This window comes from Euprymna scolopes, chromosome 27 (genome assembly GCF_053919585.1).
Source record: "Euprymna scolopes isolate OS-2025 chromosome 27, ASM5391958v1, whole genome shotgun sequence".
Taxonomy (NCBI): domain Eukaryota; kingdom Metazoa; phylum Mollusca; class Cephalopoda; order Sepiida; family Sepiolidae; genus Euprymna; species Euprymna scolopes.
Genome location: NC_136508.1, coordinates 29,580,432 through 29,652,520, shown reverse-complemented (window position 1 = coordinate 29,652,520; position 72,089 = coordinate 29,580,432).

Below are 72,089 nucleotides of genomic sequence, written 5' to 3'. Positions count from 1 at the left end.
TTCTGAGGTATTCATTTCAAAGTTTCGCTTTCATTTCTGTCGCTTTGGTATTGTCAGCTTGCAGAACCCCTCGGTATTTGTAGATTTTATATTCACCTCGTGCCATCATCTTAGTTTAGTTTGATAATAAAATACCTTCCGGTGTTTCATGTGGTCCGGTCTTCGTGATCGGTAGTACGCCCTTTTCTATACCGAATTCCATTTGGATATTGTGGCTAAATATTGTATTGTGCTGATTATTCTCTCTAATTTCGTTTCTGTTTTTGAAACAGAATCACATCTTCAATGTATATTAGCTGATTTATTCTTTCATCTGTTTACGTGGAGTTGTATCCGGCTTGCCATTTTCATTATATATTGTTCAGGAAGATCAGCGCGTTGAATAGTGTTGAGTGGAAATTTCCTTAGAAAATCTCTCATTGTATTTTCATCTTGGTAATCTATTGTCCATTTTTATCTTGGTAATGTATTGTCCATTTTTATCTTGGTAATATATTGTCCATTTTTATATTGGAAATGTATTGTCCATTTATAACTTGCTAATGTATTGCTCATTTTTTCTTGGTAATGTATTGCCAATTTTTATCTTGGTAATGCATTGTCAATTTTTATCTTGGTAATGTATTACCCATTTTTATCTTGGTAATGTATTGTCCATGTTTATCTTGGTAATGTATTGTCCATTTTCATCTTGGTAATATATTGTCCATTTTTATCTTGGTAGTGTATTGTCCATTTTCATCTTGGTAATGTATTGTCCATTTTTACCTTGGTAATATATTGCAAATTTTTATATTGGTAATTTATTTTCCATTTTTATCTTGGTAATGTATTGTCCATTTTTATCTTGGTAATGTATTGTCCATTTTTATCTTGGTAATGTATTCTCCATTTTTATCTTGGTAATGTATTTTTCATTTTTATCTTGGTAATGTATTGCAAATTTTTATCTTGGTAATGTATTTTCCATTTTTATCTTGGTAATGTATTGTCCATTTTTATCTTGGTAATGTATTGTCCATTTTATCTTGGTAATGTATTGCCCATTTTGTCTTGGTAATGTATTGAAAATTTTTATCTTCGTAATGTATTGTCCATTTTTCTCTTGGTAATGTATTGCCCATTTTTATCTTGGTAATGTATTGTCCATTTTTATCTTGGTAATGTATTGTCCATTTTTATCTTGGTAATGTATTTTCCATTTTTATCTTGGTAATGTATTGCCCATTTTTATCTTGGTAATGTATTGTCAGTTTTTATATTAGTAATGTATTGTCCATTTTTATCTTGGTAATGTATTGTCCATTTTTATCTTGGTAATGTATTTTCCATTTTTATCTTGGTAATGTATTGCCCATTTTTATCTTGGTAATGTATTGTCAGTTTTTATATTAGTAATGTATTGTCCATTTTTATCTTGGTAATATATTGTCCATTTTTATCTTGGTAATGTATTGCTCATTTTTATCTTGATAATATATTGTCAATTTTTATCTTGGTAATGTATTGAAAATTTTTATCTTGGTAATGTATTGTCCATTTTTATATTGGTAATGTATTTCCCAATTATATCTTGGTAATGTATTGTCCATTTTTCTCTTTGTAATGTATTGTCCATTTTTATCTTGGTAATGTATTGCCCATTTTATCTTGTTAATGTATTGCCCCTCAGCTGTGAGTTCAAGCTGTCATATACTCATTGCGTTTTCTAATAAATTGATTATCTTTACTAGAGTTTTGTACGATCCCAGGCATTTCATGACAGTTACAGTTGGAAGCATGCCATACCTATTTTTGGTGTCTATCCATGTCATACCTATATTCTTTTTTTTTTACTTCATTGCATCTTCTAATAAATTGATTATCTTTACCAGTGTTTTGTACATTCCCAGGCATTTTATGACAGTTATTATGGGATGCATGCCATAGCTATTTTTTTAGTCTATCCATGCTACACCTATATTCTTTTTTTCTACTTCATTGCATCTTCGAATAAATTGATAATTTTACTGGTTTTCTGTACATCCCCAGGCATTTTATGATGGTTCCTGTCGGAAGCATGCCATACCTATTTTTGTTGCCTATCCATGTCATACCTATATTTTTTTTCTACTGCATTGCATCTTCTAATAAATTGATCATCTTTACTGGTGTTTTGTACATTCCCAGACATTTTGTAACAGTTACTGTCGGAAGCATGCCATAACTATTTTTGTAGTCGATGCATGTCATACCTATATAATTTTTTCTACTTTTCACATATTTTAGGATCGTCTGCGTTTTGTGTAATTGGTCATGTGTCTCTTTTATTACATCTATAGCCCTCTTCTGTTGTTTGACAGTAGTCAACACTTAAGAAGGGAATGATGAATATGTTTTCTAAGTTGCACTATTCGTATTTTCCACATTGTCGGGTACAGATTATTGCCCGTAGGTATTGTGATGTTACGTTTATCCAAGACATTTCGCACCAGTGTCGTTATATTCGTGGGCCCCCTTTCTTTATTGTTATTGGTAATATGTGTACGGTGCATGCATTCGCTGTTTTATATAATTACTTACTATATCGGCATATCTTTCGTCTACAACTGCGATTACAATTTCCTTTTTTAAAAACCTGTATCCTTTCACTTTCAACAATTTTCTTCATTTTTTCCCATAGCGCTACACTCCCCCATATGAAATCCCATACATATTCCATTAATAAACCTGCTAACAGTTCTCACACGTATACTAAACTGTTTTATTGTCTAAAGATCCTCCCCATCTAATGGCAATGCCGCTTTAGTTTTTGTCATACTTCTTTCACAGACATTAAGCTGATTCAGCTCAGATAATTTGTCGGCATCTATCCTTGACATGGCTAGATTGTGAATCATATCTTACAATGTTGAAGTATGTTCATCAATATGAAATTAGTCTTCAGCCCCTTTATTACCTCGGATAAAACACATTTGTGAAACAGTAAGCTCTCTTATTGTACCAGATATTGGTAACCCGCATCGGTTAACATGTATGCAAGAAGCTTCTACATCATTTAAAGCCAGCAATCGGTCGATCCTTATAAACCACAGTGATATTTTATGTATATATATGGCAGAGTACGATACATCCATGTACGCTGCATTCAAGAATTATATCTTCCTGTCAAAATTGCCGTAAACAGTAGATACACACTTTCCATTGGCCATAGTATTTTATCTCATATTCCTGTACATAATACTGTCCGTAAATCTGCACTGCTTTTTAAGTTTCACCAACTTACCTTTTAAAGCAACTTGGCTTTGAGTCAACGTACCGTAATTCTGTCACAATCCACGTACATCTTAATTTCTATTTTAATTTGATCTTTAATACATTTTACAGCTTGTTAGCTTAATATTTTTTAAATTTTATTTATTAGTTCTGCGTTTTATTGCTATTTATTAATGTTCAAGAACACAAATTTAATTTGAAATGAATCGTGTGTGTATTTGTATGTATATCTATATCTATATGTATCTATCTATCTATCTATCTATCTCTATCTATCTATCTCTCTCTCTCTATCTCTCTCTCTCTCTCTCTCTCTCTCTCTATATATATATATATATATATATATATATATATAGATAAATCGGTTTTATCGATTGCTATCCTAGATGTAAATCTAATGAAACTCGCGGGATTTATATATATATATATATATATATATATATATATATATATATATAAATATATATATATATATATGTGTGTGTGTGTGTGTGTGTGATTTTTCTTGTGCGAATTGAAATTTAACTAACTTTCTTGGATTCTGCATGTTGTGATTTTACTTTATTTGGATACTCTACCATTTAGCAGACTATCCGTTCCCATGAAATCACTTTTTTATTCACCGTATTCCATCTGCTTCATTTTTTGTTAGCAAGTAAGATCTATGACTTACTTATAGTTTCATCAAATACTTTTGCAAGCAAAGTCCGGTCTAGCATTCTGCTTAATCCTACCCTCTGAGAAGAAGAAAAGCATTTTTTTCGAAATTCCGCGGCTTAAGGACTATCCACTTATTTAGTGTTTCCTTTTTGAAATTAAATATGTCTTTAACTGTTTTTCAAAGTGTTTTTAACATGTTTTATTAAACACTTGTTCTTATATCTATCTATATATATATATATATATATATATATATATATAGAGAGAGAGAGAGAGAGCGAGATAGAGATAGAGAGAGAGAGAGACATATATATACATATATATATATATATATATATATATATATAGAGAGAGAGAGAGAGAGAGAGAGAGAATGTGAGAGAAAACCTGACACTGATATATCAGATGTCTCGTCGTTTGGTGCAAGTTTTGTACTTATAACACGATCCAAGCAATTATCCAAGTTAATCGTGGCAATCAAGATTAATCGATCTGATTGATAGAAACGGTAAACACTCACATTAATTCTCTTGACCACCAACAGATGGCGATTTGATTCGAGCTTCATGGCCAAGAGATTATATCAACCCGCGAAGAAAAATCTCTATTTCGACTTAGTTTGTCCAGTAATATTTCTTTTCTGCTGAATGTGATTCATAAACGATAGATATTTGATCAATTTAATTATCTAATGGAATTAAAGTAATTAAAGATAAGAATCATATGATCGAGTGCGGATACATATATAAACATTGTACGGTAACGTGATAATCAATAACCGATTTATTTATATGAATTACACTCCGAAATATGAGAGAAAAATGAATTTAACACTTGGAAAATAATATTATGCTGTATTTTATTCCAATAAAAAAAGTGTTGTACTCTAGACCAGAAATATATTGGAAAATAATGAGAGATACAGAAATATATTGATAGACATGTACAAAGTGACACAACAACAGTTATATTACATTTACAAAATATGTCAGTATATATATATATATATATATATATATATATATATATATATATATATATATATATATACATAGATATATATAGATGTATATATGTATACGTATACGTGTATATATATATGAATATATATATATATGTATACATATATGTATACCTCTATCTATCTATCTAAGTATATATATATGTGTATATATACTATTATATAAACGTATTTGTGTGTATGAGTTTTTTCTAAGTGCAAATGAAACATAAAATTAATTTATATGTCTGGCAATATTTTGTACAGAAATTAATCCGATACGTATCGGCCCCCCCAAAAAATGAAAATCCTGTGGTAAAAATAGTTTTTAAATTTTATAGGCAAAAATATAATATTTACGTCGGAATATTTTACGTTACACCGGCTAAGGGAAATACTAAAGTATCAGCAAATAATGTCTTCTTAAAATATTATTATTGTCATCTTGAGATATAGCCCAGAGCTTGGCAATCTAGCTACAGAATTATCCAGAAGTAAATGCAAAATGTACCTCACCATTATTTTTATATTTTGGTAATGAGTTCAATTAAAGATAAAAGCAGAGTGACCATTTAAAATCACCGCAAGCAAGTTTTCGTTTGAAAACTAAACATTAATCAAAGGTGATATTTCTAGGGCAGTCATCGCCAAGCGAAAATATCAGCTTACGTCATAATACACAGAAACGAAGACAGAATTTTATGAATGGCATTGCATATACATTTTTTTTTTTTTTTGCGAAATGGATAATATAGTAAAGCGGGCATCCAACATATACATACATATATATATATATATATATATATATATATATATATATATGTGTGTGTGTGTGTGTAAATATAAATATATATATACTTATGTATATATATATATATATATATTACATGGTGGCCACCACTTATCAAGGCCCGGAAGCCACTAAGGGATAAGTACAGCACGTTAGTGTGGGGATTTGATGAAGTGCTTACTTAAGGGGGGCGGTTCATTAGGAATTTGTTAACGTTGGACTTGAAAACATCAAGATTGTAGTCAGGTGGGAAGCAAGCAGATGGAACAGAGTTCCACAGGCGTGCAGTTCTAAGAAATAAGCTTTGTTCGTGGAATTCACGTTTTGATTTAGGCACCGATGAAAAGTGGGGAAAATTTTCATGTATATATATATATATATATATATATATATATATATATATGCATATAGTTGAAAGAAATAGAGTGTAAGATGCATGTATATTAAAGTCATTTAGCCCGTATGCATTAACAAATACATTATGCAAAATTTGTTTATTTGGAATTAATATACCGGTTGTAATTCAAATATTAGGCTTGTAATGGAAAGTGAATGATGCATTTTTGTGTTTATTAATAATTATTAATTGCATATATTCTGTTTTGTGAATAAGTTAATGTGTGTCTAAACTTAAATTTTGTTCTTTTAATATGATTATGATAACATAAATTGTAGAATCCCCCTTAAGTTTGAAATTGCAAGAACTCTTCGTCGCAATTTCCTAATTAAATTTATCTCTTTTTAAGTTAAAAAATAAAAATAAAAACACCAGGACGCAATGAATTCAATCGCTTTGCTGTTTATATAAGTTGTGTATTTTCACTCAGAAAATTTGATAATCACCGTAGAGATTCAATAATATATAACTTATTACAGTTATGTCAGCATATCTTAATATTTGCTTTAGAAATGTTTGGTCGTTTTTAATGGTTGTTTTATAGTTTATGGTGTGTTTGACTTATTGCATTTTCTAGCATATTTCCGTATAGAAAATCTATTATTGGAGTCGATGTAATTGCTAATTCTTATTGCATATAAGAGGGACCGATTTTCATGCGTGTTTTGATTTCATTATAATGGTGTGGGTAAAAATCGTACTTTACATTTTGGAATCAAAACGGCTCTAGTCATTCTAAAAACAGAAAAACAACTTATTTACTGTCTTTAACGTTTTATACATTTTATATAAAAACCTCTTTATTTCAGAAGATTGTGCATGAATAAGCTCGACGTCTTCTGAAACAGATGTGGATACTATACAGTTGGTCTTAATAGGAAACCAGTTACAGGTTTCATAAGGCGTGCATTCCATGTTTTTTTTTTGGGATTAAACTTTGTGATTAGGATAAATTTTGGGCGTCACACATGGTATGCCTAGCATACACCGGGACTCTGCGTGGGTTGACCAATGGCAAGATGAGTTTCAACTTTAGAATCCCGATGGTTTTGATGGAGCCGAGAAACGATATTACTGACTGCTACTACTGCGCTTTTGATTTGACAGGGAAAGAACCGGGAAAACCGCAAGTATTTTGATCGTCAATCACCACGTCGTCACTTAGTTAATTGTGATGAAATTCCAATGTCTATCTTCAGCAAGTTACCGGATCTTAGGGACGAAGATACCTCCAGTTTAATGGTCTAGGTCGCGACCTAAACTTGCCAAAAAACTCTGCCTTGCAAGGAAAGGAACTTCATCTATGACGCTCTGGTAGACAGAGACTAAATGGTTTTCTCACCCTCGCGTATTTAAGCTCGGCGTGATCAACCAGTTTACCAAGGCTCCCGACACGTATTGTGGCTGCTGTAACACCTCACTAATTAGAAGGTGGTTAGGACTTCTGTGTATCTGAATTCTCGGCTCGTGTCGTCTAGTCTTATCTGAGGTTGTTACATGAAATCTGGTATCCTGAAAGGGAATATCGAAGCATCCTCATCGATCACAACCCCCAGATACTTGGTCTCCTCCTTAAGAAACTGACATTTGGGTAACTTTATTTTAAGTTGGTGCTGGCGCAACCTCTCAAATACCTCTGTCCAATGTGCAAAGGGCTCCTCAGGCGTTCGTGAGAAGATCAAAATATCGTCCATGTATGCCACTGCAAAATCCTCCAACCCCCGTAGAACTACCGACATCAATTCTGAGAAGACCCCTGGTGCATTACAGAGGCCAAAAAGCATAACTCTAAAATTAAACAGTCCTGCATGACATGCAAACGCCGCTTTCTCTTGATCCTCCCCATCGAGGGCTACCTGCCAGTAATCTGATCTCAAATCCAGGGTGGTACAGCATCTCGCTTTACCCAAACAAAGCAAGTATGTCATCTATTAGGGGCAAAGGCACCGCTAAGGGTTTGGTAATGGCATTCAGCTTCCGGAAATCCACACAAAATCTGTGTCATTCGTTTTTCTAACGGGGAAACGCCAAGGCGAGGTGGAGTGTTCTCACGAAAGAGGATGGAACAACTTTATCTTCTGCCTCTCTCTCACACTCGTTATCTTCTCTCTCTCTCACCCTGTTTCTCTTCTCTCTATATTAGCACTTATCAAGGCCAATAGGCAAATCGAGGATCAACTCGACGATGAGAGTTCAAACGTGCACAGTATTCAAATTTGGGAAAGAGGATGGAACAACTTTCTCTTCTGCCTCTCTCTCACACTCTTTATCTTCTCTCTCTCTCTCACCCTGTTTCTCTTCTCTCTATATTAGCACTTATCAAGGCCAATAGGCAACTCGAGGATCAACTCGACGATGAGAGTTCGAACGTGAACAGTAGTCAAATTTGGGAAAGAGGATGTAACAACTTTCTCTTCTGACTCTCTCTCACACTCTTTATCTTCTCTCTCTCTCTCTCACCCTGAAAGATTCCTCTCCCCTAAGAATAAAACATATGTTCAATATCTGCTTTTGTTTTTTTATTGTTTATACGGTCCCGGGCAACGCCGGGTAGCCCTGCTAGTTTCCGCCTCAAACAATCTCAGACACCACTTCCTCTACAGTTTTTCTTTTATGTATCGGGGTTCGGTAGGGTTTCAACCTCACACGTGGAGGATCTTCTGTATCAATCCTCATCGTCACTGTGTCTGTGCATCCAAATCCCCGATCGCTGTAAGCGATAATATCTCGATTGCGCTCAAACAGTCTTATTACCTCCCTTTGGTACTCAGGCGGTGCTATCACTTCTTCTGTCTTTATTCTGGGTTCAAATCCCTGTCTCCTCTCTATCCCAGGTCCCCATATTTGAATTCTCTTAACACGGCAGGCTGTTCCCACCTGGGTTCCACGTTTAACCCGTACCGTCTTACATGAATTATTTGTTAACAGCACCGGGATGCTCCCAGGTCCACTCACTATAGCATCACTAATCGCCACTTCAATATTCCCATCTCCCTATTCTTCTAGGGAGGTCACCTGGTATCCACCATGACTCTCACTCCTTCGTCCCTCAATCTATCCTGTTGTGGACACTAATGTTCGGGGAGGAATTTCCGGAAGGTCGTTTAGCTGCCTTAGGCCGCCCAGGGGAATACCTTCCCCGCCCAACCACAGGTTCGGTGGAGCAAAGGTGACAACTGCTCCATTTTATCGAACCAATCATATCCAAATAGTAATTCCTCACAGAAATCGGGCGCCACGTAAGCCTGTAATTGCCCCCTTATCCACGCTACCTCATAGGGGAGCCTGGTCAGTCCTTTCAGGTGCAGTGTGCCCTGGTCATCCCGTGTCAGTTCCAGGTCAACCGTACATACATGTCCTCTGCCGGCCATCTTCCGATAAGTACTGGTCCTAATCAGTGTCACCGTGGCGCCCGTATCAATCAGGGCTGCCACTTTCACGCCCCCACAACCACCATATGGCATCTAAACTCTCGACACTCCTTCAATATATAGCGGATTTCCACCCGCTTTAAACTTTTTCCTTCGCCTGAGTTATCATTAGGTTGCGGCTTTTCGTTTTGCTTCTGCATCCTCTTCGGCCAGCCTCGCGCCATATGACAAAACTGACCACAGTTCCAGCATCTCAGGCGCCTCTTGCCACTCGGCTTCCTGGTTTGTCAGGATCATCAAGTCGCAACCCTGTTGGTCTCGTTCCCTAGCCGCTCCTGGGCAGGCGGGAGACGATCTCCACTCTGACCTCCTGACCTGCTATTCTTTTGTCTGGTGGGACAGGGGGTGGCCTAACTTTAGCTTGTCTTCTTCCAAACCTATGGTCCACCGCATCCGTATACCGACCAGCCACATGGCTATAACGACCCCGTCTCTGACACATCGGGTCACTCTGTACCTTTTTTCTTCCCATCTATGGGTAAAAAGGGGCATTCTCTGAGGAGGCATAGGGGCTCCCTGGCATTCCCACCTTCTACCCGTTGGGGCCCTCTTCTCCACGATGGGGAGTCTTCTTGACCCGCCTCGGTCAATATTCTCGACTGGTACTACATCTCGCATCATTTTCATGTAACTGCGGACAATGAATTCGTGCCCATACCTGCTCCCTACTCCGGGGCACTTCAACTGCTTCCGGCACTTCGGCCGGACCATTCTTCATGCCATCGGCTCGGACATCTCTATTCCTTAAAGCCTCTTCCAACATAGCAGCCAATAACTCCTGCACTGTTTCGGTTTCTCTCAGCTTCGTAACCGGAAAAGCCCTTCCAGCCAAACCAGATATCCGATCGCCGAGGTCAGCTATGCATTCTCCGGATGGTTGTCATATCTGAATAATTTTTCTCATTGCGTCAAGAGGACTCCGTTCTTCGGAATACTCCGCTTCTAAAGCTGCTCCTAATTGTAACATTTCAACTGAGGATTATCAGTTATCTATTGGCAAATACACCTCGAGTATGATCCCGACGTGAGTTCACATGCCAGCGAAATCACCTCCCTGTCCCTAAGATCATGAACTGTTTTTTTCTCCAAAATAGAATGTATCCAATTATCCAGTTCACCCGGATCTCTTCTCAATTTGGGAGATTCCAATCTCCCCAAAAGAGCTAGAGAAATTTCCGCCGCGTTCCGCCGTTCCCTGGGAAAACTTTCTGATTGACCACGCCACATTACTAACTCAACCAGGGATTCCGCCTCACGTATATTCTGATCGGTGTCAACCTCTTGCTTCTGCAGGAGTGATTCGCTCTTGACGGACTTAGTCGACATTCTAACAATTCATCCAGCTATCCCATCAGTATTAATTACTTCTCTACGCCAAAATTATCGTTTGAACAACAATAACAAAATAAGAACTTCCTCTTCAGACTTTAACTCAATATCAACAACAAAAGAATAATAATAAAAAGAAACAATTACGCAATCACAAAAAAAACTCAATCCAAAGCAATAAAAACCTTTTTCTACCTTCCCTCCCTTTTCTTCAAGCTCTCAATTCAATAAAGAAAATATGATTAATTTAAGCGTCAATTGGATTGCACTCAATTGTTTAGTATTTAAAAAACAAAACAATAACACTTTCTTCTCTCTCTCAAGCCTTTTAATTCAGCAAAAAATATATAACGCAATCCTAGGGGGAGAAAGTCCATGCTACAGCGATTGGTCTGTTTTTAAAACACTTTCGCTTGTACTTGCAACAATCACCCATTCCTTTCATTACTTCACTGATATTACTGCTATTGGATTGGAAGCATGCACAGTCAACCGCTAATTTAACAGCGACAGAAAAACTATGCTATCTTACGACCTCTCTCTCTCTCTCTCTCTCTCATCCTTCTTACTCTCTCTCTCTCTAGGCCAATTTGCACAGACAACAGAAAGAGAAAATGCTCGCTTCCCTGCCTGTTTTGTTCTTCTATTCCTCTCTATCTCTTTCTCGTGGCTTTGCGGCGAACACTTGTTGAATCTATCAAGAGTATCTCTTTCTTTCTCTCTCTATGATTTCTTTCTTTTTTTTCAAAATGTTCAAACGTTTTTTTTTCTTTTCACACCGACGTTTTCTTATCTCCCTCTGTTCTCCCTCCTTTCTTTCAAATTGCTGAAATGTTGTTTTTTTTTTTCAAAAACAAAATGCCTTTTTCACGCGTGCGAATTCTTTTTCTGGCGTAAAGTATTTTTTCCAGGCGCTGTTTTTTTTATATTCGGTCGTCTCTTTATCGATTTCCTTTTCTGTCACTCCATCCTTTTCTTTTGAAATGCCCCCGTCTGTCTGTCTCTTTCTGAGTACATCTTTTCCTCTGCCACCAATAATGTAAGATTATAAGGCAATCCCAACTCGGTAGTTTTTTCCGTGGTAACAAAAAAATGAGAAATATTAAGCCTCCCCCTTCTTTCGGGTCGATTATCCTGGTCACGGCAACAAACTGTTACCCCTTACTCATTAGACGGCGGTTAGGGCTTCTGTTTTTTTTTAATTCTCGGCTCGTGTTGTCTAGTCTTCTCTGAGGTTGTTACATGGAATCTGGTATGCTGAACTTATGTACAATTGTTTTTTATTCTTATTCGGTCTTAGTTTTTGTAAGTTTTTTTTATAGTCTCAAATCTCTTCACAGAAACCGCAGACGGTTTAATGAGGAAAGTGTAGGGGCCCCCTCTCCAGGGAATGACGGTTCTATACGATCTGTTCTTCCCGAATTCAACAAACAATCTGCTTAATTTTAGAGCATATCGGCCCAATGTGGGTGGGGTGAAAGTCTCTCCAGCAAATCAAATCACGCTAAACCCCAACGATCTGAGACCCAATTCAAGACGAAAATTCCATAAACTTGAGGTCATCAGCAATCACTCAGCCAGTACAATATGTTCTTTCAACACCCTCTCATTTCCTGGTGTTGAGTATTTCCCAAATAACAAAATATCTTAGGTTTTTCCAACCTAAAAGCAAATATATCCATTTTGACATGAATTAAAATATATCTTTATTTATCCAGCCTAAATTCCCGAGGTACCTGCCGTTACCCGGGATCGGGCAAACAGCTATCTCAGCGTAGTTCTAAAGCTCTGTAATGGGGAATTACGTCACACTGCTTCACTTGTGCCAGGTAGTATTTACTTAAATTAAAACGATTTTTCGGTACGTAAGTAAGCTTCCAAATTCGATTAAACAATCGTTTATTTAGAATTTCTTTCACGATACGTAAAACGAATATACTCTCCTAAAAAGACGTTTTATTATGCATGTATTTACAAAAGGAATTAGCCGATTAAATCAATTTTATATTTCCATGTTTTCTCCATGAAAATTAATTTATGGTTCTATACCTGAGATATGATTAACTCCGACCTTGTTTATTATGTGCGCCGATTCCAAATGTCTTTTTCAAGAGAAGTATTCATTTATATATATATATATATATATATATATATATATATATATATATATATATATATATATATATATCATGTATTGCTTGATTTTGCAGACTTAGGTCTTAATATAAAAAAATCATCACATGGGGCACTTAAAATAAACATGCTTTAACTATTAGGCTAATATGAGATTGAAAATATACAAAACTGGGTCTAGTCTGGTTGCGTCTTTGATTAAAAATACATTCAACACAATATATCTTCAGCAAATTTGCTTAAATGTTTTAATGTTCAATCATATTTAAAAAGGCTGTCATTTTCTTTTATAATGTTTTGATATGCGCTATAGATATTTTGCTATAAATTACATGATATAACTTTCGTAATAAACATTTCCCTTATGCAATCGTCATTTCTGTAGAAGTTACACACACGCATATATATATATATATATATGTATATATATATCTATATATATATATATATAAATTAGTTTGTTATAGTATTGCATCAATGTTGATGATGACGTCTTCTTCATAATTTTTATTATTATTACGCTGTGACGTCGTTAATGACCGTGAAGCACGAGTCGTGATTTACACTGTGTTACTACATAGGCAGAGCACAGGACGATAGGATGTGGGTTTTTATTGTGCGTGGCCGTTGTTCATCGGTGTACCAGTGTGCGACGCTCTGTAATTGCTCGCTCATGATCATTGTTGAAGAAAGCCATCCAGCTATATCCTGTGGAGTCCCATATGTCTTTGCCCGCTGCCAAAGTCCCCCAAATATTGCTAGTGGATATTGCAGCGTCTGAGATTAAGCTTGGTGCAGTATATGTAGTTTTTGTTGTGCAACCACCATTTCCTCGGTCGTGAGTGAATAGACCGAATATAAATCTTCGAAGTAATCACTATGAGGACATCCTAATGACGTAGCCCAATCATCGAAGCTGGTGCCAGAAAAGGAGTGTCTCGTGATGGGCAACTCCACTTCTCTTGCGAATCTCTCAATAGGACCCTCAATGAGGCCGAGGATTTGCTGTAGTCGTCAGATTTGAATGACTCCATCACATGATGTGATGCAGATACGAAACCCATGTACCGTTCCGGAGAGATGTATGACAAGTCCGATGTACACAGGACTTATGGGTCCTGAGATTGCGGGTGGCGAACACTCGGTCATTCAGGCGACTACAAGCAGAAAGAGACGATTCTAAGTCGGGGCTGACCTTCATTGCTAAGGTCACAGGGGAATAAGAGATTGGAACCAAGGTATGTGAAGCTGCTGATATTCTTTATAGAGATATTGTTGACCGTGACGATCGGAGCATCAGTTAGATACATGTTTGGCCGGATTTCTGTCTTTTTAGGTGTTAGGAAGATGACATGCTCCTTGGTAGCTGTCGGCGACTGCATGAAGACAGTTAAAGTTCGCGGAGGTATAGTTATAGAATTTAGCGCTATCGACATACTGTATGCCGAACATGAGTCTTCAGAGGTTTAAGTCTTGGCCTGAATATGTATCAGATTAAAGAGGCTGCCATGAAGACGGTACTGGAGAGCAACGCTATCAGAAGGTTGAAGGATACGTTGCGAAACCAAAGTGACGGATACCAGAAATAGGTTTAAAATGGCCGGACCCAAGACGCATCCCTATTTCACACCGACATTCATGGTGAAAGTGTCCTATTTTGCACCGGATATGGTAACACAAGAACGCGGGCAAGTGTGATACTGCTAGAGGACCGACAAGAAAGTAGTAGGGCAACTAAACATCCGGAGAATGTTCCGTAATATCTCACGGTTCAATAGTCGAAAGCCTTCGATTGATGTACGAAGGCACAATAGAGCTCACAAAGCTGTTCACGGTACGTCTCTAAGAAGAGACGAGCAACAAACATAATATCAGTTGTACTACACTCTCCACACTAGGAGACAAATCTGACAACAATCTACAGACATCGAGAGAGCATAATCTTAGCCAATACTTTGGCGGACACATAGAGGAGGGAGATGTCTCAGTTGTTGCCACAGTAAGCGCGGTCACTATTACGTTTGTATTCGAGCGTGATACTTTCACTGATGTGGGAGACACTTTGCTGACCAGCAATCCAGATGAACCGGTACAAGCAGAAGAGGAAGTCAGTTCCCCCACAATTGAAGATATTAGCGAGTATGCTGTTAGGACCAGCTGCCGTATTGTTTTTACGCTGGTAATTGTTTCCATCACTTCCTTGATGGATGGTGGGTTGTCCAGCACGGGAATTCCTGGGAGAGTGGTGAGATCATAGACAATGAAAGGATCGGTAGTATTCATATTATTAATAATCTCCGCACGTGTTCAGCCCATCTTCTCAGGATACCTCTGTTGTCTTAATACGGACATGGTTCATGGAGCGTTTTCTTCAACCATAAATCATCTTTACTACTTCGTAAATTCGTGGGTATCGCCAGGGATCGCTCCGCTTTTGATTTATCTAGCCATGGTACAGGGGGAGGAAACACGTATTTAAATTACTCTTCAAAGTTTTTGCCAACACAAGCGTTAAATTGGCCCCGCAGAAAGGTCTCGCCGCCTGATGTGTTCCTGTTAATTGTTCTAGAAATGCTCCTTCATGTGGCATTACGACTCCTAGTCAATAGAACTCGTACAATCATGACGCGTTCATCGATGCCAGTTGGCCTCTCGGGTAGATCGCAAAACAAAGATGACCGGATAGCAAAGTCGACACCGTAAATGCTATAACGGGCGTGCACAAAGGCAATTAGGGCGATTTTCTCTAACAGAGTCTAGCCGAGTTCTGGGCTTCAATGTAGCGACTGTAAGAGGTCGCAGTTTGCTATTTTTTTATTTTGATCGGAAGTGGGATGTCCAGTGAATATGGTTGTCTAACAAAGGAATGTTCGACAGACAGCGTTTAAGTCACTTTTTCTAAGTCCCTTCTTCATTTCAAGGATGGTAGTGCGGCTCCTGAATAGGTCTGCACAATAACATTGGTAGGACCGAAGAAAGATGCTGTTCTGGTCGAAAACTCTCAGAGACTATGTAGCCAGGGCCGCCTTACATTCATGACACGAGCAAAAGGTTTCCAGTTCTATCCGAAGCCTGCCCATGTTATCACATCGCCAAAAATTTGAATGTGGGTGATGAAGAAAAATACAAAATAAAAGTAAGCTGCAGTCAAATATATTGACCGCTGAGAGTTCGAGAGGATATATTTTTAAAATTACTCGTTACGTACCAACATAAAATAAGATTTTTACAAACATAACAATCCCAGAATTTAAAGGCGTTTGGGGATTTATTTTACGTTATTAAACTATATGTTTAAACATGGAGTTTAGAGAAATATTTTATTTCTGGAGTATATTTTTAGAAATTTTCGATTAGAACTAACTAAACATCTCAAGTTGCTAACATTCATCTTGATTGTAATTTTCACAACGTTTCGGTCGATCTAACCTCCACTCAAAATCATGTCCAAATTCCCAAGTTCTACAGAACCATTCCCGAGTTCAACAAGATAACCTGAGGAAGAGGCGGTGAAAATCACAAGAAATACAGTAGTCCGATGAATAAGAATAAAAATTGCTAAAATTGATACAGAAAAAGTAAAACGAAAAAATGGAAACAGAATTTTTTTTTTTTCGTTTTTTAATTACTTAAGTGGTTTTGGATTTCATTTTATATATATATATATATATATATATATATATATATATATATATATATATATATATATATATATATATATATATAATTGCAATTTTTTCTTCATAGTTTTAAATACTCTTACCAAAAAACTGGGAATACACGAATATTTTAGATTGATTAACCATATGATCTGTATGAAACACCCCGCAGAAAAATTACCAGTATTTTTTAGTCGAGCGGAATCTTTTTCCAATAACCTTGCCCGATTTTGTACGAGATTCACATATTGATTTTTAATTTTATTTCCTTTTTTCGATTAATTGGTTGTATTTTCTCTCTGACCCTGCGATCGATGACCGATACGAACAAAAATACGTCTTCAACTGTGAAATTGAATGGAATTGATTTAGTGGTATTTTTTCCCATTTCGGAATAAAAAATGATATTAAATGCACAGGAAACAGTATGTTTATTCAACCTACACCATTTTGCTTCAAACACCGCCATTTTTATTTCCATCGTTTATTTTCAAAAATGAACAAGGCTTTTGTCAATTGAATCATGCCAGGGTCAACTAATCCTGTTTTCTTAGGTATTGATTGAACGTGCATTATAACCATTTTGAGGAAAGTATATCGTATATGAATTATTAGGGGAAGAATATAACACAAATATAAATTATACTGAATATTTATTTACGTATATACATAAATACTCACTATAATATATAAATAAATAAATAAATATAGAGAGGAAAAGAGAGAGAGTGAGCGAGAGAGAATTAGAGAGAGAGAGACAGACACGTGCATATATTCATACATCTTTTCTTAAAATATAAATACCAAATAGTTATTATACTATCATTCATGATAAAATACCATATTTCTATAATAAGAGTAAATTACACTTTTATTCATATAATCGTTTTCGCATCCAAAAATGCTTGAATATTATAAGGTATATGCCAGACAAATTGATAAGTAATTATTTAGATTATTGGGTATGTTTCAGTGAGAATTGTAAACTTTAGTCTTGCTTTTTTAATATATTTATATCGAATGGACACTTACATAATGCTTATGTTAACGTCTACATGTATCGAATCATTGTACATCTGAAATTACCTACTGAATTACAACAGCTATTTCTATCTGAAAAGGCACGCATATATATATATATATATATATATATATATATATATATATTTCTCACACGAGGCTAGTTATTCAGAGTTTTATCTGTCTCAGCTGCAACACGGATATTTATGTAATCACAGATAGAATTAAGATGCGATTTTTCACAAGAGAGTTCTTAATTTGTAAATAAGTGAAGGATTGTTGTAGAAGTCGATAGAGAAATAAAGTGTGCACATATATATCAAGCACATATGTAAACGAGAAACGTTGCTATATTTGTGTTTCATGCAGAAATTATATTTTATAAACAATCCTAGAGAAACATTCTATTTCCGGTACTTTTTATTACAGGTTATGAATATTATTAACGGGAATTAATAGATGTGAAATCAAAATTAACATCGGCATGATGTTGAAGTCGGAGTCTTGGATGACAAATATTGAAAATAGGGGCAAACACATTAATTCCTTACCCCCAAACGGGCCAGTTTCGTACAAGAAGGGGTAGATTTTTTGCGAGCTATTTTTGCAAGATATCCTATCGTTTGAATTGACTTTGACTAATTTTAAAGCTCCGAACATTGTACTTTACAACTCTCTTAACCCTGGCTGTCTAATGTTGATTTGATGTCATCCCTACACTACTACCGATTTTTAACACATCTCTCCACATTGTATGCAGTTGTTTCGATCCCCCGGGGTTTCTTACTACATCACCTCTACACACCAAGGCAACGCCGAGTACTTCCCTCCTCTACTACAATTTCCGTTTACCCCTCTCAACACCCGGTCTGCCTACTGTTTCTTTGATTTCCCCCTACTAACACTTTTTAAACACCTCTCACAACACGGATTTCCCCACTGAATTTGTATACCCCCCCATAGAAGACTCCGCAGCCGGGCAACGCCGGGTATTCCGGCTAGGCTAATATATAACAGGTACAATTGATGCGAGCGTTTGTGTATGTCCACGGAATACCTTTTGCTTCGGGTTCTCCTGTCGGTTACATTCGGAAGAAGTCTTCTCATACTTCCTAGATCGTAATATCTGAGACTCGCAAATGGCGATCGTGTCTATCTTTTTGTTGATTGAGTTTGAAAAAATTCCCTCGTTTCCAGTGTCTGCAAGTCATGTGTTTGATTGACATCGCTGTATTTGAACGCTTTACATTCCCGGCCGCGTCATGGAATAGGGGTAATACGTCAGGTTTTCTTTCACTTTCTTTTCCGCCTTCGCGTCAAGGGTTCAAACCTACCTGCCTACATTTTTTTGTGATCAGCACACACATCCTTCCACTCAGGCAACACCGGGCACCCCCGCCAGTCTATAATATGAAGTTTGCCTGTTTGTTTCAATGTATGTATGTATATGTATGTCTGCGTACACTTTTCGACAGGGGCGACGAATTTTCAAGAGACTTGTAGCATTTGGAAGCTCGCTCCTCAGGATGACAAATATCGAAAAATTGGCTTAAAACATTAATTTCTCCAACTTCAACCGGGCAATCTTCTACAAGGAGGGGCCGTTCTGATCGACGATATTTTCGAAAGTCCTCTGCACTGTTCGATTGACTAGGCCTAATTTAAACTTCGCCACTCCCGGTTTGGCGATGGACACAACGGCAAAGGCGTCACTTTTTTCACGTACTTTTCCATCTTCGCGGTAAGAGTTCCAGTCTGCTTGTATTCTACTTACTTTTCTGTTTGTTTTTTTTATTTTGCTCAACACACCTTCAAATAATCGGGCCAGGCCGGGCAAGGCCGGGCAAGGCCCGGCAACGTCGAGAAACCAGGCTAGTAGCATATACATTTCATTTGTGTTTTAGTACTTTATAAACATTTATATTTCAACTGGTGTAATCATTTAAAACCATCAATTTATTACTTTCTTTGAACTATTATGAAATTAAAGATTTGCAGAATAGAAGTAACTTTGATATGTTAACTTTCGGTGTGTACTCAAATTTAAACGATTGCACACAATCACTATTTCATTTGGAATATATAGTAAATGGCCATTCCTTGATGGGGAGAAGCAACAACATTTTCGGGATTACTGTAATAATAATAATAATAATAATAATAATAATAATAATAATAATAATAATAATACTAATAATAATAATAGGCATATATAGATACTCGTGTGTATCGAAGGGAATAAAATCTTCGTCACATATAGTGTCCGTGAATTCACTGATATCTCTCTCCAAGAACCACATGACTTTCTGTACTCTTAGATGATTTGAGATGGTTGCCAATAAAACGTTACTATTGCTCGGATATCGTTGATTTTCACATATACAACAATAAAATAAAGACATCTGCTAAACAATCAATTGCAGAATTATCCAAGAACATTAATTTTATGTTTATAAAATATGAAATTTGTTAATTAATAATGGGAATGTATATTGCATTCTAGATTGAAATCTGATTTAAGCACATAGCAAATGTAGTATGGTCTAGAAACCCCTACCTGCTAAAAGACATTCCTGTTACTTCTATGTTACTCTTAATTAATGTCGTCGGAGATGTTATAGTGCCAAAATGGTTAATGATAGCGAATTACGACTTGTACTTCGGACACACGTTTACTTCAAATGTTGTAGACATTTACGCTGTGCCTCCTAAATATGCCTGATATAAGTTTCTACCCCAGAACTGCTAGACTTTAGAACTCCTTTCCGGGATTCTGTTTTCCCAACTGTCCTGATATGCAGAAGTTCAATAGTAATGTGAACAGACATCTTGCTACTCATCTCCCCCAAATAATACCCCCGCAACTTATGTCCCCGATAGCAGCCCCCTATTTCAAAGTGGAACTTTGCCTTTTTTGGGGTGAAAATTGAATAAAAAATATATCTTCCAAGAAAGATTACAACTAGTAAGAATAGAAGGAAACACATGCAAATAATTGAATTATCTGATTCATACGAAAAAAAAAAATAATATATGTATCGCCTGCATTGAGCCTTCAAGTTCCATAGAATTTACACTAGAACCGATCATTCTTTAATCTCGAATATGCTTATCTTGAATTCCTGTAAATAAGAAATATCAATTTAATCGCAAAATTCCCGAAACATGTCTATATTTACGGCTTATGTTTATGACAACTTCAATTAAATTCATCGATAAACGTATAATTATGTATTAATGTTATATTAAGATCAAGTTGTATATACGAAAACATGAGATAGTCTAAGAGATTGGTATGGTGAAACGTTGCTTCTGTATGCTAAGTGAAATAACCATTGTAATTTTACAGAATAATGGATATGAATATGTGGAAGGGGATTCGCACGCCATTATGTCGTGTTTAGATTTATTGTATCACTTTCAACAAAGTCGCAAGAAATTATTTACGTTATTATCAGTTGCTAAAACATTTAAATGCTGATTCGTATGAAATGAATTATAACAGGGAAAGGTTTAATATTATTAATCGACTATAACATTGATCGCTAAATGTGTTTAAAGAAGCGTTTCTTATTTAGCTGATGTAGGGTAATTATCAATTGGCGTAATTATAACACTGTGCATATGAGTGCGTGAAAAAATATAAGCAACAGTGAAGGATAGCATTGGAAGAGATAAGCGGTAGCACCAGTTCGAAAAATCGCATATGCAAATTAGAACGTGTGCGCGAGAAGAGAAAAGAAGAAAACGAGAAAAATACACTAGAGTAAAAAAAAAAAAAACCCGGCGTAAAAGAAAATGGGCATGTAAATGCAGCGGGCGAGAAATGGCTGGCTACGACTGGCGTGAGGTCGGAGATGTAAAGTGTATACATAGCATGATGGACGAGTGCTATAGGCTTTTTAAACAGTTTCGATACAATTATACTTTTTGTAGAGGAAGAAAAAATTCCGACCTGGAAGTTTTCATGTATTCTAGTTTTATTTTTTTTACTTACTGTAGTAAAGTGTAACGATCACATTACATAATTGTTACGTAAATTTCTACATCAAGAAATTTATCTTACAATTTATCTTAGTTGTCGATATGTCATTAAAGATAATCCTGATTCTTATTGTATCAGATTAAGATTGCCACGTTAACATTTCCTTATGTGTCGGATTATTTTTTGTATTTACTTGCTTTCATCACGGTTGCTGTGACTAGGCTGACACCTGAGCAAGAACCACATCTCAAACCAGGACTGTTCAGATTCAAGGATTCTGAGCCAGTTCGCAGGGAAAAGGATACACACTAAATATGGGAGTAATCATATAATATGATCGGCCAAGGTTAGGATTTTTTAAACACAGTTTAACTGATGTTGTTGATATCTAATACCAATTCTGATTTAGAACAGACTATATTATAACCATTTCTCAATATAACAAAATGAAACTATTTTTTCTCAGATTGATACTGCGTTTTTTTATAATGTGCAATTTGCCCTTAAATAAACCACACTAAAAATATGCATTTAACAATTGACATCTTCTCTTTTGGTTTACACCGTTTGCAAGTTTTAAGAATGTTATGTGGTAAGAATCGCAGACGGATGATCGGGTGTGGGCTGTAAGTACCGTTTGAAAATCAATGTTGTTGCGGTTTGGCAGATTTATGTAAACCTCAGGCAATTCGATGTCGACAAGTTGAACGGCAAATGTCTCAACAAAAACGTTATGACTGCCAGTAATATTTTGCTCGTAGTCTCAGGTTTGGGGAGCAGCTACTGATAAACGAACTCCTAAACGCTATTGGTTAGATTTTCGGATATGGCCCAAGAAAGACGATTCTAAAATTGTGCCCTACGGCATAAAAGAGATGACATTTATTGCAAGAGAGAAAAAGGTGAGCTTCTTTTCTAGCCTGTAAAATAGCATTGCCTTAACGATTATTATCTGTAGCATTAAACCATCAAACACATCAGTGTTTTATTTTAAGAGACCATACTAACATTCCTCTTTTCCACGACTGCATTATTTCTTTATATTCCTATTTATATTATCTTATATATTAGATTAGATATGTCTACTTATGATATAAATTGAAAAACTATCACCATCGTTCTACCTACGAAATATACATGTACAAAATATATATTTAACTTTTTATAAACTAAATAAAACTGTTTCAGTAGATAATAGAAGTATGTTATTGATTCTTTCACATATTTAAAAACATGTCGAAAGAACAGCGAATATTTATTATTTTTCATATTCACTTTTTCAAGACAGATTCATACAACCAACAGTGGATGGTCTAAACCTTTTGATATGATTGCATACTCGATTAACATGGCGAATAGTAGTATATAGTTTAATTATATCATGTATAAGCCTAAAAACTTATAGAACTGCATCGTAATTTATCAGATTAATTATTGTACAGAGTATAGACTAATATTCTGGAAATATTAGTATTACCGTTCAAATCGTTTGCATGTAGCCGGGAAAAGTTCTAAAAAATATTGCATGGACAACAAACAGAATCACCAAACGTTGCTTGGGATTGTATGGTAATCACCTATTTTATAATCAAGTAGATATATTGCCTGTTCTAAAAAGGAATCCTTCGCTGTGCATCAAAAAGAAACTGTTCAGGCTTGCTTACATTGAATTAGTGCCCAATGCATTGTAGTCTATATTGCACTGGAGAGAAATTACTGTCGATCTTCTAAAATATCTTCATATATTGGGGTTAAGTAAAGATGATAATGTAAAATAGATTGTCCTAGTTTATTTATTTTGAACATGTATATGTTATATTAAAGAAACTTTGTGTTGATTAAATACGCCGGACTCTTCAGCTTCCACCGGAATACAATTTATCAAAAAAACTATTGATGTTACGAGGAATAAGGGTGTAAACTTATGCCTAAATCGAACTGTTCATCCATTAATCGGATTATTTAGATTATCGGTTTTCAAATAATTCTGATATAAAACCTCTCTAATGATAAAAACCAACACGCGGACATAAATAAGTTCATGAACACCCACAAAACACAAGCACATTTATATATATATATATATATATATATATATATATATATATAGAGAGAGAGAGAGAGAGAAAGAGAGAGATGTATATATATATATATATATATATATATATATATATATATATATATATATATAATACGCTAATTTATGTGTGGTGTGTTCAAAATCTATACACGCACTTTGAATAGACAATATTGAGATCAACTGATTTGGTGAAAATTGCAATGACCTCTACTTGTGGAATCCATTAGTACTTATGTCTGTATTAGCTTGCATATATATATATATATATATATATATATATATATATATATATATATATATATATATGTATATATATATGTATATATATATGTATATATATACACAAATATATATGTATATTTCTGTAGAAATATTTTTTTATTATATATCAATCATTATATAAGAAGCTCAATGTGATTACAGAGCAATATATAGAATAAATGCAAAAATGTCTATTCCAAATTCACGATTTTGAGAATCTTATAGTTTATTCCTTTGAATCAGTTGATTCATACAATTTGTGCGCTACGAACCAGATGCTCTCAAGGATGGTATAAATCAACTGATGTAAAGGAGTAAACTATAAGATTGTCAACATAACGAATTTTAGAATATAATTTTTTGTAATGTGACAACAGTACTCAATACATGGGCGAATGGTGGACTTATAGAGGTAAAGGATACTTTCAGGAGTAAGTAGAGAGAGCCATCCTTCCTCGCAGCAGCCCTGGCAATGCTCTCAATATAACTATTCCAGTCCGTGCTCCTTTAAAACGTTAGGCCGAGGAGTTTTAAGGAAGTACTATCGGGTAATGTGTTCTCGGTCATTGCTATTGCTGGTAGAGAAGGTTTAAACGTATAGAATATATGTTAAGCTCTTATTATTTAATTACAATAGTTGATACGTATATTACATCCCTATATATATATATATATATATATATATATATATATATATGAATTTTTCTGCTAATGTTTTATATGCGATTCATTTTATTTCCTCTGTTAAAAAATTATAATCAATATAATAATCGTTTTTTATAATGAGAAAATCTATAAATACTTAAAATCTTAAAACGTGCAACAAAATGGCAATTACATTAATATTAGTGCATAAGGCACATTTGATTGCGTTTAAATAAAATATATATATTTTTTAAATTCTAGTATCTTCCTTTTTATAGTTTAATATTAATAGTTTTCGGTAAAATAATTTTCCAGTTAAACATTTTCTCGAACATTTTTCTGTTTAGGCAGAAATCTTTTTCATGTAATACCTAACTTTTTTTTTTAATTATATTTCTCAAGAACATTAACAACAACAGAAATAATAGCATTATATTTATTAATAAAACATTCTAAGGATCATATGAAAAGTATCACATAATGCAATATTTACAAAAAATATAAAAAAAATTCTCAGTTTAAATGATTCATAGGAGTTACATCATTCGCCTGCGAGAATGCAGTTACAAACTCATACCATACTGAGATAGTGGTTGAATTTAAAGGGAGAAATCCATCCCTTATGCTTTTTGCTATTTCTATTGGATATATGGCCTGATGTGTCTCAATTATTTGTTTCTTTTATATTTTTCAAAAGAAATGCCAATATTGTTGAACATTTTGGAACTATTATAATGACACTGATCATATTTCGCCTGTTATTATTATTCCAAACAATTCAAGAATAATGCCCAAAACGAACTTAAATAAAAGTCTGCACACTAGCCATTTGTACATTGAAATTTGTGCCCAAACATTATGTTTTTGTATTGAGATTCATAATTTAACAATTAATTCGCTGAGGATTGTAATTTTCAAACATAAATCTATTTATTTAAACACACAATATTTCATTGTAGTAGGCAATGTTCTAGTTACTTTTCCAAGTGGTCAGTATTTTATTGACATTCATTACAATGTTTGAGCATTGAGGAGTCAGTTTTGAGCAAACTTTTGAATTGTTTGAGTGCAAATAAAATAGTTTTTGTAAACACTAGTATCTGCCTTTTTAAAGTGTAATATTGATCAATAATTTTCAATAAATTAATTTTCCAGTTAAACATTTTATTGCACATTAATCTGTTGAAGCAGCAATCTTCTTTCCAATTGAGTTATAATTATTTATAACAGTGTCATTGTTTGCCTGCAGAGATGCAGTTACAAAAAAATCCTCCCAACATTAAGAATTGTTTTCTAAATAATAACGCTTGTATTTAAGCACGATCCGTATTCACTAATAGTAAAATACTTGCCCCCCCATTCTTATATTTAGAATTATTTAATTGCCTTATATGAAGAATTATTTAATTGGAAGGTGTCTGTACAGTTGATTTAAATAGGATCCTCTTCCAATATTAAGAATGCCGTTCTAAATAGCGTTTGTATTTCAGTACGGTTCGTATTCCATAATAGTAAAATACTATCCCCCTATTTATATTGAGAATTATTTAATTGCCTTATATTAAGAATTATTTTATTGTTAGATGTAAGTAAAGAAGATTTACATAGGATCACCTTCCAATATACAGAATGGCTTTCTAAATAACGTATTTCACCACGGTCCGTATTCCATAATAGTAAAATTGTACCCCCTTCTTATATTTAAAATTATAAAATTGCCTTATAGTAAGAATTATTTAAATTTCAGGTGGAAGTACAGAAGATTAAAAAAAATATCCCAATATTAAGAATGGCTTTCTTAATAATAACGTTTGTATTTCAGCACGGTCCCTATTTTATATAAGTAAAATACTACCCCCTCCCTATATTAAGAACTTTTTAATTGCCTTATATAAAGAATTATTTTATTGTAAGGCAGAAGTAGAGAAGATTTAAAAAAAAAACTCTCAATATTAAGACTGGCTGTCTAAATAATAACGTTTTTATTTTAGGACGGCCGGTATTCCATAATAGTAAAATACTATCCCCCTTTATATATTATGAATTATTAAATTTCCTAATATTAAGAATTATTTAATTGTTAGGTGGAAGTAGACAAGATTTTTTTAAAATCCCTCCCAATATTAAGAATGGCTGTCATAATAATAATAACGTTTGTATTTCAGCACGATATGTATTCCATAATAGTTAAGTTCTATCTCCCTTCCATATATTAAGACTTATTAAATTGGTAGGTGTAAGTACACACAATTTAAAAAATGGTTACCTCCCAATATAAAGAATGCCTTTCTAAATAATAACATTTGTATTTCAGCAATGTCCATATTCCATAATAATAACATATTATCCTCCTTCTTATATTAAATTATTATTAAATTGCCTTATATTGAAAGATTTTTAAAAAGTTCAACTCCCAATAATAAGAATGGCTTTATAAGTAATAACGTTTGTAGTTCAGCACGGTCCGTATTCCATAATAGTAAAATACTATCCCCCTCCTTATATTAAGAATTATTTATAATTGTCTCATATTACGAATTAATTGGTAGGTGTAAGTACAGAAGATTAAAAAAAAAAAACTCCCGATATTAAGAATGACTATCTAAATAATAACGTTTGCATTTCAGCACGGTCCGTATTCTATAATAGTAAAATACTCTCCCCTTCTTATATTCAGAATTATTTAATTGCGTTATATTAAGAACTATCTTGGGTGCCCGGCGTTGCTCGGGTGTTTCGAGTTGTGTGTTGATCAAAAAAAAAAAAAAAAAAAAGAAGTGGTAGTATGCGGGCAGGTTCGAATTTGTACCGTGAAGGAGGAAAAGAACGTAAAAAAAACGTGATGCATTTGCCGTTGACGAAGGTTTAAATTAAGGCTAGTCAATCGAAAAGTAGGGATGACTTTCAAAAATATCGGCGACCCCTCCCTGTAGCAAAAAATGCCCAGTTGAGAGCGAAGGAATGGGTGTTTTTTTGGCAATTTTTCCGATATTAGTCGTCTGAAGGGTCGAGCTTACAAACGATTCTAATTTCCTGAAAATCCGTCGCCTGTGTCTAAAGTTTTAAGCAGACATACAAACATGCATACATTTAAACAGAAAGGTGAGATCTATATTATAGATTATATTGGACCCAAGTAATAATTTAAAAAGTGTTTAAAAAATGACTCATGAGCCACCACTGAAAATCGAAACAAAAACATTTAGCTTACCATTTACTTTTTCCTTTGATGTAAATGACTGCACTACGAAAACATGTTTACTGCATCGCTGAACATTCCCTCATGAACCAATTGCTATTATGTCACGCATACATATTTGTAATGCCGTCGTTCGACCTTCACCCGACAAATTTCATTTTTTATTTTTATTTTTAGACATTTGCACCGATTTTCTCGGGCTAAAATCCAAATATGGAGTTTTGCATGAGTTCAAATATCTATATATGAAGGTTCATGTCTGTAGATCAAAAACCTGAGGGATAAGTTTTGTAGGTAAACTTTTTTCACCAAATATATATACGTATAGATAAATGTATACATAAATAGGTCTGTATGTAAATATAACATTTTTACGCAAATATTACACAAGTATAAACCATGTAGAATATCTGCAGGAACATAATTACACGTAATAGTTAATTAAAGATAACCATCCCATAATAAAACCGAAAAACTAAAAGGGAATTAATTAAAATTAATGTTTAAAATAATATGCAAATTAGCTAGATGTTTTGCCGATGAATGCAATTCAACGAACCACATATAACAAAGTTGTATTTTCTTTTTAAATAAATAGAAAAAAAATGAGTTTTTAATATGAATATCAATATAAAAAAATCAAAAAATTATAGGTCGGTATATACGAGGGGCGTGCAATAAGTAATTCCCCTGACCCATTTCCTATAGCAGTAAAGCAACGAAACTTGGCACAGTTATTAGTCTTTCTCTACATAGAAACCAACCAGTCATGCATTTCTCCCATCGTTTGATGCAGCTCTGAAGACCATTTTTGTAGAACACTCCAGGTTGGCCCTCAAACCACAACGTGACTTCAGAAATCAAGGCTGCATCATCTGGAAAACACTTTCTTCAAAAACAACTTCATGGCTGGAAAGAGGTTAAAGTCAGAGGAGGCAAGGTCAGGAGAGTATGGAGAATGGGGAAGGATTTCATAACCACACGCCCGTGCTTCTGATCAGGCGATATGCGAGTTATGGACCGGAGCGTTGTCCTGCAGGAGGAGGGTACCTTTGCTGATCTTTTCCCGCCTCTTGATCTTGATAGCTCCCCTTAATTTCCTCAAAAGTGAAGCATAATAGATTCCTGTAATAAAATTTTGCCAGGAAATCTATCATCACTACTCCGTCCTGGTCTCAGAATACTGTGAGTATGACGTTGCCAGCGGAGGGCTGCACCCTTGTCTTTTTTGGAGATGGTGAGTCCAAGTGCTTCCACTCCGTTGACTGGGCTTTGGTCTCTGGATCATAGCGATTGACCCAAGTTTCATCCTGTGTAATCAGTCTTTTGAAAAACTTTGACTCATCTTGGCACATCTCCAAATTAATCCTCGAGCACTCGACGCGTTCTCGCCTCTGGAATGGTGTGAGACACTTGAGAATCCATCTGGCAGACACATATGCAAATGGTCATGAATGATAGTTTTCACAGACCCTGTACTAATCTTGACATCTTGGTCTATTAGCGAATAGTAATGCGCCGATCTTCCAAACATGGCAGTCTCCACTTGACGGACAGATGCCTCAATAATGGAAGAAGTTTCCACAAACTTCCGGCCATGTTTGAATTCAAGATGCCATGGTTTTACAAAGCCATATGATGGGGCATTATTCCCATAAGTTTCTTTCATTTCATCAAAAGTCTCCGTTGGTGTGCGCCCATTCAAATACAAGAACCGGACCACTGTTCGACATTCAACAGGCTCCATTTCATACCTGACTCAGTTCAAACATCTGTAACACAAAAACAACAATTAGTTCAGAGCTGTAATTTGCCACATAACCCGCAGAGTTATAAATCATTGCACATGCAAATTGTCAGATAGATCAGCCAAATAGAAGTGAATTAGGGGCATTACTTTTTGCACACCCTCGTATATAGTAATAGAAGACCCATGACCCGTTTGGTCAAATAAATATTTAATGTATATGTTAATAATAGAACTAATAACACTTAAGACAATAGTATGCAGAGAAGGTATCGTTCTCATAAAATAATCTTATTAGGTACAGAATATGTAAAACCATCCCAAATCCCTGTTAAAAACGCTTGTCGATAAAATAACATTATTATATAAACACCGTGCGTATTCTACACAATTACCGATTTCGTCTGTTTTTGTTGACACCCAAAAAATTTTCTAATGTTTCCTCAAAATTACTTCGGTTTACATTTGAAGTGTTTAGGCGACACTGTTGGTATCGATAAGTGTTCACCAACTATGCACGACGTCCAATAAAATGTCTAATTATGTGTATAACTGTTTTGCTAAATGTTGTGATCTTTTCCACAAATGAACTTTGATTGTTTACGCAAAACTGTCGGCATAGATGTCCATAAAACAGCACAGTGTCTAATAAAAAATATATTAATACGTATGTTTTTACTGTAAAAGCATCTTAAAAAATATTTATTGGGGTTTAGACTGCAGTGCACAATCACCTTAAAAATTGTCAAATCGCACCTGTACTGCACAACACCTTAAACATTGTCAAATCGGACCTATACTGCACAGGCACGTTCAAAATTGTCAAATTGAACCTATACTGCGGAAGCACATTAAAACTTGTCGAATCGGACCTATACTGCATAAGCACCTTAAAAATTGTCAAATCAGGTCTATACCGCACAAGCACCTTCAATTTTTTAATATAAACTATACTGCACAAGCACCTTCTTTTTTTTAATCGAACATATCAGTAGAAGCACTTCAAAATTTTCAAATAGGACCTATACTGCACAAACACTTTCAAATTTGTGAAATCGGACGTATACTCCACAAACACCTTCAAATTTTTATCATCGAACCTATACATAAGCACCTTCAAAATGTTCAAATCGGACCTACAATGCACAAGCACATTCAATTTTTTCAAATCGAACCTATACTGCACAAGCACCTTCAAATTTTTAAAATCGAACCTAAATTGCACACGCACCTTCAAAGTTTTCAAATCGGACCTATACTGCACAAGTACCTTCCAAATTGTCAAATGGGACCTATACTGTGTTCATTTGTTTACGCTGTTATGGGTTTATGTTTGTGTACGCATGCGCAACCGGGAATCGTAAACCGCGTGGTAGATTACACAACCCGTTACAAGGTAACCTGAGTTTTATAAGTATATAGAGACGAGTACCTTTTTCTAATTTATAAATGAAATAACTCAATAAGTTTATGAAATTTTCTGTTGTGTTAAATGTTTTGTATATTAGGGGGTAAGAATTTTTTTTTTTATCGGGGTGCTATAGTGAAGAAGCATTTTATTTGTTAGATGTAAGTGGTGTTACTTGAATATTTAACGGGATTTACAGTTTTAATAACTTATGTATGTCACAGGTAAGATATTCTTTGCTTTTTCATGGGAGTACTATACTGCACAAGTACCTTATTTCTTGTGTAGGATACAGTTTTGGAATCAGCAGTTCAGCCATGTGGTTTTGGAATATGAAATCTTCCGTCATTTTTTTCTCTCAAAATTAGTATGCCACTCTGGATTATAATAGCCCGACAGACAGAGCTGACGTCAGATCCGCCGACACGACTAGGCATTTTTTCAAATATAGATAGATTATATATATATATATATATATATATATATATATATATATATATATATATATAGAGAGAGAGAGAGAGAGAGAGAGAGAGAGAGAGAGAAAGAGAGAGAGAGACGAGAGAGTATATATAAACATCTTTCGTTTTTTTCTCGCTCACCTCTCGGTCTCTCTTTCTCTTTCATTCTAGCAAGCGGTTAGCCCGACGCTGTTAGAAATAAAGAGTAGTAATAGTTTTAGCAGATAGTTATTAAATGTTATGTTATGGTAGTATAAATAGTCGCTTGATTGGAAAACTCTTTCGGATCGATTTTGTAAAAAAAAAACAATGTAAAGCCAAAATATACATAATTATATAAAATAATATCTGAAATGAAACAGAATAACATGGAGATTATTATTATTATTATTACTATTCCAAAGGATTTCGTTGAATATTTGGCGAGTAAATCAATTTTTCAAGCAGTACCAACGGCGTCGTTACTCAACAGTAGTTTGCAAGTTACATTTTGTTGGTCGAGCAGGTACTTGCTCGACTAATTATGTATAGAAGGGCAAATAAAATCTGTTGCTTCACTAAGGTTTATTTTCTTGGAAGATTAGTATAATGTAAGTAAACATTTGGAATGTTAGAACAATGTCAAGGTAACAGTTTTATGCATCTTTCTCCTATAACTACGACCTGATGGAGTCGAAAATAATTTTAGATTTTTTTTTTTGCAAAGTTAGCGTGAAGTAAAATTCTGATTATCATGAATTGCTCTTCTTCAATGACCATAACACGTGCTATTTTCTCTACAGACGAAAACAGAGGCGTAGCCACATTCTTCTATTAGGAGCATGTGTTAATAAGCTATTGACTTAAAGAATTAAATATATACAATTATCATTTTAAAATAACAATCTTTTCGGCGTTTAGTTGACATTCTTTCGATTTGTTAATGTCAGATTTTAGATTTGGCATGTGTTATTTTAATATTGAATAATCCAAAATACGGTTTAGATTATTTTCTAATGAGGATGCAATTAAATGCGATGAATAATTAATATATATATATATATATATATATAAATATATATATATATATATATATATATATATAATGAAAAGGAAATACATGCAAAAACCTGAGAAGAACAATTATTATATTATTAATAATTTAACAAATACTTCATGTAGACATGAATGAAAGCGACTATAGTTCCGTGTATTTGTCCAAGCATATTTGAATAACTTTGACGGTTGAGTAAGTATTAGTAAAAATTTTATTTGAATATTCGTGTAAACATTTAGTTATTTACATATATTTTCTTAAATATCGTTGGCATTTATATAATACTAGCGAGAGGTACCCGGCGTTGCCCGGGTAATTGCAGGTGTGTGGGTTAAAAAGTAAGTATGAGCATCGAACCCGAACCGTTGAGGCAAAGTTGTAAATTAAAGTGTGAAAAAAATGTGCGACGTTAACCATTGCCCCACCGCGAGATGCTTACGGAAACACGTTTGCATTTATTTAATTACATGGATTTAGCAGTATTCATTTACTGCTGAACGCTTTCCCCCCCCCTCAAGATGTTATGAGAAAAAGACTAACCCACATGCGGCGAGCGACAAATATTTAATATTTATCTTCCCGAAATCGAGCTAATTAAATTAAATTAAATAGACAGGCGAGCTTCGTTTTTAACTGTGAGATATTACGATTTATATGTAATATAAAAAGTTTTAAAAAGTTGTGAAGCGTGCGACCGCTTCTCTGAAAAAAGCCTTTTGTTGACATACAGAAAAACGAACACACATACATGCATACCTACATTTTCGCTTTCATATATATAGATAAACTTTTAATATATATATATATATATATATATATGTATATATGACAATGAAAAGAAAAACAAAAGATATAATTTCCTCATATATATATATATATATATATATAATTATAAATTATAAGGCGCACACACATGCATAATAAATAGAAGAAAAAACACGAATTAAAAAAAATTGAAGTGTAACAAGGAAATAAAAAAAAAACAAATATAAACTAAAAAAAATAGGAAAATGACGCACACACACAAAATAAGGGTAAAAAGACATAAATATTACTTATATGACAAGAATGATATATTATATTTTGTGTTATTTTAAAAAAGAAAAAAGAGAGAACTGTATTTGAATTGTTACATTCTTTGCCCGTTTTTGTTTAGTATCTAATTAAGTTATGTGTGTTCGTCAAAAGAAAAAGTTGATTTAATGAAATGCTTTTTAGCTTGAGTATTTGATTTCAATAAAAGTATGTTCTCAATTTATTTGTGAAGTTGAATGGCTTCCTTGTTTTACTTTAAGCTTTTTGGAATTTATTGACAAAAGAGTGGAGTTGTTCAGGAATGAGATGCTGCAATCTTATTTCTGAACAGAACTGATCGTTTATATTTTTTCTGGAGATTTTCTTACTGTGATTGGACATCCGATTCATAGATTGCTGTTTTATTTTGTTGTTTGTTTCAGGACAACATTGCTGATATGCATGTCAATGTATCTGATATATATATATATATATATATATATATATATATATATATATATATATATATATATATATATAATGCAATGATGATGTATTTATATATGTGTGTATGGTTTTTGCTTATTATAAAAAATATAGGGGCATTCAAAAAATCAGAACGTAGAAATATAATATTAGGCCTAGGTAATGTCGGATCAGTCATATAGATAGATTAGTGACCGACATTTAACCCGGTGTAAACGTTATGGAAATAATGAAGTGGTTTGATGCCGGAAGGAAGTTTTGAAATATGGCTGGAATTTAATGTAAGAAATGTTAAGTTAGAAATATGTCAAACAATATCATTTTTACAAGAATGCTTAATAAAATAAGATTGAAATGGCTAATGTTTATAAACAAAGATACGTGACAAAAGGGGAAAGACGACCTAAGGTTTAGTAGATAGATGACGTAAGGAATAGGAACATCGTAAAAATTAGTAGTTTGAACGGGAGGCTGAGAAAAAGGTTAACAGCGATATGGATGTAGACAGGGATGTATCGGCCTTAAACTTTTCCAAAAGCGAAACAACATTTGCGTTTTAGGTTGTGGAAATAAAAATGAGGTATGTTGTTCGGGCTAGAAGTGTCGTTTCAGTTTTCCTTCCAACAAGATCTAAGTTGAAAGAACTGTGTTATCTACTTGGCCAAATGTGTTACTCCATTGAATTGACCCTTTCGTCTTTCCTTGTCTAGCAAGAGATCAAATGCTTATTCCGTTCCTTATTTGTCAACATATGTGATCATATAGTAGGAAAGTTGTTTTGTAACATTTGGAAAACGAAACAATTACACGTAAATGCATGTGTTAGGAACAGACGAACATATAATAAGAATATCGTATATGTTGGTACAGAGTACCTAAGAAAATCTATCATATATATATATATATATATATATATATATATATATATATAAACCTAAGAAAATCTATCATATAGATATATATATATAAGAAAATCTATCATATGTATATATATATATATATATATATATATATATATATATAATTCTTCTTCTCTGTTTCTCAGATTTCTCAAACTATTTTATGTAGTTAACCTATAAATTTTTAACCGATCCATATAAATAGAACGCTCTAATTGTACCAGAGCACAGGCGCATCTAGACATCAGTAACAGCTGAATATGATAGACAACATATACAAGTGATCGAAAGGCGAGTTCTTAATATGGCGGGAAAAGGAAAGCGCACCACGTATTAAACATGTGTGTGGCTTGTAAAGCATATTGAAGTACGATAAGACATTTGAAAAAAAGACAAACCGTTATTATGAAGTGCGTGTATATAAACACCTCTAGCTCCCATTGTAAAGAAGTCAGTCGAATTCTTCTATTGTTTTTATTTCTCATCGACCAGTGTGGGGGCCGAGTGTTTACTTGAAAAGCCTACGTATCATACATATTTTAAACAATTACTGTTTTGTATTATTCCATTGTATAATTTATTTAATTTTTTTTAATTAAAGAAAAAAACATAAGTAAGGAAATCGCGTGTAAAACTAATAAAATGAGGTCAATTTTTTTCGATTTTGCACAGATTTACTTTATGTTATTAGCGTTGTGTTTCAAGCGGGATTGTATCGGCATGCCTCCGATAAGTATCAGGAATCGATGATCTAATTAAAAATCCGATTCTAATATGTACACTTAGATTTTGATAAAGTCGTATACACTAATACAGTCTAATGTAAAAATAGCATTTAAGAAGTTTCATCAGCACCCGATGAGCCAGCGTATACAATCAACAGTAGGCTCTTTGATACAACTTGGGGTGTCCAGGATCAATGTTTCTGTTACAAGCACAACTGAACCTTGCTAAGTGAGTGTTGCATTTAAACTTTACTAACCCCGTTGTATAAGCATGTTTAAAAACCAGAAACAGATTCTCTACAGTGGAATTTAAACTAAAATGTATTGTAGATAATTCCTTGTAGAGTGGCATGTAAAGCTATATTTTTAAATATCTAAGCCCAGCGTGATTTGTCGCTGAGTAGAGAAGCTAATCCCCTGGTTCAAATTATTGAAAATCTGGAATATTTGTTGATCCTGATTCAATTGTAAGCAACGCCAACAGTTAATATTCCACAAATTCTTTATATCTAATGACTGATTTATCAAGAAAAATATTTATCGATCACATTGCTCTATCAAAAATAAATCGTCGGTATTGAATATGTTAAAATGAGCACATATATTCCTCGTGTCTTACTACATAACTTAGAATGTAAACTTATTCAGGACTAAACTATAATTTCCTGGTTAATTTAGATCACTTCAATAATTAAACTATTATTATTATATTATGTTGGTCAATGTTTTTTTTTTAAATATCTATTTGTCAAGTAAGATAATATAAACAGCGTACATATAAGTCTATCTTTGTTGAATCACTTATGAGTTAATCAGTTTATTTAATAAACTTATCAGTTATTAAAAGGACAATCGCTATCAAAATCTATTAATTTACGAAACCTATATATCAAAGTAGCACAGTAAAAATATATTGATATAAATTGAAAAGGTATTTGGAAAATTATTAATTTTTGACATTTCGTTTTCTGTAGGAATTTTAATTGTTATCATCAATTAATCGTCCACCATATTTAAATGAAAACAAAATATCTTAAGCAGAAGTGCATATGAAAAAAGTTAAATATATACAAAATCAGAAGATATCAAACAATTAAAATCTAATTGCATATTACTGTCTTTTTTATGAAACTATTTTCATGCATCAGGTTCTATTATGAGTAAACCATTAATGAAACATTGATGAAAGAAGCTGCTAATAGTTTACCTGCAAAAAGCATATACGTTCGGTATCTAATTTTTTTCGGGTGTTATAATCACCATGGTGCTAGATTAAAATACTCCAGTCTCATTTCGAAATAAAGCTAAAATTAAATTCCAATGAAAGCATAATTAAGTTGACTTGACATATCATTCTGTGTGCGGATATAGATCATGCAGTGTACCTTTCCGGCTGCAAGCTATTTTAATCTGATTAAATAAACTGCATTTTTTGCGTTGCGTAAAAATCAATCCATGCCGGAATTGATGAAGCGAGTAATCTCGAAAATTAATTGGTTGAAAAATATACCCGCATGTATATGATTGCAATGTAATCATATAATAAAAAAGTTTCCGAAACAAAGGAACTCAAATATGTGAACAGCACAAAGAATTTAAGAAGCCTATAGAAGTGTATTTAATAGAGGGTTAAGTTCTATTTCTTCAGAAGGTAAATGCCTCATACAAAATGGATTTGTAAGAAACCAATCATTACAAGTTTTGCTTCGTCAGGTGCTGTTTACGAGTGAAGAAGTACAATAAAATGTCTCAATATATATATATATATATATATATATATATATATATATTATGTTTAAAAAGGAAGTGCCCTCTATAGTATCAGATCTGATCGAATGGTAAATTTTAGGCATAGACCAATTCATAGCATCTAAAAAAAATCCAACAAAAACCTAACAGCCAGCCATGGTTCTCCCTAGAATGTGCTTCTGCTATCGCGCAGAGGAATCACTTTTTCCATAGCAACCAACGTAATAGATGCACTGAAACTAAATCTGCTATCATGACTGCCAGCAACCACTGTAAAAGAGTAATAAACAATGCAAGAGAGCTATATGCCCAGTCTGTTAAATCCAACGTAGCTGACCAGCAGCTTGATTCCAACCAATTTTGGCAAATAACAAATAGGATCCTGAACAGAAGAGTGCGTTCTTTCCCAACCGGTACCAATGGACCAGAGGTCATCTCGTCAGCGTCAGACAAGGCCAAACTATTTGCAAAGAGCTTTGCAGCTAATTCTACCCTATGCGACGAAGCCATGCACTCCCATAAATCCTCATATAACACAGAACACGCTAGGTAACATACAAATATCCGTGCATGAGGTCGCCAACCAAATCAACCTTGATTCCAGTAAAGCAACGGGCACTGATGGCATCCCAATTATAGTGTTAAAAAAGCTTCAACCAGAACTTGCTCCAATACTTACGAAACTATTTAAGCGCTGCCTTAAGGAGAAGTGCGTTCCGACTCCCTGGAAGACCTCATCAGTTTGCCCTGTATTTAAGAATTCAGGTGATAAGTCATCTCCCTCTCAATGAGTCTCCTGTGTTTTATGAGTAAGTTGCTGGAATCCATATTAAATGGAGAAATAGTCAACCACCTCAGCAGAAACAACATTCTTAGTGACACCCAATATGGTCTCCGCTCTCCAAGATCTACCTCAGATGTGCTGACGGTTATATCTCACAGGATTAATGAATCTCTTGACAAAGGCTTCCTTTCTAGGGCAATTGCTCTTGACATATCAAAGACCTTCGATAAGGTATGGCATAAGGGTCTACTTCACAAGATTTCCAGCTACGGTATAACTGGAAATGTTTTCTCAATCATTAAATCATTTCTCTCCGATAGGCTCATAAGAGTAGTGGTAGATGGACAAAAATCGGAGGCCTGCAGTATTAATGCTGGAGTCCCTCAGGGGTCAATCCTAGGCCCAACACTCTTCCTTATCTACATCAATGGCCTCCCTAAACACATACTAAAATCATTCGTTGACATCTATGCTGATGACACGACCATCTACGGCAACACATCACATGCTGTAAATGACACAGTTCTCTCTGATTCTCTCTCCTCTGATCTCGAGCGCGTGGTTTAGTGGGGGAAGACGTGACTGGTTACCTTTAATGCATCTAAAACCAAACTCCTATCCTTACATAATCAACGCTCTGATCCCCATCTGGCATCAATTGTGATGGGTGACTCTCGTCTGGGAGAGGCCCCGTGTTTTGACAACTTCGTGGTTTGACCTTTACTCCTGATCTTAAATGGAACACGTACAACAAGCCTGTTGCTAAGGTCGCTGGAAAGATGGTGGGATCCTTCTACCGCTCCAGAAGATATATCACTACTGATTCAATTCTCTATATATATGAAAGCCAAGTACGTACAAGGATGGAATACTGCTGCCATATCTGGGCAGCAGCTGCAAAAAAAGCCTATCATGCTTTGACAGAGTACAAAATAGACTTCGTGGCTTAGTGGGGAATGCCCTTTTCTCTACCCTGCAACCTCTCTCCCACAGAAGTGACGTTGCGAGCCTTTCCTTGTTTTATCGTTATTTCCATGGCAGGTGCTCGTCTGAACTCCAATCTCTGTTCCTCCCTCACCAATCCTTCACGAAAAACACGCGTCTGGCCGAATCCACTGTGAAAAATTTCCCCCACTCTTTATCTGTGCCTAAATCAAACCGTGGATTCCATGAACAAAGCTTCTTTCTTAGAACTGCACGCCTGTGGAGCTCTGTTCTGTCTGCCTGCTTCCCACCTGACTACAACTTGGATGTGTTCATGTCCAACGTTAACAACTTCCTAATGAACCGCCCCCTTCAGTAAACACTTCATCAAATCTCCACACTAACGTAATGTACTTGCAATAACCCTTATCCCTGAGTGGCTTCCGGGCCTTGATAAGTTGTCACCACTTTGATATATATATATATATATATATACATATATATATATATATATATATATATATATATATATATATATATATATATATATATATAGCGAGTAGGGATGTACAGAAAACAATATATAAATTGCTCGATCGCAAATGGGTGAACTGAATAAAAATTATGCATAATTTGATAAGACACTGGCGGTAAAGTAACATGAAAAGGGATTTCAATTTTCACATAAAAATGCACATAAACCCCCTAACAACCGCTGCTGGTGCAGGAGAAGATAATTCCTGCCATTTCCCTATTAAATCTATCGTTTTCTAAGCCAATATTATTCTGCCAATAAGTCGAATAAAAATATTTACATTAAAATAACCCAAGGTGATTTATAGCAGAGGATATATGCCCACATCTTCTCCTTTAAATACTATGAAAATAGATTTCACGGCCACTCAAAAATTCCAATATACCTCTATAAAACGAATGGAAATCGTTGATGTACAAAAATATCCTAGCTGATTTAAAAAATACTCTTGTTCTAAACGATTAATTTATTTTGAATGGTTATTTATAAAGCTTAATCGTAATATTGTTAGGTTTGATGTGATTAAGTCATTTAAATACAACAATCTACGCATACGGTCAAAATTAACGTCTTGTTTCATTCTAACGTAAAGTACTCAATGACAAAAACCTAGTTTTTAAAGGCGCAAACCTAATCATTACTATTATTATATTTATACTTACATATACTTTATGTTACCATTTCGGGATCATCAGTGCAGTGTGTCACGATACACACGCACACATTCTTTCCCACGTGTAGATAACTGACAAAAATATTTTACTCCAAAGATACTTCATTTGTTAAAAAAACTTTGGGAGTTGAATTTCTTTACGAAGCCTCATTTTCTAGTCAGTAAATTATTAAATTATTTCTCACAAAGAATATGGTTTTTATTAATGCTTCATTTTCTTTCATCAATGTTCTTAGAAATGAAATGCCATTTTACTTGAGGAAATCACTTGATTATATCGATATCTTAAAGTTCCATAAAAATCATTTATCTCTCAAACAATTATGTATAAAGGATTTCAGAACATAATTTTCTTTTTCTCAATTGACCATTTTAATATATTATTACATATCTTTCTTTTATCTATTAATATTACTAGATTTCAGGACAAGAATTCATGTGCCATTTTTATAATTTTATCTGACTTAACAGAATATAACGGCGTACGATAATATAAAAAATATAATTCGAATAACTACACATTAAAGAACATCACCCGTCAATTCTTGCTTAGGTATCAGCGGATCTGTAACATTTTTCCTAGATTTTACCGTTGCAGATTATATGCCATAATATGCCAATTCTTCCCCCATAAATGTAGAAATTCACATTATTAAAATGGAGTATAAATCATAACAGATACCCCCAAAATCACGATGCAATGCATTGAGGAATGTTTTCATTAGCAACAGACATATTACACGCTATAGATTAATGTAGGATATTATTTTGATTGATGGTCTCATGACATACGATCATATATTAAGCTAATCTCAATGGGAAAGACGGGATGCATTCGAATATGTTATTATGACAATGCATATCCTAATCGAATTAAGCAGTAAAAGTTTTAAACTGGTACGAATTCGAATATTACAAGATAATACATTAAATCGTGCAAACATATTTAATGAATGTTTTTCATACGAATCTAAATAGACGGGCTCGGACTCAAGTATTAAAAAAATATTATCACACTCGGCACAACGATTGTGACAAACGTCAAGTCAGTTAAACAACAAAGGGAAACCGAACACTTGAATCTACCTGACTTTACACGAAACAACAAAAACCGTCGATGCAACCCGACAAGATACGAAACATTTCCGGGCACGGTTACGGACATTTCTGTCGACACGATCCGTCACGGCTCCAAACTCCAGACAATTTCACCGACACGACCAGACATTTTCCTAAAGAGCTCCGTCGACACGACCAGCAACGACCCGAACAATTCGTCAATGCCACCCGACAGACAACGTTTTTGATATATGTTGATATTAGGAGAAATGTAGGACATCAACACACATAATCGTATGTTTTCTAACACATGAGAAAAACAATGCATTGCAAGTTGCAATGATAACAATGTATACCCTTATCGAATGAAGTAGTAAAAGTTGTAGATTGGTCTGAATTGAATATTAAAAGATAATTCATGAACACTCGCATTGAGTCATATGAGGAAAAAAAGACAAGTCAATCGCACAAGTAACGTAAATCGAACTCTTCCGTCTACCCGGTTAAACACAAAAAAATATACCGTCGATTCGACCCCACACGATACGGAACATTTCTAGGCATGATATTATCTTCGTTTGATTTGCAGTATTAAAATTGCGACATTGAGCACAAATCTGAAATGACCAAGAATATATATATATATATATATATATATATATATATATATATATATACACACCCACATTAATGGCAGTCACTTGGCGATAATGATTATTGCGTGTACAGTAATCAATTGGATTGATAATGTATCTTACTAAAAGGGGAAGTTTATCAGGAATTTGTTTATGTAAGACTTGAAACATTCAAGGTGCAGTTAGATGGGAAACAGGTAAACGGAAGAGAGTTCCACAAGCGTATAATGCTAAGAAATAAGCTTTGTTCATGGAATCGACGTTTTCATTTAGGCACATATAAGGCGTGGGCAAAATAATTATTGACAGTGGTTTCAGGTAGACGGGTATTTTTCGTGAAAGATTGGCGAGGGGAGACCAGAGATTGGAGCTCATCCAAGCACTTGTCATGGAAAATACTATAAAACACAGACAGGCTCGCAAGATCACTTCTGTTGAAGAGAGGTTGCAGGGAAGAGAAAAGTGTATCTACTTAATATGGAGAAGGTATTCAATTTATTTTAACAGTTACAATCGGCAATGCAGCATGTACAAGAGATTAGTGAATAAGATTAGCGATAAACTCTCGCCTAACTACTTGTTTGCCGGACAAAATCAAGCAAGCTGCCTACGATGCTGTTTCTTACTGACTTAGCACAGCGCCACCAACTGTTACAGGGTCTACTAGGCAACCGCTTGCCTTATAACTAAATGTATTAAAATTCTAACATCGCCGAGGAGCATGCGCCTCCTTAAATGTGTATTCTGTCGAATTCGCATCTACTAAAACTTTGTCACTATACTACAGTTCTTTAAAAATGCACGTCTGACAGACCTAAATGTTCCATGCAGGAGGATGCTCGTAATATTTCTTCACTTCGAAAAGAGAGACGCAAGACTTCGCACGTTTGCAAAAAAAGACATCACCGGTTTTAATTTATTCAAAGTTGTTTTCTGCAAACTGCTGCCATAGGGCAAATATACGCGGGGTAATAGGTGTGAACAGAGTATTTCTCACACAAGCAAAATTCGCATGCGTTTCCTCTTATTTTTTGCCCACCGTGCATACGCGCCGCTTCATAAGTGCATAGCCATGACACACTCGATACGATCCACATCACTCACTTGACATATCAGCACAGCTTACTCTAGCAATCCAATTATTCCTCTTTGAAGTCACTACCATCAAACACTATAATAAGCTTTGTGTGGAAAACCATACTGGCTGAAATAGCTTATTGCTTTAAGAGGGAAGAGATACGGACTCAATTAAAAGAATATATTGTGTTACCATATGTGTGAATACTACGGCGACAGCAATCAAGTTAATTGAAGAACAAACCCAAACCCAACGATTCCTTTTACTGGACTTAAAACGAACAGTACTGTCTATTCGACCTGACACACTAGCGAGAAATTCCCTCGTTACAGCCCGGCAAAATGTTAACAATCACGTCGATATGATCCGAGCAGATCCCATCCTGAAAAATTATATTTACTCAAATAGAGACGCTGTGAACAATCTGTCAGTATGACACGCCACGCCACCAGATAAAACTTTGCAGTTCTCAGTGACAGACAATCATGTCGTATTTGTAACGCTTGAAAGAACCAATTTTCGCCGTAGATGAGCTCGACTAGGGCACTGGAACACAATTATGCAGCGCTTCCGCTCATATCAGTCGCAAAACATATCCATTAGTAATAGAAGTACAAAAGATGACTTTATAGATTATATTTACTATATATTCAAGATATTCACAAGGACAAGCCAGTTCTCGTCAAATCACCGAAATGAAGCAAGAGTGTTTTTCGCCAGTACCAGACAGATGCCCATTTGGTGAATAGCAGGAACTGTATGTGCTCTACGCTAGGGTTGCACATTGTCCTAGTCGTCCTGAGTTTTTAGCGTCTACAGTAGTCCCCGGTATATGGTATTCACATTAGTAACTAAATACGGTACAGTATATAATGCCCATGTATATAATCAAATACAATTATAAATCACACCGTAATGCAGGAAAATACCCAAACCAGCGTACGGAAAAACATCGTATTGTGCAGCGTAATCTGAATAATCGTGTCCTCGCGTCACTGTACCCGGGTTTCTAAATTTTTAAATAAAACAGTGCCGACCTATGAGATGTTCAATTTGAGATTACACAATTTTTGCGACCAAATTACACGCGCTAGACACAGCATCGTCAGTGATGCCTTTGGTCTCCATCGATAACATGGATGAAGAATGTCGTATATGTACATATTTGCAGATATATTTACTTACACTCTATAAGTAAGAAAATATAATTGATGTACGTAATAATAACATATTGACGCAAAACATATATTACATCATTACTTAGATTGTTTATAGGATTCTTGTTTAAACCATTGTTTAAATAAGATTCAAATCTACACATACTAAATCCCCATTAATATCCAACTACAATAATAAGCTAAATACAAGTAATAATGAAGCAAGTCAGACGCGCATAAAGTACGAAAGTATAAGAAGTACAATTGTGTATCTAATCAGATGAAATCGTTGTTAACTATTAAAATATTTACATTGGTTAAAAATATTATGGCGACTTCATGACAAATGTGAATAAAAACGTCTGTAAACATATGTTTAATCGACAGTTTAAATCTGTCGTTTAATAATGTAATTTTTTTCAGGCCAGACGTGGGACGCTTTTAATAGCTTATGGTATTCCTGCTAATTATGTTCAAGATGAAATCTTAATGGAGTTAATGCGTGACTTTCAGATGGTTAGGTAAGGAAGATTGAAGGCACGACAAGTGGACCGGGTGTTTTCCTGCTTATCTTAAGGGGATGTAATGTCAGGACGAAGTATCGGGAACGTGGATTCTATTACGTCGGATGATATAGTCATGGGGTTGAAGGGGTGACATTTAACCGATACGTGCTGAAGCGGAAAGCCAGGAAATACACGAGTGGTGACATATCGCCTCATGTAATATTTACGATATTTAATTTCCAATTAGAAGGAAACGCGTCGGCTTCAGGGTGTTGAAGAATGTCGAATATCGCCCTAGGGAAATCCTGGCTGAAGTACGAACGTGCCGATTTAAACAGAGATTGATAAACGTGTTTTGCAGTGAGATAGGGAGGGTGGATGTTTTCGATGTATTGTGCTACAAGCACGTGCTAAACAGGTAGAGAGAAATACAGTAATTTTGGAGATTCAAATAGCTTTTACAATAAATAGCACCGCAGAGAATGTGAGACTGTTATGCAATAGATAATAATGCGGACTAGAGAGTTTGCACATCATATACAAATCTACTATGTTCTTTACCGCTGAGTTATCTTCACTTCTACTGTTAGTTGAAAGTAATTTGTGTGTATGTCTGTTAGTTTCTACTCTATAGGTTCCGAAACATATAGGCTTATCCCTTGCAAATTTTACACAAATGTAATTCATATGCCTGGTGGAGTTTAGAGATAGGCTTTCTACAAACATTCATTCGAGAAGCGTAAAATATATCCAATCCTAATAATTGATTTTATTACTTATATATAAAAATAATATGTATAGAGGAAATTTTACGTTACACCGTCAAGGGAGATTATTATATCTCAACAAACCATCACTTTAAAAAAAAAAAAAATTATTAACATCTATTGTAGAACATTAGATTACAGGTCTAATCATCTCATTTTTAAGCCCGGGTGAACATCACCATTTTATTTTATTTTATCTTATGATGAATTCGATTTACGATAAAAAGAAGAAGGACCATTATAAATCGCCGCAAATCATTTCTTGGTTTGTATATCTAAAAACAAAACATTGATCAGAAATTAGTTTTCAGAGCATTTATTCATCGCCAAGCCCAAATATTAGCTGAGGTGATGTCGTAAACAAGCAGAAAGTTGAATTTGATAAACTACATTATTGTTTTGTAAATGTTTTTTTTTTTCGAGAATAAGTCCATCGTGCAAATAATATATCATATTTATTAGATGTTTGATTATATAATACGCACTCTGCATAAAAGATACTCGTATTGTACGATCAGTCAGTGCTGACTTTCAGGCTTCTCTCTCTTTCTCTCTCTCTCTCCCTCTCATTTTCTCTCTCTCTAATAGGTATATAGACTAAATTATACCAGCTACTTGTGGAAGGTATAACAAATAAACCTAGAAATGTTTGCGCAGTTTTGTATGAAGATAAAGGTTTTGGTGGTATAAATTTACCAAAAATATAAAATAAACAAAAAAGAAACATGCAATTACTACCAAATAAGCTACAGACGGAAGATCAAAACCAATAGTTACATATAAACTAAGGTCAACCATACGTAATAATGTTTTTAGATATAAAAAAACGGCAGAACATATAAATATAAATGATAATATTAGACATATTCCAGAATGTAAATGTAATTTCCCACCTTTCTGTAATAATAAGATTAAACATATAATTACAGGAAATTCAAAGATGGTAAATTATTCTAAATTAAGAAAACTCCTTAGTAAAGGTACGAATTATAGAGAGCCTAAATGCTTAAATTACACTAAATCCGTTAAAGAAGTAACTAAACACTAGAGGGTTTTATATTTGTATGGTAAATAAATATAAATTAGCACAGTCTACGTTTGATTCTGGAAAAATAATAGACGTGAATGCGTAAATGAAAAGGTTAAACGTATAAAAAATATAAACACCCTAAAAAACTAATCCTCTTCTTAGAAGTTCTGAAATACTGGAGGAACTTTAAATACTTCAAGATGTGTGTGTAATAGTTCCTATTGATGAACCGGCAAACAACATAGCTGTTTATATGTAAAAAATATGGTAGAGAACGTTTATTGATAGGAATTATAGGTACACTTTCATCATCATCATCATCATGACGGACTCCTTGCCCGGACCAATGTGACTCTTCTTTTCCAGAGTTTCCTGTCTTCCATCAGTTGCCTCAGATCCTCAGGCTCACAGTTGGCGTCGTGTGCTATTATTTGGATATACGTGGATCTAGGTCGTCCTCGGCTTGCGCGTCCGTGTCGTGAAGTCCATAGCAATACATCACTCATCAATTCATGCTTGCTCCTCCGGCAAGGACCGGCAAATCGTAGGCGTCTTTCTCCGATTGTATCAGATATGGCAGGTAGATTGCCATAAAGTTGCTGCTTCGTGGGATGATTTTGCCAAGACATATTTAAAATTTTTCTTAGCATACGGGTGTATGTGCCGTTTAGTTTTCTTTCCAATCTTTTGGTGAGTGTCCAGGTTGTAGCACCGTAAACAAGGACAAACTGTACCACTGCCCTGAAGTTTGTCAGTCACCCTTGAAGTCGATACTGAATGTAGCCCATCCAATGTGACCCATGCTTTCGAGATGCGAATTCCGATATCTCTCTCTGTGGAAACTATGTTGCTGCCCAGATACGTAAACTCAGCGAATTCTTTCAGTGTTAATCCAAGCAAAGCCCTGATCTCTCCCTTCACATTGAAAGTCATCAACTTTGTCTTATTCGCATTTATGTGGAGCCCAATGTTGTTTGCAGAATTTTATAGCTTACCTAACAGTGTTTTCGCATCAGCAGTGTTGTTCGCGAACAAAGCAATATCGCCTGCGTAAGCTGCATCAGTTATGTGTGCTTACGTCTGTTTCTGGATTCATTTAGGGTAAAGTCTAGCATGTTGTGCATATCAACAGAGGTGCGAAGTACAATGTTAAGACAGACAATGAAAAGAAAGGCACAAGAGTATCTCCTTGTAGAAACCTATAATGTAAGTAATATTAATTTAGATAGTAGTATTCTTTATAATAGTATTTTTAGTGAAAAAGTAGGATAAAAGTTAGAACAAAAAACAAAACAAAAACGTCCATGTATGCATTGGATACCTAAATTGCACAAACATCCAGTTAGCGCCAGATGTGTTGTAGGTTCAAAGACGTGCATTACTAACCATTAAGTAAAGCTATATCTAAAATACTTAAATTAATTATAAATGAAAGAAATAATTTCCACCAGAAAAAAAACATCTGTAGTAATATTAATCCATTTTAGGTAGAAAATAATCCACAATCAGTAAAAGAAAAATTAGATAAAATAAACTCCAGATTTAACGCAAATCTATAGTGACTTATGGTTTTAGTACGCTATATACTAAAATTCAACATGAAAAAAATTATAAAAGAATTACATGATACTGTAGATGTAGCTGTTGAATGTGGCAAAGGTAAATATATAGACTTTTCAAACTCTAATGCTGTCTATTGTAAAAATAAAAACAGCTAAACTAGTGTTTCTAAAGGTATTTTAAAAATATTTATAAGTCCCCTTATTTAAGAATGTTATTTTAAAATAGGATACAAAATATTACTCCAAACTATAGGTATCCCAATGGGATTTGATCCTGCATCATTTGAGGCAAAGCTGTATTTACATATACTCGAGTATAAATGTATGTAATCACAAATAAAAATGATATATCTAAAACATACAATTTTCATGGGTGTAGGAGATTTATAGATGACCTTATATGTATAAATGATAACGATGAATTCGGAGAAAATAAACACCTTATATATCCAAATGTGTTAGAATTGAATTGTGAACATAGAGGATAACAGGTTACATTTCAGGATTTAGATAAAAATGAAAAATGAGATTGTCTTTATGAAATATTCGATAAAAGAAACGCTTTCCCATTTAAAATAGTTCGTATGGCGCATAAACATAGTGCCTGCCCTGTATTTATGCTTTATAGAACAATTATGTCAGAGGTTTTGAGAATAGCTCGCGTTACTTTAACATTAATAGATTTTATACCACGAGTTCCTAGCTTAGTAATAAAGATGATCAAACAAGATGTCGATAAAACTAAACTATTTAAACAGTTAAATAAAACATTTTTTCGTTATCCTGATGCTTTTTGATCGTACAAAATTTACCAGAATATATAAATAAAGGAACTCCAAAACTATATTAGTAATGTATAAAATACAAAAAGGCCATCCATGTTTGTAGATTTCAGTCCTAATCAACAGAACCTATTATGAAACCCTATGAAACCAGAAACACGGTATTCTATCTATCTATTTATTATTATTATTATTATTATTATTATTATTATTATTATTATTATTATTATTATTATTATTATTAATAATAATAACAATAATATACATGTATTCATATGCTGAGATGGTTCTAGATATATACATGCGTATATATATATATATATATATATATATATATATATATATTTGTGTACAAATATGAAGATATATAGATCATATATATATATATATATATATATATATATATATATATATATATATATATATATATATATATATATATATATACAGGGTTACCAAATAAAAACAGAGGACATTCAATTGTTTTTCTGAGCATTTTGCAGTCAACGGAGAAAAAAAAAAGCCAAAGACCCTAGTGTTTTGATGTGATGTTTTGAATATAATAAATAAGTTTTGACCAAAGTTTCATTTCATTCGGACAAAACACTAAGAAACGGGGCCTAATTAGAGTTGGGGGCCAGTTTTATTTGGGTCACCTAGTATACATATATATATATATATATATATATATATATATATATATATATATATATATATATATATATATATTCTGATTAGAACGAAAGTATTTCTTCGAAGCCCGTCGGATTATGGGCTGTCCACTTATTTTATGTTTCTTTTTAAAAATTAAATATATTATTAACTTTTTTTCAAAGTGTTTTTAACATGTTTTATTAACTACTTGCTCTTATTAAAAGCTATATGTCCTATTTGGTTTTATCGAGCTTTTACATTTGTTTGAGATTATTTTATTATAAAAATTAACTCTTCAGTTTTTATAATGTACTTTACATTTGCCATCTTATTTTTGTAAACTTAACTATAATTTTATTTCATATATATATATATATATATATATATATATATATATATATATATATATTTATATATATTTAAAGTGATGGTTGTGTAGTTCCAACGAGAGAAAAAATGTATATTTAAAAGAGTGTAGCAATCAACAATTGTGGGTTTTTTTTAAAGGTTTTCATCATATTTTTATAACGCGTTTCGAGCTTAGGGTGTGCTCTCTTCAGATATTTTCGTAAAAGGTTTTTCTTTAAAATGGGAGTTTGTAGATATGCCTCCGCTGATATTAAATATGTTTTTCAGACTGATGCTATGCGTGTGTTCAGTGTTCAGACATTCTGTCTCCAACTGTAAGTGTTCACAGTGTCGGTCAAAGTTAGTTTCAAAGAGTGTTTTTTAGTCCATATGGTGAAGGTTTTTATGGCTTTTTTAGGGTTCTCTTAAAAGACTTTCTTTCCCCATGTACAGCATACACTCACACACAATCACATACGCATACATATACATTCATGTACATGTACACATGCACACGCACACGTACGCAGGCACACACACATACACACACGTACATACATAGAAATATATGTAGGAGCATACATATATACACATATACACATACATACCCACCTACACACTCACAAACGTACTCGCATACATCCACCGCTAACAATTATTTTTACTTTTTTATTTTTTCATTTTATATATATATATATATATATATATATATATATACTTTTTTTCCAACCAAAACACGCATGTATATATGCGCTTAATCATTCAGACATACGTACACGCACCCACACACACAAGTAAGATGGAGAATAGGTAGAAGATATATATACACACACATACACTTTATATATATTTATATTTATATATATATATATGTGTGTGTGTGTGTACATATGTATACATATATACATATACACATAGGTATATACATGTGCATACATATATATGTGTGTGTGTGGATGTAGGTGTTTCTCTAGATGTTCTAATATTATCGTCAGTTATTTACCTAGAAAAGGAGGTGTCAAGTACATGTTTAATTCATGTATTTTAGGTGGAAAGATATACACACGTAGAATAATAAAGAATACTTTACAAGTTCGCTGTTCTACATTATTTTGAGTACATCGGGATATTTATTTGAAAGATGAGTGAATATTCATCAGCAAACAATAACGCATGAAACGTTTCTATCACAAAAAGACAACTAATCGCGCGAAGGGTAATCTTCCATTTGTACAATGAACATTTGCCTAATTTAACATCAGGACGAGTAAAAAAAAAGATAAATAATATATAAAATACTGAAGAAAAATTCAATCTTCGAATATTAAATTTCAAGCAAATACCCATTTTTTTTCTTAATATTGCCTTTTAATTTGGCTTTTAAACGTAGTTTATACGTATTTTGTGTTAGAAATTTAACAACGCTTCCATCGCGGAAATAATATGTGAATTTCATATCACGTGCCCCAAGCGCATTATTTCTATAAGAAAATTGAAATAAAAAAAATTAAAATGTATTTATGCATTTTTGTAATTTTTTGTACTTTTTTTTTGCACCTGAATAGTTCCTGTCATAAAAACACGTTTTCAATCAATTTATTGAACATGCCATTTTCTGCCACTATCTTCGTCTAATTACTCCACCGTTGCATACATTTGCACGTATAAAATAGCATGTGACGATTGGTCATTGAGCAAAACTAATGCATTTTTTTTTTTTATATAGCGCATCAGATTCGTCCGAAATTTACTGGCAAAACGCAAACAACATATTTTGGTACTACTGCATATATTGATCCGTGCTGAAATAATAACGTTATTATTTAAAAGGCCATTCTTAACATGGGGAAGGAAGCGTGTTTTATACCTAGTCTGTACTTTAACCTTACAATTGAATAAAATATATCATAAGACTGTAATTAAAAAATAGCGCGGATCAGTAAGTGCATTATCACCCATATTTGTGTTTATCAGTGGTATACTCTACTCTTGACCGTATAGACGAAAGGAAGTAAGTATCGTTTTAGGTCAAGAGCGCAAAAAATAGACTGACGATGACAAATTATATACAAAGATATAAATTACGAAATGTACAGCGTTACCATTTGACGATCAAATCAACATTTCATCGTTACCAATCCTGGCGTCATGAACGGTATTTTCTCTCAATATTTGTATAATAATGGTGTGAACTACCCTTAAGTAAAAACGGACAAGAAACATATCAGGTTGTTTTTTATTGGTGAGATGAATTATAGTTGCATTGTTTTGTTTCTAAAATGCATATCACAAAATAATAACGCCTAGAATAAGTTGTTTACGAAAATATGAAAGAGATACAAGCGGCCAAACAAATTCAATACGTACTTAATCACATATTACAGCCATACCTTTTTTTACATAGTAGTCACCACTTATCAATGCCCGGAAGCCACTCGGGGATAAGGGTTTTTGCGTCAACAGTAGTCAATGGGATTATATCATAGTAATATTTAGTGATGAAGCTTTGAAAAAGTGTTTACTTAAGAGGGCGTTTTATAAGGAATTTGCTTATGTTGGACTTGAAAACATCCAAGTTGTAGTCAGTTGGAAAGCAGGCAAACGGAACATAGTTCCACAGGCGTGTACCTCTAAGAAAGAAGCTTTGTTCATTGAGTGTACGTTTTGATTTAGGCACTAATATAGAGTAGGGAAAATTATTGATGTTGGTTTCATCTAGACGGGTGTTTCTCATGAAATATTGGCGAGTGGAGACCAGAGATCGGAGCTACAAACGGTTTGTTGGGTAGACAATTTATGCCAACTAATGTCCAAGCCATTATCTAAATATTAAGATGTTCGTGTAATATATATTTGTACGCTAGAGTACTATGTTCCAAAGCATCACCTTTTCCAATTTCCAATAGAAAAAAGTTGTATATTCTTGTCCCCGTGGTCTCCAACGATGTTTACGTTCACCGTGTAATTATCCAGTGTTATATAGTTTGAATTTTATTACATCATCTTCGAAGATGGTGCTGTTTCTTTTATTTTTGGTTAGCTGTTTGTGCGATATGTGTAGTATGTTTTTTTCTGTTCTTCTAAAACAAACCTTCCAGGCATTACATGCAATTCTTTTAGTGGACAAAGTGTGTTATTTCGCCATGTTTTTAAACGCATAAATATAGTCCGACTAAAATAAACATTTAAAATAAACTATCTAGTGTGCATTAATATTTTTGCAGACTGCTATCCTCAACTTCATAATTGTTGTGGTTGTTCACCACGTGTCGGCGAACTTGTCCTTTGGCCTTCTTTCAAAGTACGGGGTAGGACTGCAGATCTTGTCATTGACCCCCCCCCCAGGATATACTGCTTTCAATAATTGCTGTCTCGCCACGTTTTGGTCAAGTAATCCTCTAGCTTGTTTGGTTAGGTTTGAAACCTCTGTATTCATGCAATGCTTATATGGAATCGTAGAGACTCAACGCCTCTATCACTTTCGCCAGAGGTCCTGATGAAGGATGTGTTGGCCGAAACGCGATCAAACAACAAATACATTGATGAGAAAAACAGACCGTAAAATACACTGATTATGATGCGTTTTCTTTAAGTATTAAACCACTTTTTTAAAAAATGTATGTATAATATAGGACGTCCAACTTTGCTGGAACATAAAATACGCATAAACATTATATTTTATTCAATGCAGAATCCTTTTTTATTATAAACAGAAATAATGTAGGTATTATACGTAACTTTATCTTCACTTTAAAAATTAAGTGAAAAAAGAACCAAATGTATTCTGGGTTTTTTTAACAGTTCAGTTTGTGTAAGTAAAGAAAAGCTGAGAACAAGACCAACATCTAAAGACAGAGTGTCAAGAATTATAACTATATGACCAACTAGTCAATCTATTTAAATGTGTTGGTCAAATCAACTTATACTTAACATAAAGAAGCTTCTGGGTTTTATGATCGTGCGGGAAACAGTTTAAAACTGATAAAAAATCAGATCATCTTCGCGTAGCAAATTTTCAGTTTGAGCAATTTACCAAACGTTTTTACGAAGTAAAAAGGATTAAAAGCATGTCCCCATATATTAATACGCTATAACCACACTTCCAAGGCTGTAGATCAAAACACCGTGTTGTGTTTAGTGTGTAAAGTATTCTCTCACAGACATTATCACTATTCTAGATATATAGATAAGTTTATATATAAGCACTTTACTCGTATGAATTTACGTGTAACAAAATGTATGTACTGCTTTCCGCGAGAAAGGTAGCTCACGTGAAAAATACTAACATCAATAATTAAACATACTGCGGAGATTTCGAAGGTGACGCATCAAAATCATAAGTCAAAATCCGTAACCACTAAAGCAGCGTCCTTGTCACTTAGTTTGTCTTGCAAGATAAACATCATGCATTTTAATAGTTAATATAAAATTCCAGAAGATATAAAACATTATAATTCAATAAGTTCTATTTCTAATATGTTTCATGTTACATAAATGCCATATTACTATAAAAGACAGGCGATATGTACGGTAATAATATGTTATTAGAAATTACATATATTACATTTACTGATAATGATGTAAGATGATATCATACACGGAGAGAAACAGATTTTTTGAAGTAAAGATCTTCATTCCAGAACGAATCTCGAAAGTGAAAAGAAATTTAACACGAGAAGTAACGCAAGTTCTTGATATAGAATATTGATTGATACCGATGTAGTTCAATTCATTTCTCTGTTGAAAGACGAGACGTCAGTGTGAAGTTGATCAATTGTTCAGTGCAAGAAGAGAAAAGGACGTTTTGAATATCTTGTTACAAATCTATGCATCGATCTATATACATATATATATATATATATATATATATATATATATATATATATATATATATATATATGTGTGTGTGTGTGTGTGTGTGGGTGAGTGTGTGTGTCTGCGTGCGATTTTATATCTGTGCAGTTTATGTATATATAATATATATATATATATATATACTATATATATATTTATGTATATCTATATATCTATATCTATATCTATATCTATATATATACTATATATATATATATAGATAGATAGATAGATAGATAGATAGATAGATAGATAGATATTTGGAGTAGCGAAACAGCAGTGTATGTGAATGACTACAATGCTACCTATATAAGGTTTAACGTTTGGGAAGTTATATACAAATTACCATTATCGGCTGAAGCGATACTATTTGTGTAAACCAACTGAGATTATGCATGTGAAAAATGTCAAAAACTTTTTAATTAACTGCCCGCATAGCAGCGGCGATATAGCGCGATGTTTAGAAATCCGACTGTCGTTTGGCCGATCGGGTTGCCATCCTGGCTTGAAACATCGATACAGTACTGTACGTGGTTGGCTATATATATACATGGAAATATGCAATGCACGTCTATACTTTAATTAATATACTTTAATATATATATATATATATATGTATATATATATACTTTAATATATATATATATACTTTTATCATTTTATATATATATATATATATGTGTGTGTGTGTGTTTGTGTGTGTGCGCGTGTGTATATATTGCAAGTCAACGTTAGGACAGATAATTGTTTTTGACGTTAAGAAAATGTTTGTCGGCTATAATATGTACCATGAATATTTACGTATTAAAATGAAGTGTAAAGCAAAAAAAGAATTTGAGGTTTACTATTTAATAATAAAGAACATGAATAGATTACGTGACAACGATGGGGTGATCGGAATTTTGTGTGGCATAGCATTAACTAGTAGTCACATACTCAGAGAGAATTATAAACGTACGGAACAGACAGTTTTTGCTTCTGACAAAAAGTTAATGAGTCATACGTTAATCGAGTGGTAAGCGGACGCATCGACAGATCGTAGACCTGACATGACGTTGCATAGAAAAGTTGCAAACAATAACCAGAATGTCGATTGTCATTTCTCAGCTTTTTCAGAACCCCCGAAATAAACCAAATGAAGGAAGGGGAATGCCTCCGTTTTTTACGTGTATATAACTTCCTAAGAAGAGCGGAATTGGTTGTAAGGTGTTAGTGGTCTCGGATATTGGACTGTTGGTGACTGCACATGTTATAATATTTGTTAAAAATGCACACATACGCGTAAACCTGACATAGACGGCCTCGAACAATAGAGATTACAGTAGGACGTGCGCATATACAACTTTACATTCACAACTATAAAATATTTGTCGTTGTGTTAGTTGTTCATATATACCTGTTATATACACACCTCAGAAAATAACATAGCTTGTGTTAGGTGTAGCTTGCTTTTGTTTGTGCCAGAATGTCAGAGTTTCATTTTTTCAAGTTTTCTCTATCGCTAGAATAATATGATTAAACATATTTCTGTACTTATCATTTTCCGCCAAATTTTCGAAAGGAATACTTTTGCAGAAACTGGACCTAATATGATAAAAAAAAGGACAGAAACAGTTTTTCCATGTGATTGTGCATATAATAAAGGACCATATATATATATATATATATATATATATGCATATATATATATGTATATATACGTGTGTAATTATATGGGCATTTATATATATATATATATATATATATATATATATATATATATATATATATATATATGGGGGGTGCGTGTGTGTTTGTGTATTGGATGCTCCCGTGCCCAGGCACTTTAAAAAGTCTATAACTGTTTTGAAAAAAAGTAGAGTGTTTATTTTTAGTTGATTAGATATATATGAAGTGCTTCCAGTATTTTCAGTCTTTTTACGTTAAGATGCACATGAATTGATTTATATGTTTTCAACTAAAACTTTATTAAATTGGCATGTGAGCAGCTCTGTTGTTTTAGATGTTGACAAATCGGGTTTTGTCCGAAATGTGTAGAGTTAGTCGTCTAGCAAATTAGTTCATTGTGTGTCCTATGAAGCTATCACTATTTCTGTTGTTGGAGATGCATTTCCTTACATAGGGCACACGAATTGATAATCTTAATTGGTTTTGTCGATGGATTTTATTGTAGAGGAAGTGTTGTTTTTAATTGTAAGGTAAGCAGTGTTTTATTTCGTGTAGTATATTTGAAATCTGATCCTATTATATTTGACTAGGGGTACATATCCATGAATTATATCCTATTCGTACCTTTACAGCTGAATTATAGTAGTAATAGTGTAGCTTGTTGCGATAAATTATGTCGACAAGGTTGGGAGTGTTTGCTTTTTATTATTAGTTTCGTCTAGGTTTTTAAGTTCTAATTTGTTATTAATTAAAACTAGTTTGATATTTTCTAATTAGCTGTAGAATATTTTTTTAGGAAATCTATTTCGTTCGATTAATGAGATTCTTTATAATTGCGGTTTTGTATTGGTATTGATATTGACTTTAAAGTGTAACATACATACAGGAATTGGTTGATAAAGTATTTTTATACGGATACGTGATGAGTATATATTTGCTTGACTGTACGGGAATCTCGTGAAACGGGAGAGTATTGTTTACATTTACTTCATAAGTGAAAGCACGTACGGACTTTAAATATGATTTTTTTATTCTCTCTATTTCGTTATTATTGTCATCAAGAATGAAAATATCGTCGACACGCCTTACAGAGAGAGACGGTTTTTAATAGTATTAAATATGGTATTCTCAAGGTTAGGCATATATAAGATGCTAAAAGCGGCTACCAGTACAAAATCCATATATACCCAATCGATGTGTGTGTAAATACTGCATTTATGGTCATAAAAAAGCCATAAGTTGTACATACTAGAAATAATGTTATTAGGGTTATAGAGTTAATGATAAACGGGAAAGAGCGATGGATTGTATATATTGTATTGCGTATATTGTATGAGATTGTTAGATTAATGTGTACATTGTATAGATTGTATGCATTGTATATATATATATATATATATATATATATATATATATGCATATATATTGTATATATATTGTATAGTTTAACATATCAATCACCACTTATTAAGGTCCAGATACCACTTGAGGATAATAATTAAGTGTGTACATTAGTCAATTGAACAATGTAGTAATTGTTAGTAATAGCAATTCGGTAAATTTGTTAACTTAAGTGGAACGGCTCATCAAGAACTTGTTTACGTTGGACTTGATGACAATCAGATTGTGTCAGCTGGAAAACAGAAGAACGGAAGAAGCTTTTTTCATGGAATCTACGTTTAGTTTTAGGAACAGATAAAGAATAAGAGAATTATTGATAGTGTTTTCAGCAAGACGAGTGTTTCTTGTGTAAGTTTGGCGAAGGGGGACCAGAGATTGGAGCTCAGTCGACCACTTGCCATGAAAATAACGATAATGCAAAGAAAACTCGCAACATCTCTTCTGTGAGATAGAGGTTGCAGAGAAGAGAAAATTACATCTTCGAGAGTACGAATCTATTTTGAACTCTCTCAAGGCAGGGCAGGTCTTTTTTAGCAGTACTCCATCCTTGGACGTGCCTGTCTGTTATATAGATATAGAATTGCATCAGTAGAGAGATATCTATGTGATCGATAGAAAGATCCCACGTTTTTTTCCAGCGGTCCATTTCAGATCAGGAGTAAAGGTCAAGTTCAGAAGCTTGTCAAAACATGACGCCTCCCTAAGACGAGAGCCATGCATTTCAATTGATGCCAGATGGGGATCAGAACGTTGTTGATGTACAGATAGAAGTTTGATTTTAGATGCATTAAAAGTAACCAGTCACCCCTTTCCCCATTGTACCATCTGCTCAAGAACATAGGAGAGAGAATCGGAGAGAACTTGGTCGTTTACTGTCTTAGATGTGCTATCATATACAGTAGTGTCATCAGCATAAATGTCTATGAATGTTGTAAGGATGTGATTTGCAAGATAAATATAAATCAAGAAGAGAGTTGGGCCCAGGATGGAACCATGAGGGACTCCAGCAATAATACGGTGAGCTGATATCTGCCCATCAACTACTACTCTTATGAACCTATCAGAGAGAAATGATTTAATAATTCAGAAGATATTTCCAGCTATACCATAGCTGGAGATCTTTTGAAGAAAACCTTTATACCATGCCCTATCAAAGGCCTTCGATATGTCAAGATCAAATGCATTAAAAAGGTTGACTTTGTCGAGCGATTCGCTAATCCTATGAGATATAATTGGAAGACTATATGCAGTAGATCTAAAACGGAAACCATATTGTGTGTTAGTAAGAAGAGTAGTTTTGCTGAGATGGTTGATTACTTCTCTATTTAACACAGATTCCAGAAACTTACTCAGGACGCACAGGAGACTTATTGGCCTGTACTGAGACGAAGATGAACGATCACCTGAATTCTTAAACACAGGGCATACTGATGACATTTTCCAGGGTGATGGGAAGGCATTGTAAGTATGGGTGCTAGTTCTGTTTGAAGTTTTTTTAGCACTGTAGTTGGAATACCGTCACGCCAGTTTGCTTTACTGGAATCAAGGTGTTTTATTAGCTTGGCGACATCATTAACATAATTTGTATATCACATAGTGTGTTTCTGATACAGGAGGAACTATTGGGGGTTGGCGGCCTTAGTCGCAAAGGGCAGAATTAGCTGCAAAGTTATTGGCAAAGAGTTTAGATATGTCTGATGCTTACGAGATTACCTCAGGTCAATTGGTGATAGTTGGGATAGAGCACACGCTTCTTTTTAGGATTCTGTTTGCTATTTGCCAAAACATGTGGGAACCAAGCCGCTGCTCAGCTAATTTGGACTTGACGGACTGAGCATACCACTCTCTTGCCTTCTTTATTACTTTCTTACAATGGTTGTTTGGAGTCCTGAAAGCGGCTTTAGTATCAATACATCTATTAAGTTGGAAGCAATGGAAAAAAGTGATTTCTATGCGCAATGTCAGCAGCACATTCTGGAGAGAACCATGGCTGTATGCTAAGTTTTTCGAGGGTATGAAACGGTTTTTATCTACTATTAACGATTCCGTCAGGTCTGATACTATAGAGGAAACATCCTTTTAAACATGGAACACTGCCCCTTGGCACTATCGCACAAATACATGTATTTGGTGACTTTAATGTCCACTACAAAACACTGGCTTAGACTCTCTACTTACACAGATGCAGCGGGCAGCACAATTATATCTCACTCCCTATCACAAATAGTAACGTTTCCAACCCGTTTCCCATAGCAGGAAGAACAACACGCATCACTTCTTGATCTGTTTTTGACCACAATTCCCGATGACTGCATAACGAAGGCCCACAGTCCACTCGGGAACGCTTATCATGCAGTGATAATGGTTGAAATCGACGTAAACTCTAGAGCCAAAACTGAAGAAACAGTGCTGAAAACAACGATATATGAGAAAAACGCTGAGTGGGAAGCCATCAGGGAAGTAATCAGAGATGCCTCATGGAGAAATACTTTTCTCTTCCTGCTGAACAGTGTGCAAACGAGACCACTGACTTGTTTAAAATAGCAATCGAAGCGCATGTTCCCATGCGGAAATTTTATAATAAGCCCGACTCTCCCCAATGGTTAACGTCGACTTTCGAAACTGCCATTGCTCAAAAGCAGCATGCATACCATATGTTAAACCGACATAAGTCCAGTTCAAACAGACTGAAGTATATAGAAGCAAAAATAACGTTAAGAAAGAAATAGAGATAGCTAAGAGAGAATTTATGAAAACCACTAAAAAGCGCATCGGAGCAGAAAAACTAGGAACTCGAGACTTCTGGAAAATCAACAACAGTGTAGTAAATAATGGGCAATCAACAATTCCCCCACAAACCAACAATCACGAGGGTGTCTCCTCAGCAACCGACAAGGCTAACATGCTTGCCAGTCGGTTTGCCTCAAACTCCACACTAGACCCTTCCAGCGACCCGCTACCTGACTTTCCTATGCGGATAGACGCCACGCTAGACGATCTGAAAATCACACCTGCTCAGGTGCATCCTATCATAAAAAAAACTTGCCACTTCAAAAGTATGTGAACCCGATCTCATCCTGATCGTGCTATTAAAAAGGTGGTCAGCCGAAGTAGCTCCAGTTCTCCAAACTCTACAACAAATGCCTTAATGAATCGTGCTTTCCGGGCTGTTGGAAAACTGCTTCTGTTTTACCAGTATTCACGAATTCTCGCGATAGGGCTGACCCATCAAATTATCGACCCAGTAGCCTCCTCCCACTTTTTGCCAAAATATTTGAGACCTTAATTAAACATGCTCTAGTCTATCATCTTACAGATGCTAAACTTCTGACTGAGAAACAATATGGATGTAGACAAGCCCGTCCCACAGCATACATCCTAACTGTAATCTCTGAAAGTATGTACCATTCGCTTGACAAAACGGGGGAGGGCAGAGCGGTAGCTCTAGATATATCTAAGGCTTTTGACAGAGTATGGCATGAGGGTCTCTTCAGGAAAATTAGATCATATGGTATCACTGGTAGAATACTTCACATAATTAAATCCTTCTTAGATAAGAGAAAATCCAGGTTTTCCTCGACGGTCGTACATCTAAACAATATGATATAAATGCGGGGGTGCCCCAGGGTTCTATCCTTGGACCTCTATTGTTCCTGATATTAATAAATGACCTCCCCGACAAAATTGCCTATGAGATGGGTATATAGTCTGATGACACTACACTCTATGGCAGGCACGACAGGAAGACGAATGAACACATTTCTAAAGAAATGGCAGAAACACTTGAGGAAGACACCAAGCTGTGGTGGAATGGGGACAAAGTGGTTGGTCGCGTTCAATGCCGCCAAGACTAAACTAGTTTCATTCAATAATTATGAGAACCCCTCTTTACATCCTATAGCAATGGCCAACGACTCTTTATCTGAGAGTACATCTTTCAAACTGTTTGGCCTAACGTTCATAGGAAACATGAGTTCGAACAATTACATTAAGGATGGCTTCCCATGTGGCAGGGATATCTCTAGAGAAGATCCTAATTTACCCTATATGTGCTTCAGGGTTGCACTTGCTAACACCACCGCATTTATATTTGCCCCCTATAGGCCCCACAACAGCGGAGTTACTATCTTTAAGAGCATATCTGAGAAAATAGACCACATACTGTCTTCACATCCCTCGGCTAACATCCACATCTGTGGAGACTTCAACGTCCATAACGTGGAATGGCTGACCCATTCAAATAAGACAGATGATGAGGGGAGGTTTTGTCATGATTTTGCCATTGCTTATGACCTCACTCAGATTTTTCGCGAACCCACCCGTGTGTCCGATACACCCAATCAATATGCAAGCCTCTTAGACCTTTTTCTTTCAACTTCCCCTGAGCTATGTTCATGTACCATTCATTCTCCTTTAGGATCCTCCGACCACTCCGTCGTATCAGTTAAGATAAAAACAAAATGTAAGAAGCCATCAGACGTACCCCTCCACCGTACTGTATACAGATACTCTATGGCTGACTGGGATAGCTTACGTACATTCATATCTGATTTTCCTCTGCACTCCATGTTTAAAAAGGAAGTGTCCTCTATAGTATCAGATCTGACTGAATGGTTAATTGTAGGCATAGACCAATTCATACCATCTAAAAAATTCCAACAAAAACCCAACAGCCAGCCATGGTTCTCCCCAGAATGTGCTGCTGCTATCGCGCACAGAAATCACTTTTTCCATAACTACCAACGTAATAGATACACTGAGACTAAAGCTGCTTTCAGGACTGCCAGCAACCACTGTAAAAGAGTAATAAAAAATGCAAGAGAGCTATATGCCCAGTCTGTTAAATCCAAGGTAGCTGATCAGCGGTTTGGTTCCCACCAGTTTTGGCAAATAACAAATACGATCCTGAACAGAAGTGTGCGTTCTATCCCAACCATTATCAATGGACCAGAGGTTATCTCGTCAGCGTAAGACAAGGTCAAACTATTTGCAAAGAACTTTGCAGCTAATTCTACCCTATGCGACGAAGGCCATCAACTCCCCATATTTCCTCCTATAACACAGAACAAGCAAGATAACATACAAATATCCGTGCATGAGGCCGCCAAGCTAATAAAAAAACTATATTCCAGTAAAGCAACTGGCCCTGATGGCATCCCAATTATAGTGTTAAAAAGGCTTCAACCAGAACTTGCTCCCATACTTACGAAACTATTTAAGCGCTGCCTTAAGGAGAAGTGCTTTCCGACCCCTGGAAGACCTCATCGGTTTGCCCTGTATTTAAGAATTCAGGTGATAAGTCATCTCCCTCTCAATACAGACCAATAAGTCTTCTCTGTGTTATGAGTAAGTTACTGGAATCAATATTAAATAGAGAAATAGTCAACCACCTCAGCAGGAATAACCTTCTTAGTGACACACAATATGGTTTCCGCTGTGCAAGATCTACCGCAGATGTGCTGACGGTTATATCCCACAGGATTATTGAATCTCTTGACAAAGGCTTCCTTTCTAGGGCAATTGCTCTTGACATATCAAAGGCCTTTGACAAAGTATGGCATAAGGGTCTACTTCACAAGATTTCCAGCTACGGTATATCTGAAAATGTTTTCTCAATTATTAAATCATTTCTCTCCGATAGGCTCATAAGAGTAGTGGTAGGTGGACAAAAATCAGAGGCCTGCAATATAAATGCTGGAGTCCCTCAGGGGTCGATCCTGGGCCCAACTCTCTTCCTGATCTACATCAATGACCTCCCTAAACACATACTTAAATCATTCGTTGACATCTATGCTGATGACACGACCATCTACGGCAACACATCAAAGGCTGTAAATGACAAAGTTCTCTCGGATTCTCTCTCCTCTGATCTCGAGCGCGTGGTTCAGTGGGGGAAGATGTGGCTGGTTACCTTTAATGCATCTAAAACCAAACTCCTATCCTTACATCATCAACGCTCTGATCCCCAGCTGGCATCAATTGTGATGGGTGGCTCTCGTCTGGGTGAGGCCCCGTGTTTTGACAAGCTTCTGGGTTTGACCTTTACTCCTGCTCTGAAATGGAACACGTACATCAAGTCTGTTGCCAAGGTCGCAGGAAAGATGGTGGGATCCTTCTACCGCTCCAGAAGATATCTCACTACTGATGCAATTCTCTATCTATATAAAAGCCAAGTACGGCCAAGGATGGAATACTGTTGCAATATCTGGGCAGGAGCTGCCAAAAACAGCCTATCATGCATTGACAGAGTACAAAATAGACTTCGTGGTTTAGTGGGGGATGCCCTTTTCTCTACCCTGCAACCCCTCTCCCATAGAAGAGACGTTGCGAGCCTATCCTTGTTTTATCATTATTTTCATGGCAGGTGCTCGTCTGAACTCCAATCCCTGGCCCCCCCTCTCCAAACTTTCACGAAAAACACCCGTCTAGCTGAATCCACTGTGAAAAATTCCCCCCACTCTATATCTGTGCCTAAATCAAAACGCGGATGTCATGAGCAAAGCTTCTTTCTTAGAAGTGCACGCCTGTGGAACTCTGTTCCGTCTGCCTGCTTCCCTCCGGACTACAACTTGGATGTCTTCAAGTCTAATGTTAACAAATTCCTAATGAACCGCCCCCTAATTAAACACTTCATAAAATCTCCTCACTAACGTGATGTACTTGCAATAACCCTTACCCCGGAGTGGCTTCCGGGCCTTGATAAGTGGTGATCACTGTGTAAAAAAAAAAAAAAAAAAAAAAGGCATTGCCAGGGCCGCTGCAAGAAAGGTGGGTTCTCTCTACCGTGCTAGGAAACTACTAACACCCGAAAGTATCATGTACCTCTATAAGGCCACCATTCGCCCATGTATGGAGTGTTGTTGTCACATCTGGGCTGGTGCATCTACTACTAGTGTCTCGCTCCTTGACAAGGTTCAAAAGAGACTCGCAAACCTGATAGGCCCTGAACTGCCATCTAAGCTTCAGCCTCTGCCCCATCGACGAAATGTTGCATCCCTCTGCCTTTTATACAAGTATTTTAGTGGTGAATGCTCTGGCGAGCTGCAATATTTGTGCCCCCACGACGTGAGCACCCTCGACAAATCCAACAGGCTGCTAAATCCCACCCCCACACTGTAGAGATCCCTAGATGTAAAATATATTTTTACTCCAATAGTTTCTTCCCCAGAACCGCTAGACTCTGGAATTCCATTTTAGGTCCCTGCTTCCCCAACAGTACTAACGTGCAGAAGTTCGAGTGTAACGTGAACCGACATCTTGCTGCGCAAATCCCTACATAGTACCCCAGTAGTTGTTGCCCCTGATAGTAGTCCCCTACACGACAGTGGCAATTTGCCTTGTTAGGGATGAAAATGTAATAAAAAAAAGGTAGATCTGATATAAATGTACGGAAGCTATCCCAGTAACCCATAGTGTATCGACATACTGCATGATGAAGATATAAGCCGCACGAATACGCATATATATATATATATATATATATATATATATATATATATATATATATATATACATATATATTGTGTGTATAGATATATTATATTTGCATATTGTATATAGAAATATATGCATATGTTTATTGTATATATATATATATATATATATATATATATATATATATATATTGTGTGTATATATATATTATATTTGTATATTGTATATAGAAATGTATGCATGTTTTTATTGTATATATATATATATATATATATAATGTGTATATATATTATATTTGTATATTGTATATAGAAATATATGCATATGTTTATTGTATATATATATATAAATATTGTGTGTATATATATTATATTTGCATATTGTATATAGAAATATATGCATATGTTTATTGTATACATATATATATATATATATTGTGTGTGTATATATATTATATTTGCATATTGTATATAGAAATATATGCATATGTTTATTGTATATATATATATATATTGTATATATATATATATATATATATATATATATATATAATTTAATTTATTAATTTAAGTACATAAATAAAATCAAATATTTGTTTACGTCCAAATAAAAATGGACGATTTTCTGAATACAGAAACTAAACGTGGTTACGCTAACCATCATATCGGTTAAAAAGAATCAACAACAAATCTACAAAAATATATAAACGATACATACTAAACAGTTAAATTGTCTAGACTTCATAGCATAATAGACTAAGACGCCGAACTATAAAGTCCGTGGTTGGATTCCTAATAACAGTCGATAATTACGTGAAGTGAGACGTTTTTGCAGAGACATTCTATGTCTTGTGAGTCGATGATTTTTTAATAACTTTTGTGGTTTTAGTATTTGTATAAGTTCCTCGGTAGATTTACGTTGTATTTCCTATGTAGAAACATTTTAATGAATTCACTAGTCTATTAATTTTGAATTAAAAAAACCCGAGTATATATATATATATATATATATATATATATATATATATATATATATATATATATATATATATATATGTATATATATTCAAACATTCTAATATATGTATATTTTTTTAGATAGGCATCACCACTTATCAAGCCCAATATGCTACTAGAGGATAAATGTGTAAGAGTTTAAAGTAGGAAATAGACAATATAGTATCTATATTATTGGTGAATATCAATTTAAAAAAATAAAATAAAACATGTAAAGTCTATCAGGTTTTCTTTAATCCCACCTTTCAACATTTGCACAATTATTTTATAACGTACTTAAAACGTACAAACTTTTGTTTTTTTTTACACGAGGCGCTTAACTATTTAAAGAAATTTAAATTTTATTTTAACTGAAGCTTTCACAAGCATTCAGATTTAAAATGGGTTTACTATTTTAGGTAATTTAAATGACATTTGAACTGAAGAATATAAAAATTTGCCAATTTTAAACGAAAAAGTAATGAACACCTTCCTAAAGACGACTCGAAAAAATCAGTCAGAATTACTTTAGAAAAAACGATGGACGCAAACGACTACGCACTTTTCCTACAAAAATCAATTTTAGACATACAAATGTATATTCGATGTATGTGTGTGTGTGTGTGTGCGCGCGTTTGCGTGTCTGTATGTGTCTGTGTGTGTGTCTGTGTCCCTGAGTGTCTATGTTACAGGAAATCTTCAACTTTTCTTGTAAGTAAGAAAAATATTAAATAAGTAAAAATGACATAGGATAGACGAGATTCGAACGTCGTAAGCAAAGTTCAGAAATTGAATTTACCCATTGTTTAGTTTTCACATAAAATAGATTAGATTTGATGTTTGGAAAGGAATTTAATTATTCAGTTCGTTTTATTAAAACGGAATTAAAATAAGGCCATGTAGAAAGCGAACACTAGAAAATTAAAAACATATTGAAAAATAACATACGTCAAAAATTAGGTTAGTAAGAATTCTTGTCTGCATACATGTTAGAATAACGCATGTTCAAGCCACGTGAGTTCGATCACGGTTTTGGACATGTGTATTACGTTATGGCAGTACTAGTTGCTAGTTTTAGGAGACAGAAACAGTGAAGTTCGGACAGACAAAGACAGTCGTAGGCAGATCGAGACAGGGTCGAGAGTCGAGTCGGACGGGTCCCTGTTTAGAAGCGAAGGGTTAGAACATTAAATATGTAATTCAAGTTTGAATCCCTGGATGTGAGATCATTGCAACCGGCCGAATGTAATAAAAGATACATCATAGCTTTGTAACTGCGTCATTCTCAAAACTAAAGGTAATATGAATAATTTATATGAACATTGTGTCCTACCATTTTACTGAACTTTGTTCCCACTCTCATTTATAATGATCTTTTTGTATGAATCCCATCCTAAAGTAATGTGTCTCTCCATCATCTTAAGAAATGTGAATCCCCCTCCATCATAAGTAATGAGTGTTACCCCTTGTGCCATAAGAACCGATCCCTCCTCTCTAAATATCTTCGTTATGAAGAAAGAAAAAAACATTCATAGAACTGTATAAATGTCTCTATCTTCTATCCCCTTCTCATCATGTATTACATGCCCCGTCTCTCGTTAAGATGTACCCGGTATATGTCTCCACAATAGGGACACCTCGCTATACACCATATATATATATATATATATATATATATATATATATATATATATATATATATATATATATATATATATATATACTGATGTCCGTGACCAATTTTTTTTATTCTGCCAGAAAAAAGGAAAAAAGTACACGATCTATGTCTCCCCAAAAAGACACCAGCTATACGACATATTCGTCACCTTAAAGGACTCCAGACTATGCAACATACGTATATGTACGTTCGTGGATGATTGCATACATATATATATATATATATGTATATATATGCATATATATATATATGTATATATATGCATATATGTACACATACTCATACACACATTATATATATATATACATATATATATATATATATATATATATATATATATACATAGATACATATATACATGAGTGTGGGTGTGAAAGTGGGCGTGCATACATACTTAGTAAATAATAATTGGACATACCGAGCAACATACTTACTTGCCAATACTTCGTAAGTATTGGCAAGTAAGTTTGTTGCTCGGTATGTCGCATAACTGACCATCTCATTACAAACCCGTCATGTGCAGTGAACTTTAGCACGAACTCAATTACTATTCTGCATAGTGGTTACTTAATATTCCATTTAAAGAGCTGTGAGACTGTTCACGTCCCCTTAAGAAGACCTTTGTGTTGTAAAAAGATGGAAGCTATCTTAAGTTTGCCCGTGCTTTATCTCTAGGATCTTCGAGGAAAATGCCATCTGGTTTTTGATATTAATCTCATCCCCTTTATTTTTTCCACTCATAACTAAAATGCAACAAAACAGAGAACACCTGGAAATATATATTTAAGAATAATACTGGTAAGTATAGGGATATGAGCTGATAGAGTGTATAAACCGTTGTGCACAATGACAGAAGCAGAGTAGCACCAACAACAACACCACACGCAGATATTGACTTAAGACATTTCTGGACACTAGATACTCACAGAATGAGGCAATTACTACGTAATGAGCGTGGTGGATATGCTAACTAATTGGATGGACGCACATATGCAGTACCAGACAAGAAGGCACAGCTTGTGGCGGATTTGTCTGTGAGAAAGATCTATCATTGGTGTAGCTCCGGGCAAACTGAACGAAAATGGTACCGAAAACGCCGTAAAATCATGAATGCCGCCTTATGAAGTTCGGGGTGCAAAATATTTTGAATTCCCCATATCATTCCCATAGTAACACTAAAAAAGGCAATTTCATAAGACATATGCGGATATTTTGAGCAGGTTGGCGACTGACAGTCCGGAGACGTGGTACCAGTTTCTCACATATGCGTTGGCAGTATTTAGGTTCATCGTTTGAACTAGTGTTGCGAGGGGCGTGGTCCTTTCGATTGATAACCTTTTTAAGCCCCACGAATCAGATACTATAGAGGACAAGCTCTTTTTAAACATGGAACGCAGAGGTAGATCAGATATAAATATACGGGAGCTATCCCAGCCAGCCATAGTGTATCGATATACTGTACGATGAAGATATAAGCCGCAGGAATACGCATACAAAGGCCCCAAAAATGAGAGACTGTTCGGGTGAATAAGGATAGAAAACACGCTGAATTACAGGGATTGGGTACGTTTATTATAAAGTGGGGACCTGCGAAAGGAGGTTGGATTAACGTTGGATACCTTATTATCGAGTGGTGAAACAGATAGGTCTACTCTCTTCTGTGATCTGGGATCAGATCGAAGGAAGAATGAGGGGAATGCACACCAATGATCTCAAGTTGGCAAAATTGGTGTTCGAAGTAGAAACCCCAAAAAGGGAGACAGAAAACAAAGGAACACAAAATTAGTTTAACCTCTGAAGTGGAGGAACAACCATCCAGTTTGATCTGGACGTCATGAGGGCTAGGAGGAATAGAAATCCCGAAAGGAGAGGCCCCAGGACCCCGATATAAACAAACCCCGGAACAAACAAAATGACCCGGAGTAGAGATTGGACAGGAAAATGATTCTAATAGTTCTTGGAATATCCCATTCTCTGTATTAGGCGAAAGGCTGGGAACTTTAGGAGGGGTGTAAACAAACCCCCTCTAATTGTGACCTCCGAGAAGACGATAGTCGGCCTAGAACTGGAACTGTAAAGAGTGAAAATCATCGCGGGAACCGAACGAGCAATCGAAAGTTAAAGGTTAACCTCAGTCCAGCTGCAAACTACTAACGAAGGAGAGATTAGGAGGGGCGACCGTAGAAAGGCGGACAAAAAAGAAGGGAACAGTGGAAGAACAGAACTGGGTGCATTAGAGATTCCACTAGAAATTACGTTTGAAGGAAGTTAATTACCGATGGTACAAAACATCTATCAAATGGCTGAGATCCAACATTTATGGGCGTTTGCTTTAGATTAGTGTAATGAAAGTTTGGATGCTAGAAAAATAAACAACTCCAAAGCGATGTATGTATCGAATTAAACTTCAATCGTCACCAACGCTCCCAATAGTAACACAATAAGCTCGTGACCGTAAACAACAATGGCCCTTCCTTTCACTCAAGCTTTCTTTTTATGCAGTTTTCCACCCTGTCTTATTTGCATGCCCTGTTTTCTCGTGATCTCGCGAGACGGCAGTTTATAAAACACAAGGCACTATCTTTTTTTTTACCCATCCAACAGTTCCTTGTGGCAAGTCCACCTCTCCTCCGTAACGCCACCGCTCGCATGCACATCCACACAATGCACAAACACGCGGACGCTTGCTACTCTGATGAGTATTACACTCCCCCCGATCTGATGACTACCCAGAGAGCACTGCATGGTTAGTCTCCTTGTCCGCTTACCTCTGGGAAGGGGAGTATTCATATGTTCTGGTTCTGACTCTGGTTCTGATTCAGATTCAGATTCCGGTTCTGGTTCAGGTTCAGATTTAGATAATGGTTCTGAGTCAGATTCTGGTTCTGGTTTCGCGTCTGGTTTTGATTCTGTTTCCGCCGCTTCAGATGAACTATAATCATCACTCTCTGGTCTGTTGATTTTCTTCATCAGTAGTTCATCACTTGAGGGTTCATTGCTCTCCTCTGTAGTTGTATGATGCACCTCAGAAGCCGGGCGAAGATCGCGCACATTGCGTGGGGTTCCGTCAAATAGGACCGACTGCTGGCTGATCACTCCAGAGATTCGTCCTTGTTTGTAATTGGTTGTGCACTTGTTTTCAGGTGGTCTCACCCAAACTGCAACCCCTTCCTCATACTTGGCGTGCCTTTTCCGGTTAACTGGCTGTGCAGCATCAATTCCCTTTAATATAACACCTTCTGTGCATATGACATTGGCCGGCGCTGTTGTAGGTAATTTCCCATCCTTTGTCGTGACGTTATACAAATACGTAGCCTCCGTAATGGTACATTGCTATCTGGCAGCAATTTTCTTAATGCTACGATGGCTCATCTCGCAGGCGGACGCCCCATTCATCTAACAGCTGCCGAACTTGTTGAATTAATAATGCAGCATCGTTATCCGTCAAGATCTCTTCCGGCGCACAAAACAGATGGATGACAAGATTCGAACAAAACTTGCCGAGTCCTTTCTAATCATGTGTTGCCATACCGCAAAACGTGCGGGCCCACAATCGAACAGAGTTAGAAGGTTTTTACCACTGTACTGGGTAATGCATATCGCCACTCACTGCCACACCTTCTTGACGTCCAATCGTCCTTTTCGCCATTGCTCTGGTGCAGGATCAATATACTCACAGTGCCTGACATCTGCTGTGTCCATGCGCCTCGCAAAATACACTGTTCTTTTGACAACTGGATGTCCGCTCTGTGTATTGAATATTCTGTATGTACCATGCACTAATCGCAACAATTGCAACTGCGCGAGATCGAGCAGTGCGCTCCACACCCATCTTCACGGCTCCATACCATCTATGAGGTACAGGGGTTAGTTTGTCGGCACGATTACAATATGAAGTTACCAGCGTTACCCGCACTGATAGTCCATACTAAGAGACCATACTCTTCAGCATGTATAGCCTTCGCCGGATCATCCTCTCCTTGGCTGACGTTGTGCGGATTCTTGTCCGTCCTGAAAGCATTTCAGACACCCACTGGTAGACGTAGAGAGAATCCGTGTAAAAGTGCAGTTTCTTATATTGCCATTGTAGTGCGAGATTTATTCCATTTACACAAGCGTCCAGCTCTGCTAAGTTGATGTGTTGAGCATCATTCACGGGTCGCGGCCATCATGCGTCTTCAAACACATTCCCTCCT